Source organism: Glycine soja, chromosome 16 (genome assembly GCF_004193775.1).
Source record: "Glycine soja cultivar W05 chromosome 16, ASM419377v2, whole genome shotgun sequence".
NCBI lineage: Eukaryota > Viridiplantae > Streptophyta > Magnoliopsida > Fabales > Fabaceae > Glycine > Glycine soja.
In genome coordinates this window covers 4,618,561-4,689,559 of record NC_041017.1, presented here as the reverse complement: position 1 = coordinate 4,689,559, position 70,999 = coordinate 4,618,561, and the positions used below count along the sequence as shown (strand labels likewise).

The 70,999-nt window shown below is 31.7% G+C and overlaps 7 protein-coding genes and 2 pseudogenes across 10 annotated transcripts; 4 read left to right on the top strand and 5 right to left on the bottom strand.

Moving 5' to 3' along the window:
- Window positions 1–4,116: 4,116 nt before the first annotated feature.
- On the top strand, window positions 4,117–7,643 carry LOC114389539 (secoisolariciresinol dehydrogenase-like). Of its 2 annotated transcripts, none has more exons than XM_028350232.1 (3): window positions 4,117–4,264; window positions 4,460–4,540; window positions 6,634–7,643. In XM_028350232.1, the coding sequence occupies exons 1-3, from the start codon at window positions 4,245–4,247 to the stop codon at window positions 7,436–7,438; spliced, it is 906 nt and encodes a 301-aa protein (XP_028206033.1). In that variant the 5' UTR covers window positions 4,117–4,244; the 3' UTR covers window positions 7,439–7,643. The 2 variants fall into 2 exon arrangements, with proteins under 2 accessions (XP_028206033.1, XP_028206032.1); XM_028350231.1 differs by having other exon boundaries at window positions 6,628–7,643.
- Window positions 7,644–16,348: 8,705 nt separating this feature from the next.
- On the top strand, window positions 16,349–20,429 carry LOC114391196 (transcription factor ICE1-like). The gene is made up of 4 exons (XM_028352225.1): window positions 16,349–17,442; window positions 18,308–18,535; window positions 19,174–19,344; window positions 20,090–20,429. The coding sequence occupies exons 1-4, from the start codon at window positions 16,573–16,575 to the stop codon at window positions 20,171–20,173; spliced, it is 1,353 nt and encodes a 450-aa protein (XP_028208026.1). The 5' UTR covers window positions 16,349–16,572; the 3' UTR covers window positions 20,174–20,429.
- Window positions 20,430–25,751: 5,322 nt separating this feature from the next.
- Window positions 25,752–31,984, top strand: LOC114388937 (aspartokinase 1, chloroplastic-like). Of its 2 annotated transcripts, none has more exons than XM_028349482.1 (14): window positions 25,752–25,986; window positions 26,242–26,635; window positions 26,793–26,875; window positions 27,007–27,047; window positions 27,234–27,388; window positions 27,516–27,665; window positions 27,804–27,899; window positions 28,149–28,265; window positions 29,842–29,961; window positions 30,054–30,146; window positions 30,235–30,351; window positions 30,676–30,792; window positions 31,115–31,177; window positions 31,562–31,984. In XM_028349482.1, exons 2-14 carry the CDS (start codon window positions 26,243–26,245, stop codon window positions 31,700–31,702), a joined length of 1,686 nt encoding a protein of 561 aa, XP_028205283.1. In that variant the 5' UTR covers window positions 25,752–25,986; window position 26,242; the 3' UTR covers window positions 31,703–31,984. The 2 variants fall into 2 exon arrangements, with proteins under 2 accessions (XP_028205283.1, XP_028205282.1); XM_028349481.1 differs by having other exon boundaries at window positions 25,753–25,986; window positions 26,132–26,635.
- Window positions 31,985–34,417: 2,433 nt separating this feature from the next.
- On the top strand, window positions 34,418–35,266 carry LOC114391128 (MAP7 domain-containing protein 2-like). The gene has a single exon (XM_028352124.1). The coding sequence runs from the start codon at window positions 34,476–34,478 to the stop codon at window positions 35,055–35,057; it is 582 nt and encodes a 193-aa protein (XP_028207925.1). The 5' UTR covers window positions 34,418–34,475; the 3' UTR covers window positions 35,058–35,266.
- A 1,512-nt stretch (window positions 35,267–36,778) lies between these two features.
- Window positions 36,779–39,827, bottom strand: LOC114391127 (annotated as a pseudogene).
- A 2,444-nt stretch (window positions 39,828–42,271) lies between these two features.
- Window positions 42,272–44,376, bottom strand: LOC114390134 (light-regulated protein, chloroplastic-like). Its single transcript, XM_028350819.1, has 3 exons — window positions 44,127–44,376; window positions 43,243–43,395; window positions 42,272–42,526 (listed from the first exon to the last, which is right to left on the bottom strand). Exons 1-3 carry the CDS (start codon window positions 44,309–44,311, stop codon window positions 42,451–42,453), a joined length of 414 nt encoding a protein of 137 aa, XP_028206620.1. The 5' UTR covers window positions 44,312–44,376; the 3' UTR covers window positions 42,272–42,450.
- A 1,149-nt stretch (window positions 44,377–45,525) lies between these two features.
- LOC114390133 (sialyltransferase-like protein 1) lies at window positions 45,526–51,164 on the bottom strand. 2 transcript variants are annotated; one of them, XR_003661824.1, is made up of 12 exons: window positions 50,760–51,164; window positions 50,563–50,669; window positions 49,990–50,076; window positions 49,789–49,866; window positions 49,608–49,699; window positions 49,295–49,496; window positions 48,918–49,008; window positions 47,012–47,070; window positions 46,726–46,874; window positions 46,468–46,549; window positions 45,816–46,377; window positions 45,526–45,692 (listed from the first exon to the last, which is right to left on the bottom strand). XR_003661824.1 is itself a non-coding variant. In XM_028350818.1 (11 exons), exons 1-11 carry the CDS (start codon window positions 50,875–50,877, stop codon window positions 45,985–45,987), a joined length of 1,458 nt encoding a protein of 485 aa, XP_028206619.1. In that variant the 5' UTR covers window positions 50,878–51,164; the 3' UTR covers window positions 45,526–45,984. The 2 variants fall into 2 exon arrangements, 1 of the variants encoding a protein (XP_028206619.1); XM_028350818.1 differs by having other exon boundaries at window positions 45,526–46,377.
- A 1,682-nt stretch (window positions 51,165–52,846) lies between these two features.
- Window positions 52,847–58,122, bottom strand: LOC114389075 (annotated as a pseudogene).
- Window positions 58,123–60,356: 2,234 nt separating this feature from the next.
- LOC114389103 (RING finger protein 10-like) lies at window positions 60,357–68,386 on the bottom strand. Its single transcript, XM_028349701.1, has 9 exons — window positions 68,079–68,386; window positions 67,708–67,754; window positions 66,267–67,547; window positions 63,854–63,942; window positions 62,964–63,066; window positions 62,786–62,890; window positions 61,963–62,080; window positions 60,921–61,094; window positions 60,357–60,793 (listed from the first exon to the last, which is right to left on the bottom strand). Exons 1-9 carry the CDS (start codon window positions 68,251–68,253, stop codon window positions 60,639–60,641), a joined length of 2,247 nt encoding a protein of 748 aa, XP_028205502.1. The 5' UTR covers window positions 68,254–68,386; the 3' UTR covers window positions 60,357–60,638.
- Between the last annotated feature and the right edge of the window lie 2,613 nt (window positions 68,387–70,999).

Sequence of the window (70,999 nt, the reverse complement as noted above, 5' to 3'; positions counted from 1 at the left end):
AACAAAATAAATATTTTATAAATTCATAGCTGCAAAACATATCATGATGACAACATTTGTATGAAAAATATACCTTTCTTCATAAGCTTAAATTATATTACTATTTATTTAATTTTAAAATTTATATTTTCCTTGTGTTAAAGATAAAAAAGTATTACATTTAATTTAAATAAATGTTTTACAGATGATTATTAATTAAGTATAAATAAGCTTTTAAGAAATATAAATGATTAAAATTAAACAGTAACAATATGCTAATCTTAATAACATATTATTACTGTTCAATTTTAATAATTTATTGTTAATTTCATTTTTCTAATTAATGTTCACCTTGGAATTTAATAGATAAAGGTCCAGAATTAATAATAAGATTAGTAAAAATTATCTTCCATCCGGTGCTATGGGAATTAAAAAAAAAAAAAAACTATGCTTAAACTGTTGTTTATCCCCTTCGAAAAAAAAACTGTTGTCTATCATTTAGAGGTTCACTTTTATTTATTTTTTATGGATGAAAATTCCTCATACTAAACTGAATTCTAGTAGAGTATGTCAGCATATTATTTATTTTGTTAATCTTCCAGCCCAGCTCTAATTATCTTCCACATATATATACCACACTTCTATAATTGCATATTAATTTATTTAATTTTGTTAAAGCTGGTAGTAATATATGGATTTTTTTTTATTGTCAATATGTACATATGAGAGACAGACCCGACCCGACCCTGTATTAAATATGAAGTTGTCAGGGGAGTCCTTTCCAGAATAAGTTCTTATAGGGAACAAAAACAAGTAAAGACTAAAAAAGTATAAGATAAAACAACCAACCAGCTAGTAAGTAAGGGATATAGGATAGTCTTTTAAAAAGGCTTCCCCTTTTTTTTCTTTTCCTTTTGTTATTAGGAAATAAATAATATAATATCAATTTATAAGCAATGGTCGGTCAGGCACAATAAACTTGCATGAGAATCCATATCCACTCTTTTGACTTGTAAGACTCAGTTGATTTCCAATGTGCCACAACTAGCTCAGGAACAAATTTTAAATGGCTAGGGTTTATCATGTACCTAATATCTAATTGGAGCCACTATGGTACTATATATACCATATTATATAAATACGTTTATGCATTCATTTCCTCAGAATTTCATAGTACTGGCCCCTTTGTTTGAGTCTTTTATATATGTGGCTTATGACACTACCCTTTTAATTTCGTTGTATATGCCTTCAAAGAATTGCACTTTAGACTTTTGTTTTCAATTCGATACACTCCATCCTCTAATTTAATAAGATGAATTGCAATCAACATGGTGTGAAAAGAAAACGAATTTGTGGTATGATTTCCATTGACTTGAAGATATAATTAAGTTTGTTTGAACAAACGTAAACATGATCAAAACAAATATGCAAATTCAACCAGGAAGAAAAAAGTTGCATACTTTTACCTTGGTAGGGCCGTGAGATTGTCTGATTTGGCAATCAAGCATATAAATTCTTATGTATGATGGAAATAAAGAATGGAAGATGCAACCATCTTGGTTCCTTTCATTAATCTACATTATCTTCCTTACGCATCATTAAATACAACAGGCCATGAAAATGTATCGAATTTGCATAAAATGTGTGCAAACATTATAATTTAATTTATAGGATAATTTTTACCGAACGTGTGGATTAATTTATGTGTAATTGTTTTAACTTAACTAATTGAGTATATTGGATTCAAATTTTGGACATGTAATTGGGTTAAATATCTACAAATAAAATTTTGTCATTCATAATAATTATATTCGACTTAAATATGATTTCTTCTAATAGATAATATTTGAGGATTAGACCAAAAAATTATTAGATGTTTAGGATTAAAAATGTATTTCCAGAAATATATACATGAAAATGCAATATTTTTATATTTGTTACAAATTTTTTAAAATATTATTGGATAGTATTGATTACTGAGAATGTAGAATTTTTTCTTTTCATTCACATGAGGAGGAATGAGTAAGTGATATGAGTAAGTGATATACTCATGAGAATATGAGAAAGTTATTCTCTAACATATATGTAACTTTTATTTTTATTTATTTATATTTAAATCATTTTAAATTTTGAAAAATTATTCATAGAAATATTAAAATGGAACCAAATGTATTTTTTAAATATCCACTCATGCTATTCTCATATTATATTCATAGGAATAACATCTCAAAAAATGAAAAAGATTATGTGAAATAAGCATTCCTAATTTATTTATGTTTGAAGGAATATTTAATTTCAATTATATTTTGAGTTATCTCGGTTTAGTTTAGTTTCATTTTTTTATTGGCAAATGTTAGTTATTAATTGTTAATTTATTAATTTCATATTTTTTTAAGAGTATAATTTCTTCAACAACTATGTATTCATGATATAATTTATTAATTTAATAGATAATATTTTACCTTTTTTTGTCCTAAAAATATCTCCCAATCAATAGTTGTAGACCAAATCATTTTTAAGGGGAAAGATAACTATTCTAGTGGTAACAAAATTTCACATGTTTAGGAGTAAGACCAATGATCATTTATAAATATTTTTTCCTCTCATCCCATTGAGATGTCTTTTATAAGGACAAAATTATTGTAATACTCTTACAAGAGTATATGATTTAAGATTGGATCAATTGATATATATTCTCCATAAATTTAGCTAATTAAATCTTTATTTATCTTTTTTTACTTTATTATATAGATTTATCTAATTATTAACATCATTTAATATTTTATTTTCTTTCAAAATATATTAAGATAAAACATGATAAGATTTAAATTATTCTCAATATTATATTATTATAATAAATCTTTTTAATTAGGATATGAAACGGTCACGCTTTTTTTATATAATTATAAAATAATTTCAAGAATCTTTTAATCTTTTTAATTTAGTTATATATTTTATTTAATAAATTAATTAAATTGTACTATTTAATACTGATATCAATGCATATATTATTTTAATATCAATTTTATTTACATTAAAATAAGTATTTATCTTTTGAATTAGATAAAACTAAAATACTAAAAATATATCATATTAACAAATAATTTGATTCGATTCCCTAAAAAAACAAATAATTTGATTAATTAGATAATTAATATGTAATAATATAAGTATAATACTACTACATAATACCGTTAGTAGAAATTCGTAGTAATGTTTTTACTATCAATTTATTTTCATTAGACCAAGACTGTATTGATAGAGGCTAATTCTAAATTTTGTATTTTTTATACTTTAATAAATTATTTTTTTTACCAATGAAATTTCTTTTGTAATATGTGACGGAAGCACTGATTGACTTTTTGGTTCAGACATTTAATGTCTAACATACCTTGAATATTATTTATTTTTTTGAAAAATACTTTTTTTCAAACCAATGAAAAATACTTCTAGAAATCCAAACGGATACATATAATTTTTTTCTATTTTTTACTATTAATTAATTTTATACAAAATAACTTTCTCATAATTTTAAATTGATTTTTCCAAATAGAAAACAAAACAGTTGCATATTTTGACCTTATATATTGGATCATGCCACATGAAGGACGATTTTTTCGATTGATGAAAAATTATTAAAAATTACAATATTCTGTATATTTCACTTTTTAATTAATGAATTTTACTTGTAATTTTATAAACTTTTTAAATAAATTTTAATTAATACTAATAATAAATAATGAATTAAAAAGAATATGTTAAAGAAAATATGATTATTTTTGAACCGTAAAATCAAAGAAAGGTATTAAAGTTGAGGAGTTTATAATAACGCACTTCAACTTGCTTAATCAATTAATTTTAGTAAAAAAATATATGATCAGTACACCTTTATTTCATAATACTTTTTTCTTTTGTTGAAGTGCAATTTTATTTAATAATAAGTGGTTAGTCGAGTATTCGATTTTCTTAAATAATATTTTGAATTTAAATTTTATGAATGAAAAAATCATGATTAAAAAAGAATAATTTAATAAGATTAATTATCAACCAATTCTATCGATCTCCGTCCTAATAACATGATTATCAGAATAAAGTATTATACATTAGAAAAAACAAAACGTTTTCTTTCTCCTTCCATAAATACACTCATCAACCTTCGTTTCTTTCTGTGCTTTCAATTCAACCTGTGAGATCCGCGAGCTAAAACTCCCACACTCCACAGCTTTTCTTGTTTTCCTTTCCTCAGATCAGATCTTCACGCCGTTATGCTTAGAACATTAGCTAGGTTCGTCATCTTCAACAACATTCCTTCCTTTCTAGTAGTATCAAACCTTAACCATTTAATTAATAATTGGTCAATGTCTTCTTAATTACTAGTACTATTTTCTTGTACAGCCTTTGCCAAGTTAAATTACTTGCAGCTATTGGGTTTTTGATTAAGTTTGTTTGTTTTGATTAAGATTCACATAATCTTTTGCAGGGTGTTCAAGCGAGCCACCCTTGCCAATGACTTGCTTCAAAAACGCAGCAGATTCTATGCAACCACGGTTGGTGGAAGAAGGTGAGTCTCATTAAAGCTCTTTATTATAATTGCTGGTGTTCAAGTCCTGCTCTTCATTTAATGAGTGCTATTATATATCTGAATTCTTTGCAAAGCGTTGAAACATGTAGTAATTTGATATTTGAGAGTAGCAACTTATATTTTTTATCGGAAAATATTAGTTGTTAGGTCATGAGAAAAAATTTGAATCTGTCATTTCTTTCCCATTTCCTTCTCAACTTATATTGTTTTAATCTTAAAAGTGTGTTTGAAAATATTGCTAACAAGTTCTCCCTACCAGGTTGTGAACTTATAAATAATTTCATTCTGCAGAAAGATTAAATTGTAATTTTGTCTTTGAAAGTTTAATCTGAATTATATACTAACTCCTTCCCATAAATGAATTATATATACTATTTTTGATTTTATTTTCTGGGCTCCGATTACTTTTCCAAATCTCCACGACGTTAGTGTGGACTGTGGAGCATGCTATTATATTTATATGAGGAAAAAAAATCATTCTCTTTAAGTTTTATATTTTCTTTCATATAACTTTCTGGGAATGGATAGCAGAGTGATGACGGTGGGGCTTGGAATTAACTTGTTTCTGATTTGATTTATATATATTTCACAAGTAATGCTATTTAGACATTTATAATTTTTTAAAACACCGACCAATACTTTTTTTTCTTTCTATTTTTTCTTCTTACTACATCATGACCATAATTATACTTTTCTCTTTCTCATCAAGTGTTGAATAATATTTGGGATGTCTAAAAATCATTTTTGATATTTCAGCATATAGGAAGTAAAAAAAAAATCACTACGTGTATTGTTCTACTTCAGTTCTTAACAGTTCATATGTATAAAGAAAAAGTAAACAGAAAAAGGTTACGGCAAATCTAAGACCACTACTTATCTCAATTTTAGCGTTGCGTTGACAAATAAAAAGCAACACACTGTAGAATATATGGTTAAGTACTTAAGTAGTTAAGTTCCTTGAAGTTAACAGAGACAGAGAAATAAATTTTAACTGTGACAACGGAATTCCGTGAAGCACATGGAACAAATTGTGCTAGCTGCCTCCAATTTGCATGTTCTCATGCTGTAGATCTACCAAACAAAAACAGCTAACTTGATTTAATTGACCAGTTTTATTTTAAACGTGTCAGCTGCTTAAGTGATTCTTGTAGATTTCCCAACTAATAATGGAACGAAACAGTACAAAATTTTGAAAACAATTTCAATCCCTTTTATACACACAAAGTCGTTTTCAGCCTGGTAATGACATTTATAACCAGAATTTGTAATTTAGTGCGAGTGAATTAGGGTCTTGTTTGGATAAATTTCACCATAATCACTTATAACAAAAATAAGAAAATAATTCATGCATAAGTTAATTTGTATTTTTTTTAGCAAATTACAACAATATCTTTTGAGGTTTCTATAATTACATATAATCTCATCCTATTTTATTTTCCTACACTAACCTCCTTTAAATTTGAAAACATTACAGTAACATATCCTTATATGTTTAAAAACATAACCTCGGGAGTGTTATTATAATTTATTCTTTTTTTTCATTTAACTTTTTTAAAAAACTTGTTTTTAATTTATGTATAAGTTAATTTTAATTATGAGATATTTTTTTATTATTTTTCTTATCTTGTAAGTATTTATAGATAAATTACAATAGATCATAGATTTAAATCTCCATACAATTTGGTATATAGAAAGACACGAAGAGAAGTACGTCAACTTTCTTATTCTTAACATTGGTACTTTATCTTATGTTGATCCTCTTGACTTTATCAAACCCCATTACCAAGGGTACTTTCTCTTTGCTATTACTTTTTTCAAGTCTTTTAAGGAATATGCAAAATCTTAATCAATCTTATAGGAAGAGAGAATTTGGTCCACGACATCATCCTCCAACTTTGCGAAAAAGAAATGATGCTTTTTGATTTAGACGTTGAGATAAAGCCCATAGCATTATTTTAGTTAGAGGCCATCATCATCATTTATGAGTATTCCATTATTCCCATGATCCCATTTTCTTTTTTCTTCCCCCATGATGATTGACATCCATTCATTTCGGTTCCAAAAAGTGACAGGTTAGAAGGAAAAGTGGCACTCATAACTGGATCAGCAAGTGGAATCGGCAAGGCCACGGCCCATGAGTTTGTCCAGCATGGAGCCCAAGTAATCATTGCTGACAATGACACCAAACTTGGCCCACAAGTTGCAAAAGAGTTGGGCCCATCAGCCCACTACACGGAGTGCGACGTCACTGTGGAGGCCCAAGTGGCGGAAGCCGTGAACGTTGCCGTGGCCCACTATGGCAAGCTGGACATCATGTACAACAATGCGGGCATCCCAGGCCCATCAATTCCACCAAGCATAGTAGACCTAGACCTTGATGAGTTTGATAGAGTCATGAGGATCAACATAAGGGGAATGATTGCTGGTATAAAGCATGCGGCCCGGGTCATGATTCCAGTGGGATCAGGGTCCATTCTATGCACATCTAGCATAAGTGGGGTTTTGGGTGGGCTTGGGCCTCATCCTTACACAATATCAAAGTTTACAATACCAGGGGTAGTGAAATCTTTGGCTAGTGAGCTATGCAAAGTTGGGATTAGGATCAATTGCATATCACCAGCTCCAATTCCTACACCTATGGTTTTGGCACAAATTGGGAAGTTTTATCCTGGTTTAACCCAAGAACAGATAGTGGGCATTGTGAATGGGTTTGGTGAGCTCAAAGGTGCTAAGTGTGAAGACATTGATGTGGCAAAGGCTGCATTGTACTTAGCATCAGATGAAGCAAAGTTTATTTCAGGTCAAAATCTCATTGTGGATGGAGGGTTCACCAGCTTTAAAAATCTTACATTCCCTTCTCCAGATCAAACTGCTTAACCTCAACTGTTTATTGAGTATAATTTCTATGCATTATTGTCGGTGTAAATCAACCAACGAGGAATCATGTTAGGTATATGACAATTATAATTGGATGAGTTTAAAATTTCTTTATATTGTCAGTATATAGACTATTTTCTCTTGTTGATTTATGTAATGTATTATGGTTGGTTTAAGAGTATGTTGAAGTATTTTTTTTCTTTTATGGTTGGTTTATGAGTATGTTGAAGTATTTTTTTTTCTTTTTTTCCAAATTTAAGAAGTCATCTATTTATGTTTTGATCCAATGAAAAGAATGCCGTACAAAAATTGAGATTCAGTGAAGTTCCGAAGGACTACATAAGGGTGATGAGATCAAACTCCTGTGGTATATGTTTAAGGCATAGATAGAGATAGGGATAAGAGTGAAGAGTCCTATATCTGGTCTGGCCCAAGGGATGGTAGACATGAGCAAGCTGCATGTGCCCTACATATTTGATACTTCGTTATGGTTACTTTTGTTCACACACATTTATTATGATGTACGTGGGACATAGGTGAAGGTACAAGTGATTCCATTCTGCATACATACAAGTTTAATTTCCAAATTTTATTCATATCATCACGAGGGTTACAACTCAAATATTAATAGACTTACCCAACTATAGCTAGCATGTATTGTAGCCAAGATGTCTTCTTATCTTGCTTGGAAACGTAACCTAATATCTCAAAATAGTATGTAATGAAATATAAATTAATAACTTTTTTTTTTAATCATAAGAGTCAAAGACATATTTTAGAAGGTTTAGAAAAATTTAATAAGATGTTTTCTTGATTAAAAAAGTCATACCATCTTCCAGTATAAAAAAGTCTATATTTACTTGATTATAATTGTCTTAAGGAAACAAAAGTATCCAATAAGATTTGTCTCACGTTTTTAGAAATCTATATTCCTATATATCTAAAGACAAAAAAAGATGTTTTCAAAAGACAAAACAGAAGGACAGTACACAATTTTCAAAAGGGTCGTTATTTCAAATGCAATTTATGGAGGTAAGGATAACTTTTAGCCTTTTATATTTAGACACGAAAATTCCTATAAATTTAATGTTTATTTAAAAGGGAAGCGAAAGGAATAATACTCATGTAAAACATGGTAAAGTTTACTTTTGTATAATATATAAATATATTTGAATGTATAATTTATATTTCAAATTTACAATAAATAATTTAAGTTATAATGTAGGTTTATTTTTAGTTATTGACTATCTCTTATGAAAATAATATAAAATGAATATTTATGATGTACATTACACATACTAAAATATTAGTTTAAAATATAAGAGTGGATGAAATAAAAAAGTTTTATGATCAACAATAAAACACGTTTAAAAAATATTTTTAAATATATAATTAGTTTACTTCACTTTTTTCTACTTGCCTTTTGTGTATGTATATTTTTTTTATATTAAAAATTATAGGAATTTTTCACTAAAAGGCAGAAAAACTTTCTCTTTAGATATTTATTAATAGATACATACCTAAAATTTAAACTCAAAACCATCAATTAAATTAGAACAACTTCGCGCTAGTTTATCTAATCATCTTACTTGTATATGTTTGAAAAGATTATTTTTCCCTCTTTATTTTTATTTTCAAATAATTTAATATTTTATAAAATATGTAATAGAATATAAACAGAAAAACGTGTACTTTACTCGGTTAGTAGAGAAAGATAAAATGAAAATATCAATTGAAATGAAAGGTGTAAAATAAATAAAAGGTAAAAACTAATGGCGGGAAAAAGTTCATTTATAAGGTCACATGTATCCAATTGAAGACAGATTTTATGTATTTATATAGATAATATATTTATCTTGAGTTGTAAGGTCAATCTTAAAATATGTGGACATACATAGACATGAAATCCTTACGTCAAATAATATTAACATTCATGTTTAAGGGTTGTAAATATTTTACAGGTATGCCTATATGAAAGTTTCCTTATATGTTTTACCTTGTATCACCATAGAGATTAGAGACTAGAGAGGCAGGGTTTGAGACTTGGCAAGTTGGCATCGAACTCAGAGTATGAAAATTTTCCTTATAAGTATTAATATTTTGTATCACTTGAATAAATATCTACATTGCACAATACTAAAAATGTTACTTGGAAACATATTAATCATTTTATTATATGGATGAATAAATATTAATAGAAAATGGTTTTTGTACTGCTCAATAAAAAAACTTTTTGTATGGATAGCTCGGTAAATTTCGAAATTCTCTATGGGTACGTATTCAATATGTGATTCTTGCAGCAATACAAATACAACTGTAAAAAGTAACAACTAAAAAGAAAGAAAATATAAATGGAGAGTGTGAGCTGTGAAGACAATGACTTTTATACATTCCTTTGCCATTCAATTACTATGGTCCCACATTTTTGTCTGGACTTGGCTTCAACCTTGCATGGGCTTGTGACTTCTGCCCCTTCTTTTGTGCTTCTAATCTCCAAAAGGATCCAAGAAGCTTTCTTCTTCTAAACATGGTGATGTGTAATGTCATTTTACTAAAATGCACATACGATAATCATTTTACAATTAAATACAAAAAATAAATTATTTTTTTGGATCCAAAGGAAGGAGTCAAACTATGAAGGAATTAATAATAACTCACGCAACATAGTTAAATTTTAAAAAAACTAAATTTAAAGTTCAATATTTTATATATTTATCTTATTATGCTTTTAATATCTAGTCTAGATATATAAATGGCACTCCTATTCAATAATAGATTCTAAAAAATATAAAAAAAGCTTTTAATTGGGTGCGAAAGGCCGAAAGCCCAAAACTAATCATGAAATAAGGGCAGGTCTAGCTAGACTTAGAAGTATGGCTTTAATGTACAATCAATTATATATCAACAGCTGGGGTTTGCTATAGTAGGAAAATTTATATCCTTGTTTTTTTTTTCGGTAATGAGTGGCTTCTACAAATAAAATTAAGTAAAATGCTAAAAATAGATTCTCATACATATTCTTTTGAATATACTAAATTTTTAATAAATATTTTTTTTTAATTTTATAAATTTTAACAAATTTAACCAATGAAAGACTGTATATTAGAAATTGTGTTCCCACCATTCCTCTAAATTTAAAGCTATTTATTCTATATTATAAAAGATTAATTTCATTAATTAATAATATAAATTAAATGACTTTTAAGATTTTAAGAGTTTATCCTCACGAAATACTTAAAAATGTTTCATAAGAATAATAATATAAATGAATTCTTTCGTATTCTCTTGATAAATGATAAACATATTTTTATAAATTGTTAGAGTTGAAGTCTAAATGTGATGTGGTACATGAAATATAAATGAAAAAGTTAATTATATATAAGTAAAAAAAAAACTTACTTTAATGTCGTGAAGTTTTTATATTAAGGATGATGTGAAATTCATTTAATATATTTATATGGTGAAATTCTCCTTGGACATGTCAATCTCCTCTGTTGGATAACATAAATATTTTTCAATTTTAAAAAAGTTTAATAGTGATATTAATGATTTCAGATGATGATACAGATTTATGCTTTGATGCAAGAGAGGACTTGCCCTTGTCTTGGCTCTCGCATGCTACTCTAATCACTCACTTTCTATCCCTTACCTTATTTGCATGTGAGCCACGTGTTGACGTCAAGATAGCGACGATAGTGTCACGTGACCAGTGATTATGTTTGAAACTGTTCTTAATAGCATGAATTATAGAAGATGGACCCTAAAATCTATGTTGGCTACGGAACCAAAGACGGTTTTGCTTTTCTCTGCCATCACGATAGAGTTTTCTGAAGCAACAACATTTCAACTAGGTCATTTGGAAGTCCGTTCAACTTTTCTTTCTAATCTATCTTATGTAAAATTATATCTTGTCGTTAAATAATCTCTATTCAAAATTTTATCAATTACTTTAGTGGTGGAATTTTCTTTCTTAATTTATTTTTTATTATTTACAAAACTCAGATATAAAAGCTTACATAAAATTAAAATGAGTTTTCGTTCTATTCTTTTCCTTGACGCCAGTGGGCCATTTTCATTTAAATCAATGGCATATTGATGTTTTATGTAATATGTATGATAGAACAATCATAATAATATTTTATCAAAAATCATAATAAAAACAAAGATTATAATTGTTTATCAAAATTACTTTTATCAGATATCCAAACATGCGATTAAAATGATCAAAGATAGAAAACCCTAACATAATAGAAGCTAATGAGAATTGAGTGGGGTCGTTTCAAACACGCTCTTCTTTTTTATCTATATATATATATATATATATATATATTATTGTTGTTGTTGTCCTTGAAGTTCGATGAAATCGCTTGGTTAGTTTGCAGATACAAGGAGGGAGGGACAAGTGGAAGGGAAATAGAGCAAGCGTTAAGAGGGAATTGAAAAGTTAGGACGAGAGTTTCGAGTTTGATTGGACATTGGAGAGAACGTAGGTGTGATAAAACCAGGGATAAAAAAGGATCACGAGATACTTGGGTTTGTTTTGAAATATTTATTCCAAAGATACTTGGCTTTGAATATTGCTTCATTCAAATGGCAACTTAGGGTTCAAGCCACCATAATTCTGTTAGAATAAACTCGATAAATGATTTTATAACGTATGCATGGCTCTATAAATAAATAAGTGAGTATTGATTCAAATTTTATAGCTGTGTCAATTACACAAGATTAAGTTCTAAAAAAATAATTTCTTGTGAAATTTTAATATTGACAGAAATAACTTTTCTTGGCCTGACCAGAGAACCACATTTTTTTTTAAGATAGAAACAGCAGGATAAAGCTAGACTTAATTTCCCTAATTAAGTTTTATTTTAATGAAAAAAAGATAAAGAATAGAGTTTAAGTATCTGGGAATTAATGATATATCACCACATGTAAGCAATTTATGGTTTTGGTGCCTCAATGATAGAAAGTTGATCAAATATTTTGAAAACAATAAAAATAATGGAGCGAGAGTGTGAGAAAGAGAAAATTTGCGTATCTAAAAACTTTCATGTGGTGAATACATTTCTACCTTTTCGCTTTCTGGTCCCCAAGGCCCAAGAGTGAATCTTACACTATCTTTTATCTTTCCGGATGAATTAATAATTAAATATATTTTTTTTTATAAGAGAGGATGAGTGTCTTCCCATCTATTAAATTTCGTTTGCATTACATATTTATCGTTGGACTAAAAAAATTTTACAAAAAAAAATTAAATTTATATAAATACAATAAAATCTTACACCATTAAATCAACTTTTTCAATTATTAATAATTGAATATATGCATGCATGTTGGAGATCATTCAAAATGTAAACTAATCAAAAGAAACTATAAGGACATGTAACAAGCCTGTGATTTCATTAAATTGTGGCTGCTGGGTCCTCCGCTTAATTTTGATCTTCAAGTTTCAAATATTTCTCGTCAACAACCACGTTGGCTCATGGAAAGTACACCACTTATTCAAAATCCGAACAATGTATAGTTGATGATCAATCAGTGTTGGTCAATTTGTTTCATGAACTATATTCCTACCTCACCAACAATTCTTTTTCTTTAAAAAAAAACAGAATAATCATTCATGACACTAAGACTAAAATATGCGAATTGATTTATTATTAAAAATAATATAAAAAAGCATGAAAAGTTTTACAGGTAATTTAATTAATCACTAATCATTTATATACAATTTTTTCTTGGGGAGTACTTTTTCTTTTATAGTAACATATTTTACTAAATATTGCATTTGCATGTGGAATGACAATATATATGTGTGTGTGTTATGTATATAATGGAGATCAAATACTCCTATCATTTATTATCCTTCAAAAAAGAAAACTCCTATCTTTTATTTCCTCAAAACTAAGCATGATAATGAAAAATGAAGAGAAAAAAAATATGGGCACTACATTGATGTGAGAAATTAGAAATGAAGGAGGCGGGTTCTTCATTTATGGTTATTGGGAGGTTCTAAAATTATTTTCATGCAGACAAGTATACTATATTCTACGTAAGCAAGCTCGTTGTTCTATTTGGTTTCTTGTCTCATATGGACATTGTGGACTATTTAGGAACAATATTTTTTGCAACGGCAAGTTGAATTTTTTATTCTGTTACGGAACTCGTTATTATTATTTTTTTTTTTTGAAAGGCATTACGGAACTCATTATACTTCGATCTTCCTTATATTTATATGGTTTTGTGCTAAAGTCCGGACATTTTTTTTCTCCTTTTCTGGGTTGGTTAATCTATAACTGTATGTTGTATGTTAAAAGCTTAAATAATCATTTATATATATTAAGAGATTTTAGACAATAAAAAGTCTAAAACAATTTTATACTCTCATTCATTTAACTTTATTAATAATTTCTTTAAAAATTATATTAATAATAATTTGTGATTAAATGATGATATAAAATGTGAATGTATTACCACTAAGGTTTATATTTAATTTGTGGGTGAACCTTTTGATAATATTGATAGGTTTGAGAACGCTTATACTTTTTCAAAACAGTAATTCTTATTTTACTTAGAAAAAGATTACTATATATTAGTTGAACTCTATGAAGTATGTACCATGTATCTTTCGTTTATATTGTCTCATATTTGCATGAAATGGAATAATATATTTACTCTTTTCACTTTATTTTTTAGCATAACAAGTTAACAACCTATCTAATATATGGAGGTGGTTTTTAATTTTTAATTTTCAAATTTTTACAAACTAAAACTAGTTTTTGTTTTTATTTTTTAGGTTAACTTTTATGTTTCCAAGCTGTTGTTAATTTTAGAACGATGGTCTTATTGGGAAAAAAAAATTAGAACAATGGTCACTCCTGAGCCTTGCACGAGATCACAATTGCCACCATTGGAGATTGTTGTCGATAATTGGTTCCACTCATGGTTTATGTTTTTTCCGTTTATGTTTAAGAAATATTCATGTTAGCATAGCAAATAAGGAAACTACTTTCACTAAATATTTGAGTGTTCAAATATCGATCACAGCTCATGCAAGATGTACTTTAATTAACATTTTTTTAAAATAAAAGAAAAATAACACATTAACAATTCTTTTTGAAAGGTATTAACAGAAAACTTAGTACTTAAATATTATTTGCTCTAACAACAAAGAGAAAAATGACACTGAAGTGAACCAGGCATATAATATCTAGCATAAGAAAGTTTCTCCCATTAATGGGCGTTTCAGAAAATTCTGATAAGTAGTACGGTCGTGGCACAATTGGGTGATTCATGAGTGTCCGATCGAACAAGTTACACTTACACATGTATTTTAAGATTTGGGTTCAAACTTGTGGGTTTGCCCAGGTAAACTGCAACCTTGTACCCCGTAATTAATTCAGCTATGAGTAAATTTTGAGCTTCAATGTTGCCCATTTTCACTTTTAGCATAAAGATGTTTGTCACATTTTTTTGTTGTTGTCAACATGTTCAATTTATTTTTTTAAAAATTAAACAAATACTTTTGTGATTAAAAGATGAACAGATTTCTCCAGTGATCATGTATTTTTTTTTTCTCTACATTAGAAAGATTTTTTTTTTTTTTATCATTCTCCATTTAATTGTAAGATTTGCCTCTTTTTTCGCAATAGCTATCACTTCAAAATCTTCTCTGTAGTTTCCTTAATGCGTGAAAATTCAAGTATAATTGATTAACATAATTACTTTAATATAATTATGTATTATAAATGTAAAATTTTTTACACGGTTAATTAATTAGAATTATTATTAACATGATTTTTAAGATTTATGATTAAATAACGATATAAGACAACTTTATACTGTATAACCTATTTTTTCTAAAATAATATTTGGTTTACATAAAAAAAATTGGTTGAATATTTAATTGATTGATTATATATTCATGAACACAATATATTAATTAATTACGAAATTATAAACAATTATTAATTGATTGAAATATTTATATTAGGATTAACAATTGTTAAGTATACCTCCATAAATCCTTAATCATATATACCTCCCTTTCATATCATCTAATTATTTATTAAAAAACTATAAACAATGAAAATACCTTTAGGAAAAAAGAATGTCTCAAAGGAGTGTCACCAGTTGATTTAGGAGTAGATGCGTGTGTTGTGGTGTACTCTTTGTTTTTTATTCTGACATGTATAATTTATTAGGAAAGATAAAACTTACTTTGATAATTTAGAGGTCTTAAAAGAAATTAGTCTTTAATTATCCATTGAAAAATATTCTTGATGTAAATAAAAAAGTGTTGTCATATAATTTCAAACAATAAAACTTTTTTTTATAAGAAAAAACCTTCTTTCTATATTAATATTATTGAACTTTTAATAATTCAGAACCCAATTAAAATATTTTTAAACAATTGAAACCTTATTGAACTTTTAATAATTCAGTGATTCAATTAAACTTTTAATTATAATAAAGAAACTAATAATATAATTAAACTTTTAATTTACAATACTTATATTTATTATTGAAAATTAAAGAAAATTAATAAACCAAAATAAAAGTTTTACCACAAAGTAAAAAATCATCTATCATTGTTTAACTAAAAGTGAACTTGGATATTACTTCACACCAATGGGATAGTAATAAAAAAAGAGTATAACATGATTCGGTAATGACAATGTTTGTTTGTCTTAGCCGCGATATCTCGACATCACAGTAAATACACAGTGGCTAATTCCATTGGAATCAGGTAAAATCGTCACAAACAAGTACCGTTCTTCTCTCTTGGCTGTAATATCAATTATCAAAAACTTTAACAGAACGCAGTTACTTCCTTCTTTTCCTTTCCTCTCTATCAGAACCTCATCATATCACACTCTGATGCGATAAGAGTTAAAGAAGAGAGTTTTGAGAGTTTCCTCCAAATAAAAAAATCAGTAACGGAGCAGAGAGAAACAGACACACACTCACACATGGATAAACCACACCCCACCAACCGTTTCCCTCTCCATTCATTTTCTCGCCACAACAAAAAAACAAACATAGCAATATAGCATTATTATTACATAACCGTTCTGTTTCTCACCTTCTTCTCCTCACTTTTTTTTCTTGTTCTTTTCCCTCTTCTCCGTTTTTTCATGAATATGGAGCGCTACACGCTACCCGCACCACCCATTAATATTATTCTCGAGGAAGAAGAAGAAGAAGAAAACATTGCCATTGCCATGGGTGCCCCTCTTATCCCTTCCTTTAAATCCATGCTTCAACACCAACAACAACAACCTGACTCTTACTTCAACTTCAACTTTAACTCTTCAATTAGTTCTGCTACCATACCCTTTGTTCCTAACATGGAATCTTTTCCTTCTCTTGACCCTTTCTCCCCTTCACTTTCATCACTTCCTTTCTTCAACAACAACAGCAGCAACAACATGGCATTTGACCCGGGTTTTGACTTGGGCCTGGACACTACTGGGCTTCACTCTTCTGTTCCTCCTGCTCCCCATCTTTTTTCCCAGGCCCAGATGGGCTTTGAGTTCTCGGAACTCGAGGCCCTCACTGGACCTGGGAATGGAAATAATGCCCCTTTTGCGGACGGGGCAAAGGTGGCTGCGGCCATGCTGCTGCGGCCACCTCCTCTCGATGGGGCGCAGCAGCAGCAGCAGCAGCCGACGCTGTACCGGAAGCGGAGGGGGACGGCGGCGGAAATTCCGGGGCTGGAGACGGTGAGGAGGAAGGGGAGGAAGTGGGAGGAAGGAGGAAGAGGAGGGGAGGGGGAGGAAGGGAGCAGTGCTGACGTGGATGGTTCCGGGTTGAACTATGAGTCTGATGAGCAGAATGAGAATAATGGGAACAATGGTTTGAAGCTGAGTGAGAATAATGGTGGAGATAACAAGGGGAAGAGGAAGGGGTTACCCGCCAAGAATCTCATGGCGGAGAGGCGCCGCCGGAAGAAACTCAATGATAGGTTGTACATGCTCAGGTCTGTTGTCCCCAAGATTAGCAAGGTATGAGAAAAAAAAAAAAACAAAAATCCACAATAATTTGGTTATGGAAATAATTATTTATTAATTGTTGTTCATCACTGATTTGTTTCAATGTTTGTTCTGTTGTTGTTCGTTACAGATAATTATTAGTTGTTGTTCATTGCTGATTTGTTTCAGTATAGAATTAGAAATAGGGCAAAAGGGTGCTGCTAAGTTTCAACTTTGATAATCTGCTTAATAAAAACTTTAATTCTTAATTGGAGAACACCTCCAAGTCTCTAAAGAAAGTTTTGTTTTTTGGAAGTATCATTAAATTGTGCCTTTTTTAGCGCCTTTCTAAGGCGTTGGAAGATAAGTTTATTATTTAAAATTAACTTCTAACTTCTAACTTCAACTTTTATTTATAAAAGTTTGTATCTAATTTTGTCCTTTGAAATATCATGGTATTGTGCCTTTTTAGGGCCCTTTTAAAGTACTGGAAAAGAAAGTATTTATTTAAAATTACTAACTTGTAACTTTAACTTTTATAGAAGTTTTCACTTATAATTTTTCCAAAATCTAATGTGTAAATTGATTTTAACTTAAGGAAGAAGTTTAACTCATTTTGTTCTCTATTTTCTTCTTTGTAAGTGCTTATGGAGAAAATTTTCTAACATTATTCTCTCACTCTCTTTCCTGTTGATATCTCCTAGAATGAGAAATGTCCTTTTGTGACTCATGTTTGGTTGTGTATTCGTGACAGTTTTAGTTAATGAATTTGTAGTTTAGAGTACTGTGTTGGTCTGATTGTTGTTGCCATTGACTGGTTTATTAAGGCTAAGACACTTCCTTTATGTGTTGGGAACTTAAGAATGGTGTATGGTAATGTCCTTTCATCTGTTTGTAGATGGATAGGGCTTCAATACTTGGGGATGCAATTGACTACTTGAAGGAGTTGCTGCAGCGGATTAATGATCTTCATAACGAGCTAGAGTCAACTCCACCTGGCTCGTTGCTGACACCTTCTTCTACAAGCTTTCAGCCACTAACACCCACCCTGCCAACCCTTCCCTGCCGGGTCAAGGAGGAACTGTATCCTGGCACCTTGCCAAGCCCTAAAAACCAAGCTGCAAAGGTGATTTTTGATCGACTTAATTGCAAAATTTGTTGTTGTGCAAGGTGAAACTTGTAGCCTGTTGTTTGCAGACCATGTGAATTATGTTGCAATTGAAACTACAATTAATGCATCTGATATTTACAAATCTTAGATTTGTATAACTATAATATAAAATGCACCTGTGAGTTATAACTAGTTAGTATGTCTTGATGGCATGTGGTGGAGTGGATCCACAAGGTGTATGATAGATCCTGGTATTGAAACTGATATACTAGGAAGTAGGAACTAGGAAAAAGTGTTGGACAATGCTCCAATTACAGTTATGAAAGCAGGGAAAAATTTACACCTCTCCTCATACCTCCACCACTCCCTTCTTTAATGTCCTGCTGCCACCTGTCATTTTGGCTAGACCCCTCCCTTTTTCATCTAACAGACTTCTCCAACTCATTTCCACTACTGCTCCTTCCTTACTTGCTTGTCTTCTTTCTCTGGTAAACATGAAGTGGAGGCCCAGCAGTTGTATTCCTATCAAAGTCTAAGAAGAAACTAATGATTGCCAACTAGATTGATTTATATTTTTATGTTGACAGAATTTAATTGCATTGGTGATTTGCTAAATTGTTTTAAATTGACTTTAGTGTTTCTGATATTTATAGGTTGAGGTTAGAGTAAGGGAAGGGAGAGCTGTCAACATTCATATGTTCTGCACCCGCCGACCAGGTCTTTTGCTTTCTACCATGAGGGCTTTGGATAACCTCGGATTGGATGTACAGCAGGCTGTTATTAGCTGTTTTAATGGCTTTGCTTTAGATGTGTTCAAAGCCGAGGTATAATTCTCTCTCGTTTGCCAAGCTTCACTTGAACATATCTATTATTAACTTGCTTTACCATTATGATGCTTGTCATTGAACTTTATTTGGTCATTAGCACATTATGCCAAATGGCATTGCTTGTCCCTTGTAGCCAAGTAGTCAACCAAGACTAGTGGGAGATTCAGAGAAGGCTTGGTGGTGGTGTACTGATTGTTGATGCAACAAATTGTACATATTCAATATTGATTTCTGGTGCCTACATCTGTTTGTGAGAAATGTAATAATAATTTGTTGTCCAAAATTATGCTGACAATCTTGCACCAAAGAATTATAGCAATTGCAAAATCATTAACAATTTAGGTTTGACTTTCTGAGTTACATTTGATGTTGGGGCTGAATCTTTGTAAAAAGATTATATGAAGAGATTTAAGAGAAGTTTTGGATGAGCTAGGATGAAATGAAAGAAACTTGACTTGGTAGCAGCAGAATGATTAGTTAAGAGTTAATACATTGGCATGATACATGAGTTTGAGAGCTCCATCCCACTGGTCAGGGTGTGTTAGATGATTGGGACCCCAGTTTTAGCTCGAACCTTAGTTAGAAGTGTAAAGATTAAATTCAAAACTTGAAGAAAAGTCTTCTGAAGCTTTCTTTGTTTATTCTAAAGTTTTTGGTGTTTAAATTTTGAGCTCACCAATCATTAACTGTAGACCATCTCGAGTTTTGGCTTTGATGTATAGTCTTTCTTGTTTCATACCAGCAATGCAGAGAAGGCCAGGATGTCCTCCCTGAGCAGATTAAAGCGGTGCTCTTGGATTCCGTGGGCTTCCATGGTATGATGTGATTGGAATGCTTGATAAACGCGTTGTCGTTATTGAGGAGCCAACCGTAGTTTCTGTAGCTTGCAGTTTGTAAATGCATTGCTTCTTCTTCTTCTCCTTTGAACTGTTTAGACCCAGATCAAATAGGTTAGCTAAATCGGTAGGTTGAGGAGTTAGCTTTGATCTTTTGTTCAATTCTGCTTTTGACAAAAGCGAACTTATGTTGTTAACTTGATTATTAAGCGATGTAATAAATCGTTTTATTTCTTTTCGTTTCTATTCTATTCTTTCCAAATCTAGTTTTTGTATTAAGTTTGTTGCCTATTTATCTTGAATATGATGCAACTTAGTAGTTGGTATGATCATCAGGATTTGATATTTCTTAGGAGAATAGCCTCTTGGCCTCCAATGCATGGAGTAAAAATCATTTCACTGTCCTCAAAAATTGAAGTCGTCCTCATAATCTAGGCCTTTCAAAACAAAAAAGTCTTGTATTGTAACTCACAGACCGTGTTCAAAATTTAGTAAGTGAATTAAGATTTGAAAGAAAACCATCAGCAAAACGGGGAAAAATCAGAAAAAAGGGGTAGAATACTACAAATACATCATTACGAGGACAACATCAACAAAACTAAATACACTATTAACGTGAGTTAACAACATTATATATGAAGACACCTATTGTTCTTGCCAGGTAATATTTTTCACCTTTATCACTTGATAGTTGATAGTTGATACTACACACGTCACTAGCTTGCATTTTCTCCAACTCCAACATTCATGTCGCCAACAAGTCACTTCAGTCCTTCATCAAAGTCTTTGAAAATCTCTCTGTTTTGTGCTAAAACAAGAATTGAAAAACAGGATGCAGATTGAGGATATATGAATTTATTTTTCTTTATGTAGAACAAAAAATGATTATACCTGTAGTCATATCTTATATCGAAGGAGGGTGTTTGCATTGATATAAGTACAGCTGGACAAACGGGTTTGGGCCCATGGGCCACCCATGAAACCCACAATCCACATGATTTACTGTCTTAACTTTTTGAGCTTGCTTAGATTGCATTTAATCCGTCCCACCGAATCCGCGGGTTAAATGAGTTTTACCCATAGGCTTTGTCCCACTTAATCCGCGGGTTAAATGAGTTTTACCCATAGGCTTTGTGGCCTTTCACGGGTTTTTTATATTCTAATATAAAAATATATAGTATACTAATAAATAAGGGGTGTAAGTAAAGTAAAATAAATAAATAAATAAATTAAGTATTTTTATATGGTTCAATAGTTATAGTTGGTGAATGGTGATATAATATTTTAATTTAGTATAAAATTATATATATTAAGTAAACATAATGTTAAAAAATATTTTTTTGGTAGCTTAAGATGCAAATTATGTTATCATTTTGGACAAATAATTTTTTTATTAGATAATTCATAGTTAGTTTTTAAAATGATTTAAAATTGGTCAAATTTTATATTTTAAAATTTAATTTAATTTTTTTAAAAAAACTTTTTGTCAAAATGTGCATGGGCCCGCTAAGCCTGCAGACTATGTGGGACGGGTGCGGGCTTAAAAAATGAGTCCATTAAGAATGCGGACTTTATAGGGCGAACTTTGCGATTGTGGGTTTCGCGGGACAGGCTTACCCGCATGCGCACCTCTAAATACAAGGCTCTTGCAATCTTGTGTATCTATCCATTTTCATCACGTCCATGTTAATTCCCAAAAATATTAATCCATGTTTCACTTTCATTGATCATTTTTTGGGGTCACATAACATTAGTGCAGGGTATCACCAACTTTGCCGAATCGGAGAACTGGACACCTCTAATGAAATTTATTTTTTCAATAATTTTTCATTCACGAGGTTTGAACTAAGACTTTGCTCAAGGGACTCATCCAATATCATTTTAAGAATATATAAATATGCGATAATTCAAAATAAAATTTAATTAGCATACACTACCAACAAGTTGTTAGAATGTACTAGATTTGGTACCTTAAGCAAGGTCTCAAATTCTAGTTTTGTAGATAAAAAAATGTGATAGGGAGGGGAGAACTCCACTAAAGGTGGCTAACCAGATCCCTCGACAAAGATTAGTAATCAGCAAAATTGGTGGATATTTCATACTAATAACATGGTTACAAAAAAAAATTAACATAGACTTAAATTTCACATTAATTATTATGTATGTTATAAATAATTATATATTTCCATATAAATATACCATTTTAATATGAAAAAATTGTTATATACTAAAAATATAATTTTTTTTACACAGTTATCTGATCACAACTCATCATTTATAGTAAATTTGTTGACTCTTAAAATAATTATCTTAAAATAATTTAAATCATGATTGATGATTGAATGATATTATAAAATTATTTTATACTGTTAGTAGATAGACATTAAACTCTTTGAATATTATGTAAGTATTAAAACATCATAGTATGAATAGTATAATTTGTATTGTGCATTGTATGGACTTAATAATTTTTTTTTTAAATTATTTAAAAGTTTATATGAAATATATATTTTACATTGATCTAATAAAAAATATTTTACATTGATTTCAATTATTAAAAAAATTATATATATATATATATATATATATTGTATTATATAGTTGAAATTATTGTATACTTCAAATTTATATTAATTATATATATGATTTAAATGTTTATAAAGTATTTAATGACTTCACCATTTCCATTTTATATAGATATTAAACCATTTTCTCAAAAAAAAAATATTAAACCATATAGTATATAACATAAACAATATTTTTAATTATAAAAAAATAGATTTTTATTCAGTAAAAAAATAGATTTTTATTTAATGATAAAATAAATTATGCCATATTTTCCTTAACATGTTTACAATATAAAGATGAATATAAAACCTTTATCTTATATCATATTTTTGTACCGTATAATTCAAATATTGAGTATAATAAAATTAAAATTTAAATATTGTAAGTCCATTCTGTATTCAATTTTTAAATAAACACTTCAGGATATTTTAAAGGTTTTTTTTTAATTATTCATAGGATATTTTTAAGGTGAAATATATATAACCTAGTTAACCTAATAATTCTGAGAGGGATTGTATAACTTTGTGGAGGGGAAGTTAACCAGCCGTTCTCTAAATTTGAACCGTTTGGAATTAAGGACATTGCAGAATGATGGATTCAATTAAGAAAAACCAGTAATAATGTAATATGCACCAAGTAATACATTGAAAGTTTGGAACTGCTACAAGAAAAAGTTCAAGTTATAGTAGCTAGACTGGGATTTAAGAATCCATCAGTTAAACATATTAAAGTTTCCATGTTGGAATCAGCCCTTGCTCAAGGGAGACATTGCATATCATGGGGATTATTGTAACAGTAAAAAAAGGTAAACCGTAGTTTTTGTGCTTGTTATGTCATGCAAGTTTTATTTTATTTTATCGACTCTTGGATTTGAACTATTTATACCATAACTCCTTTCTCACTTCTTAATTTGCATGCTCCAGTAAGTTCCATATGTTTGTACACTCTTATTTGTGCTGGTTTGGTTGTGTGTGTGAAAACTTCCAGAGCATCTAGCAATTCTTCTAAAGGGGATAGCTATGATGAAAGAATTAACTCTTATTTAATTTGGAGAGTGCATGTCCACCAGGATCTTTGCTGCATATCCTAATACAATGGGTGTTAATAATGCCCGCTAAAAGTATGGTTTTATTACCTATGACCTTATCTAAGACATTTCTTTTTCTTTTGGGTTTCAGTAATGCAGGTTGTTGTTCTTCAGCACTTAATGTGTTTTTATGTATGTCCTTGATGATTATGCTGTTAGAATTTTCTTTAGGTTACAATCAATTATGACTTTTTGTCTTTTAAAAAATGGCTAATACAATGATTTCATTAAATGATATTTAAGCCTATTAATAATTAATATGGTTAATTGGTAATGGATTTTTAACCCCTAATCCTGACATAAGTGAAAGATAATATATGGGTAATTACTAGACTCATAATGAGACGTAACTAGAGTCAATAAATAACATATCAAGGATTTCTTTTGCTGTCACTCTATATATAATTGTTCTTTGTTGCTTGCTTTATTTTTTTTACATACTAGTCGTTGCTTCATTGAAAACTTTAATTATTTAAAGCATGTGATTAGGTGGTGCCAAGGAAGTCATTCTTGGCCTATCAGATCATGTCTTAACATGTAAGTGTTTAAATGAGCATTTTAAATTCATATAAAATGCCTAACTTTTTGTGTTATTTTTGCTGCATATGTTACTCCACTATATTTTGCTTATGGATGTTTGCTTGATGTAGACTAATACATGATATCTTTTTTATCCTCTTCTTTTTTTGTTTTCCTTTTCCTTGCAAAGAAATTTTGCTTTGAGTAAGAAACAATTCATTTTAGAGCCTCATAGTCACTGGTAACTGTTCAAAATATTTGTTCAAAATATTTATTTATGTTATGTAATTTTAATTTTGATAATTCATATTTCATTTACAGTTAAACCATGATGATGATCAACTTATAGTTTCAACAATGTGACAAATTATATATATGGCTAGGTCCTCAACGAAGGAGACGTGTAAAAAAAATTAAGATAGATTGGGTAAAGACACCATCTTGAATCATCATCAATTTTATTTGGTGTAATTTTTTTTAGGAATTTGAATAACATTCTAATTTTTTTAAAACAAAAACATTTCATCATAAACCTTTACATTATATGAATTTATTCAAAAATCAATTAAATTAGGAAGACTTACATAATATCAACAAAGGTTGGTCAATTGATAAAAGGTTGGTCAATTGATAAAGAATAAATTCATATCTATAAAAGGATGTGAGTTTGATTTTGACTATCAATATAAAATTTTTATTAGTGTATAATATGTAAACATCTCTATACACATTCTTTGGACCCTGCAAGTCCGCTCTTGACATTTTATGAGTCCTAGGAAAAATGAAAATAAGAAACCCTTATATGCAAGCATTTAAAATTACAAATATATTTGGCATAAAAAATACCCATGTATTTTCATTAAAATTGACACAATTTAATATACTAAATTTTAATTTAAACTTCTTTAGATTTTAAGTTGTTGTTTGTGTTTCTTATTTTGTTAAAAAAAATAAACACTTTAGATTATTAAAATAGGTTCATTACATAATGTTATAATTACTTGAAAAGATGTGTTTAAAAAAAACGTGTTCCTATTATTTTTTTACTTGAAAATTCATTTAACATGAATTCATGATCGAATACAACATGTTTGGAAAAAAAAATCTCTTATACTTTTTAATCACATATCATATTTAATTTGATTAAGAAGACATAAAACAAGATAACAATTTCAATCTATTTATAAAAATAACATTAAATAATATATACAAATTTACTACATAATTATAAATATATGATGAGTCTCCGAACCCAACACATGTAAAACTGACTCGAATAAAAAAAAAAAGACTTACAGAAGTATATTAAAAGAAGAAATAAAAAAGAAGTTTAGTCGTTAAGAAAGTAGTTAAGGAAATAACACGTTTTTGTCTTTTTCAGAGAATAGCCGCCACAAGAAGCGTAGCACTCGCTTTCCCCTGCCATCAAAGATAGTAACAATAGTTACTCACTCACTACACACCAGAGGCAGAGAGACCTCTCGCTCACTCTCAAAATCACTTCCACCACTCCGAACAAAACCACTGTTCCTAAAATTAAAAACCCTAACCTCTTTCAAAATTTTCCATTTTCGGAGTTTCTTCTTCAGAACCGTTTTCATGCATTTTCGCCAAACTCCTTCTCACAAGGTATTTATTTATTACTTTAAATAAACTCCATAAATTGCCCCCGGTTTCTGAAGAAATAGAATTATTTACTGCTTTTTATTATTTCCTTTAGTTTTTGATAATTTCATTGTAGCTGAATGGATAGAATTTGATAATTTTTTCGCAGATCGAGCTTTGGACACTTGAAGAATTTCACTAATATCTGTTACAGATTACTGAGATTGTTTTGTTTTTCATTTTTGGTTGTTTTTTTTGGCGGAAATAACTCGTAATAAGCATGACAAGCACCATGCAACTAACTATGGTCAAGGGCACGATCCCTGTGGCTTTGAGTAGAAGAGTGTGTTGTCAGTGTCAAGCATCCCTGTGGCCGCCATGGCGAATTGGGTTTTTTGCTCCCGTTCCCCTTGTGAGGAGAGTTTCGAGTGAGAGGGTGGCGACACTCAGGGTTAGTTGCATCAAGGCAACAGAAAGTGATGTGGTTGAGGGTGAAAGTGGTGGCTTTGCGGATATTGAAACGAGTTACACGTGTGTCATGAAGTTTGGCGGCTCCTCTGTTGCCAATGCAGAAAGGATGAGAGAGGTTGCCAACCTTATTCTGAGCTTCCCGGAAGAGAGGCCTATAATTGTTCTCTCTGCCATGGGAAAGACAACTAACATGCTGTTGCTGGTATTGTTTTCCTCACTTTTTTAACGTTTTTGTTGCATTCTTTTGGGGTTGTGTTGTGGTTGCGGTTGCATTGCAGGCTAATGAGTCTGCAACAGAGTGCAACTGAGATGATCTGGTCTGCAATTTATAAGAAATGGGATACCTTTTGTCTTGTTAGGCTGGAGAAAAAGCTGTAAGCTGTGGAGTAACTATGGCTGATAGTATTGACGAGCTCAGCATTATAAAAGATCTGCATCTCAGGTAAGGATAATCAATTTTCCGTTTTACTTTTCTATGTTTAGTGAAGATGTTTTCGAAGAATAATGGGAAATCACATTTTTTTTCGGACGTAAAGTTCTCTTTTTTTCACTGCATGTTGTTGTCTTATTTAGGACTGTGGAAGAGCTTGGAGTGGACAGAAATGCTATTGAGAGTGAGCTACCTTCTTCCATATTAGATCTTATTTTGGTCACATTAGTTTTTGCTTGTTATGTCATGCAAGTTTCTATTTTATTCTACCATAACCTTTCTTTCTTGTCAATATGCATGTTCAAGTAATTTAATATGTTTCTACTCATATTAGTGGCAACATCATATTTGTTTGTGTAAATATTTCCAGAGCATCTAGAAGAATTGGAGCAACTTTTAAAGGGGATAGCTATGATGAAAGAGTTGACTCCACGGACTCAAGATTATTTAGTTTCATTTGGAGAGTGCATGTCCACTAGGATCTTTGCTGCATATCTTAATACATTAGGAATTAGGGCCCGCCAAGTATGTTTTTATTTCCTATCTAAAACTTATTACAAATAAAAAAGTTTTGTATGATTGGGATTGTCCAACTCTGAATCTTGATTAATATAGTTTGTTTCTAAATTTTATTTATTTGTTTGTTTGGTAGTATGATGCATTTGAGATGGGTATTATAACATCTGATGACTTCACAAATGCTGACATTTTGGAAGCAACATATCCTGCTGTTGCAAAGAGGTTACATAGTGATTGGGTTTGTGATCCTGCTATTCCAATTGTTACAGGCTTCCTTGGAAAGGTCTTTTCGATGCCTTAAATTTTTAGCAGTTCTTCCTTCCCCTGCCTCAACACCTATCTCTCTAGTTTTCCAGTCATTTACATTGCAAAAATGAGAATTTCTCTAGTTACAAATATAATAATTTTTTCCTTCTTGCAGGCACGAAAATCATGTGCAGTGACAACATTGGGTAGAGGAGGAAGTGATTTAACTGCTACAACTATTGGAAAAGCACTAGGGTTGCCAGAAATCCAGGTTCATACATAAACACTTAGTTATGAATGTTAAAATATTGTCAGAATGTCAGTGCACTTGCTTTGCATATTAATGAGTTGTTAGATTTACATGTTTGCATTAATTCCAAATTCTTGATGTAGGAAATGCAAGTGTCTTTTTGACTTCATAATATAAAACCCAAGCATGATATACTGCATATTTTGATGCGTAATTTCCTTAGTTTAAATGAAGATAAAAGGAAACCATTAATTTGAGTCCCTTAAACAGGTATGGAAAGATGTTGATGGTGTTCTAACCTGTGATCCAAATATATGCCCACAAGCAAAACCTGTTCCATATTTGACATTTGATGAGGCTGCTGAACTTGCATACTTTGGTGCTCAGGTATCATCATAATTTTGTTGGCAATATGCCATGTACCATTTCTCTCGTGTATAAAATGACAGGATTCTAGTAAGCTTTCTTGGTTCTGATTTAGTGTTGAATCACATGTCTTATTGGTATGATGCAAATTAAAAGCAATACCATTTTTAACTCTATATTTGCTTTACAAATCCAACATAATGGGATAAGTCTTGATTATTGTCATTGTTGTTGTAGTGTTAAAACAATTATTTGATAGGAGAAACTGAAAAATGGAGCCTACAGGCTAATTGCAACAAGGCTATTCTCTTGACCATGGAGAGAACACCAGATAGAAGTCATCAACAAAATTCTATGCCATAAGCCCATAACATATATATATATATATATATATATATATATATATATATATATATATATATATATATATATATTTTTTTTTTTTTTTTTTTTTTTTGGGGGGGGGGGGGAGATAAAGAAAAAACTCTTGGAAGATATAGCCATTCTGCTCCATCCCAATACACTTGAGAAACACAAACAACGTCAAGTATTTCAAACTCCAATTCCCTCTTGGAGTGGTTGTCTTTATAGATCAAAGTCAAACAAAACCATTATGTTCAAAGAACCACATAACACTTGGCAACAAATTCTATTAGAAGAAACCTTTGAAATGTATTAAAAGAAATTGGCCAAAAGTGAAAGTTCTCCATGATCTTGGAACAATTTATTCCATAATTATAGTAGCTGCTGACAATGCAAAAATAAGTGGGCCACTGTTTGGATAGCGATAAGACTTGCATAGCACGCATATTAATGGCCATCGAAAGCTGCAACTTGTCTTTCCAAATTAATATGATAGGGTGACATAAAATCTAACGTCCATTCCGGGGTTATATTTTTGTTAGTATATCAAAATTTATTCTGAAATTAGTATAAATTAGTATAAAATCTAACGTCCATCCTTTGTATAATTTATTCTGAAATTAATATGATTTAGCATTTTAACCTTAATTTCTACCTAAAAATAGTTTTTCAGCCAAAAACTCTCCTGATTACATTTTGATTGCAAGATTATTTTAACTCAACATAAGTTAGTTCAAACATGCATAATTATTTATGTATCTTCTTTAATACTGATAACTTTTTTTAGCTTTGAGAGTGTTCATGAGATTTGGCATGACTTTGCGGCTTTGAGTATGGTTGCAGTAAAACTGGTTGACTGTAAGGTCTCATTTTTTGTATTTTTGTTCCATTTTTTTTGGATTTTATTTAAAATTTATTGATAAAAAAGAGAATAAAGGAACAATAACATGAATAGATTAATACAAACACAGCCCTTAAACCTATGCTTGATAGCCATAACAAAAATATACCCCTAAAAGTGAATACTTTAGTAACAATGAGCATTAACTGATAAAAATACACTCACCAAATTATATTAGATCTGTACTATTAAAAAAATTTGTTGCTCCCAATATTTCTGTTTTATTTACCTAGCAACACCGACATGAGCAGCATGATTATTGGGTGCCCAGTTGACATGACGTGCTGGATATCAGATTAAATCTTGTGTATGAATTATTTCTCTGATTTGCAGGTCCTGCATCCACAGTCTATGAGACCTGCTAGAGAAAGTGATATTCCTGTTAGGGTTAAAAATTCCTACAACCCTAAAGCTCCAGGTACTCTCATTGCTAAGACAAGGGATATGAGCAAGGTTTGTATCGTTGAGCCTTGGCATAAATGAAAAATACGATTATCTGAAGGATGATTTTAGACACTGTTATGTTTTCCTATTTGTGCTTGCAGGCATTATTAACTAGCATTGTTTTGAAACGTAATGTGACCATGTTAGATATTGTAAGCACTCGCATGCTTGGTCAGTTTGGGTTCCTTGCTAAGGTTAGAAAGCTAAAACCTGCCAGACCTGTGCTCTCAGTGGCTGAGTCTCTTCCTATCTTCGAAGACTTAAGCATATCAGTTGATGCAGGTATTTTCAATATTCGAAGAGTTAGGTATATCAGTTGATGTTGTAGCTACAAGTGAAGTTAGTATTTCCTTGACATTGGATCCATCAAAGCTATGGAGCAGAGAACTAATTCAACAGGTAAGCCTTTCTGTTCCTTACTTCCATTAACTTTTTTGTTATTGATCTACTTCCATTTTTTTGTTGATGAGTTATGATATTAAGAAATGGTGACATTTGATCGATGGAGTATTTCCTGCCTACTGGGATAGGGTGTGGACGTGGTTATTGTTATTACTTAATAGTATAGTTGATGGCCATCTTAGATAATATCTATCTGCTTGAGGTCACCCAGTCTTATACTTACATAAAGTAAACAAATGCATGCTCCATCCTTGCCCTGTCTCCAGTTTTGTTCCAGCCATTGGTAAGTCTAATTGGCTATCATTCTTTATCTTTAAACAGGAACTTGACTATGTTGTCGAAGAACTGGAAAAAATTGCAGTAGTAAATCTCTTAAAGACCAGATCCATAATCTCTCTCATTGGAAATGTTCAGAGATCATCACTAATATTGGAGAAGGTTTGTGTTATATTATCTCCCTTTGAATAGTATTCTGAGATTTATTATTAAAAAGGTCTATTTTGATGCTTTGATGTTCTTCGTGAATTGTTTTTTACAATTCCATTATCTGGGTGTTCTGTCCCTATCTTGGGGATGTGTTTTTTTTGAGTGCCTCATCTCTTTGGGAGCCTTGAAGCATGGTCAAAATTAGCATATTGGAATAGGTTCCTTGGCTTGTTTGATGCACTTTTTAGGACTAAGTTGATTCGTTCTTCTGTAATAAGCTAATGTTTTGCTCTTTTATTGAGTTTAAAATTTACTGATTAGCCTTTTATTGCAGGCCTTTCATGTTCTTCGAACTCTTGGGGTCACTGTTCAAATGATCTCTCAGGGTGCATCTAAGGTATGCACTTTATAAACTTTCGATGTTTCTACGTTATAGTTGGCTAGTCGCTGTTTAGAAATTATTAGCTTGTTTATCCTCAGTCACTTAGCATGTGTTAAGTTATCTGAAATACTTTTGCCACGTTGTAGACTTTGCATGCATATTACATCATATTTGTTGAAGTGAGGTAATAAACAACGAGTTTCGAATCTAAGATCTCATGCTAACTATAGACTAACCCCTGTGGGTTCCTCATTCACTATCACATTAGTTTTTCCTTGGCTTTAGGGGTCAATTGTCAATGGCATATTCAGGCTGAGTATAAATAAATTACATTTATCTACAAATTATTACTCTAGGTTTTCATTTCATTATCTTTTATTTGTGTTTGTTTCCCGCCAGGTGAATATCTCGTTAGTTGTAAATGACAGTGAAGCAGAGCAGTGTGTCAGGGCTCTCCACAAAGCCTTTTTTGAAAGCGAACTCTTTGAATTAGAGAATGAATGCATACCTGGAAATGGTTCTGTTCCTGCATTATCTTAGGGGGATACTTTGGTTTTGCCAATATAGCAGATTAATACCTTATCTTATGCGTTAAGAAATGTTTTGGCTAGCACTAGTACAGTATTTATTAGTCCTGTTACTACTAGAGTATACCTTTGTATATTCTGGTCGCCTCCTCCATAAGGGGGGATGACCAGCTGCAAGAAGTTATTTGTAATTTATTGTGAGTGAGTTTGAATAAACTTCTTAATACTGAGAATTATGTAATTGATATCACTATCTATCATTATATTATTGGGTTAGAATTGTCATATCAATAAAGTTAATCTTTTGTTTTAAAATTTAAAAAATAGTTTTTTCTCTCTCTCCTAGCAATGATTCGAACTGCTCATAGTAGTTTCATAAGACTTGAGCAGGATTGCCTATGGTGAAGGATTGCCTATCGTGAAGGATACATGTGACTAAAAAAAAAATAATGTTTGTCTAGATTTAAACTAGTTGAACCAATTTTATATGGATTTTTTTTTTTTGTAAGATTGGTTTTTAGAGTTAAATTGATTAGTTTCTCGTTAGATTGACTAATTGGCTAATTCAGTTATCACAACTGAATTATTTTATTACTAGTACCAGAAAACCTTTTCTTATATACAAAGGAAGTATAATAATAGTAGAATAGAATGACTTTACTTTATGGATTATTTGGTTCAAAGGAAGGGAAGGAAAGAGACATATTTTGTTTAGATATCTTATTAAGTTGAGAGGAGGGATTTTAATGGAGGAGAGGGTAAATAACTCTTTTCTTGTTTGGTTCAAAATAGAAAGGAAGAGATTTTAAAAATTAATTTACTTTTACATCTTTATAATTTTGGATTTCAGAAGATAAATAGGATTATCTTAGTTAATACACTTAGAAATGTTTCAAATTCCATTCCTTCCCCCACCCATATCACCAAATATTTGGGAGGGAGGGAGAAAAGGGAGAGCAAACATTGAATGAAAATTAAACCAAATCTAAAAAGTTAAAAAAAAAAAAATCCATCCTTTCCCTTCTCATTGTCTCCAATTTTCTCACACCAAACATTATCTTAGATATTTTTTTCTTCTTCTTTATAAGTATTTAAGTATGATATGGAATTGAGTTTTGAAAGATAAAATTTACATTTCAAATAAATATTATTTAATTTGATACTTTTTTAAATAAAAATATAACGATAGACTAGCATAAATTTAATGTCTTAATCTTTATATTTTACAAACATTATAAATCTCTTTTTTTTTTTTAAAAATTATCCTTTAACTTTTTCCCTCCAAAACTCTACTCTTGAACATGCACTAAATACATGTTTGGAAATAATTAAATGTTCAAAAATAATACTTTCAAAAAAAAATTACAAGTGCTTTTATTAAAATTGTGATATAATCATTTTTAATTATTCAGTTTTTTTTTTAAAAAAAATGATTAAAATTTAATTTAGAGATAGAAATAAAATTTAAAAGATTCAAATGAATGAATGACTAAGAAGATTAGATGTAAAAAAAGATAAAATAATAGTTTAAAATGGTTAAACATAACTTTTTTTACTAGAAAATAAAATGTGAAATGCATCTAAAAGATGAAAGATATAAATATAGAAAATTTTGAAAGCAATTTTTGTCTCTTAGTTATGTATTACTATGATTTATTTATTTTTTATAAGGTTTAAATTATAAGTGTAGTTTGACCCTTTTTATAAGGTTCAATTTAAAATGTTTGGTGTATTAATTATTTCTCATAAAAATACATTTCAAATTTGGTTTTTTTTTAATTTAATTTATTTATTGTTTTAATTTTTTTAATGGCCAATGAACATATTTGTAAACATATGCATACTCATATGCGCACATGCTAGACACATGTATAAATATATTTAAAATAAAAAACATTACAAATAATTTAAAAATTATAATAATATATGAATTTGTAAATTGTAAACATAAGATCCATGCCAAACCCGAGATATTACACTAGTAACTCTGAATTTATGTATATATTATATATAATTCTTCTCATAAGTTTTATTCTTCTTCTATTATTATTATTGTTATTATTATTATAAAAAATAAAGTTATGTTCTTCTAAGGGTGAAAATAGGTCAAATAACCTGCAGAGGATCTATGACTCAATTTAAGACCTCATTTAATAAAAATGTCAAACTCAAATTTTTCAATAAATATATTTAATTAAATAAATCAGAACACATAACTTAAGAAAATACTATTAAGTCAGATGGACAATCCTATTTAGTAATAATATTTTATAATAAAAATATTATTATTAATATGAGATATAATATTATAATTATTTTATTTAAATTAAAATTTATTTTAATAGTTTGACAATTTAAATCATTTTAATTAATGTTTAAAATAAATTAATTAGTATAATTTATAGATGATTTAAAATTATCTTATTATTTTTAATAAAAATCTTTAATTTGTTTAAAAAATAATATTTTTTTTATACTTTTTGACATGAAACATATATTTAAATGAGTTAAGTTAACAAATAAGTTGGTGACAAATAATAAATTCAAACTTAAACTATAAAAATATAAAACAAATCTTATTAGACGTAGGTGATGCGTGGCCTACCCGATTCCATTTCCATCCCTACTTCTATTCTAAAGACAGACAAAACAAAACAGTGATAAAATTGTGAGGAAAAGGTCATATTTGTAAAAAAAGACCAGCGAGTGAGAATCAAATACAAGTACCCTATAAAACCCTAAAAATCCATTAGGGTTTTCTCGTTCGCTCTTCGCACACCACACTGATGGCGTGCACAATCGACTTCCGCTGTCTCGACGAGGGTTTTGGCGGCAAAACCTACAAGCGCAAGAGAGAGCAGCAGTCGCAGCCTCAGCACGACGCCGCCGCCGATGACGTCATCGACGGCGCCTCTCTGATGGACACCGACGACGCACTCCCGCCGCCGGCGAAGCGATCGGCGCTGCCATCGTCGGAGAACCCGGACAAGCCGGCGTTCGGTCATCCGAGCTACGACGGCGTGATCGCCGGGAGGGTGTCGGGGCGGAAGTGGAAGCAAGTGCGGCAGCGGAGGGCGTCGGCGGCGCAGGTTAGCCGGAAGGGGACGACGTTCGAGCAGAGGGAGAGGGAGAAGGTGATAAAGAAGGCGTACAAGGAGAGGATGATGGAGCTGAAGGAGGAGATTCGGTTGAACAAGGTCGAGAAGAGGAAGAAGAAAGAGGAGAGGGAGAAGAAAAAGCAGGAGAATATCATCAGATCTGGAACCAAGTTCCAAAAGATTACAAACCCTAATACTTTGAAGAAGATCGCCAAATCCAAGCAGAGGAAGCAGCTTAGGGTTGTTCCTGATGAATTGGTTAGGAAATAGTATGTTTTGTTTTGTTTTTTTATCTTTTTCAATTCGGTTTTTATATATTGCTTTTTGGTGGAAAATTTTGTAGTATTGAGATTTCAATTGATGATTAGTATACAAGTTTCTGTGGTAACTGATAGTTGTTTGCTTTTGAGCTCCCTCAGGTTTCAATTAAGGATGTAAAATTTTCACATTTAATCTATAGAAATCGCAAAATTCCGTCATGGTTGTTCCTTTCAGTGATCGAATGTAATTGGTGACACTCAGTTAGCGACATATAACAGATGATCATGAACCAGCATGACCTAAAACAAAAGTGTAAATAATTATACGGCTCCTTTGGCAGTTCCTTTGTGATTATATGTTTCGTGTTGTGTTGTTTTAACCGCCTAGAGCATGTTTGGAAATTAGGTGAAAAATTACTTGAGGCAAAAGTTCTTTTGCAAAAGAATTATGGTTCTTGCTTTTGCTTTTATTTTGTTTTTATTCGTTAGATATGCATTAGAAATTTAGAATGCATCACAATAATTTCAACTGCAAAACAAACATATATTTGGTCTGCTTGATGAATCTTGTTTTTTCTATTTTTTATACATGGAGGGCCCTAAGGCCAATTGGATGAATCTTGTTAGGTACACATTCTAACCAAATGTTTCTGAATGGTTGTTTATTTGGCTTTTCAGTTTTCCCCCTATCACTGGAACAGGAATACACACAATTTCTTTGTTTTTAGTTCTGGTTGACTTTCTCCCTGGTATTCTTTGTATGATTCTCCTGTGCTTGATGGAATGAGTCACAAAATAGTAAATAGCATTGTTTAGGTAATTTGCCAAGCAATCTTTAGAAAGCAAAACTATATCTTAGTTTCTATTTCTAATTAAAATTTCCCATATTGCCTATTCTTCAGTTCAAATTTTCGTCCTAAAAGTTACATTTCATTGTGCACAACAAACAGCCGTTCACCTCATGCATAATTTGAGTTTTCTAATTGAAAATCCGAGCACTTGAGATCAGTTCATCTTATATTGTTTTATATATCAGTAGCAGAACCATAACTATTTACACTTCTGTTTTAGGTCATGCTGGTTCATTATCATGTGTTATATCACAGTCTAAAACTTAATATTGTAAGAGAGAACTTAGGTTAGAAATCTTTGGAGGGGATTGAGAAGCAAAAAAGTGTGATTAAGTTTTAATTTATGAATTAGTCCTGTAGTTGGCTCTAAAGATTGAGGCTCGTGTGATAAAGTGGGATTGCTTTGTGGTGGAAAAATTTGTAGTCTTGAGATTCCAATTGATGCTTAATATACAAGTTCTTGATAACTGTTAATCGTTTGCTTTTGAGCTCCGCAGGTTTCATTAGAAATATTAAAGGTGTTGGGATTAGTTAATATTGTAAAAATTCAACAATGGCCCGGAAAGATTTAACAATGGTGTGCCAAAGATAAGAGTTTTAGATGAAGGAAGGAGATGATGATAATTTCAAGATTAAAATTTTAATAAAATTCATGTGTGATCTAAAAAATAAACGGAGTTAACAAGGATAACGAAGATTTTGTGTAACGTCAGAAAAAGAAGGGGAGACGGGTAAATCTTGCATACCTCAGGGGAGGTTGCTGTAATTTGCTCTTTATTTTACAAACTTAAACAAACATTAAATTTTTTTAACAGTATCTGTTTAAAAAAAGATTGAAACAAGCAAGCTCATAATAACAATAACAACTTAATCAATCTAAAATTATCTTGGATCACTTATATCGACAAGTAATAAAATCTGAGTGTCAATTTCCTGGTCAAGGTAAAAGCCACCAATATAACAAAAATGTCTACACACAAGAATAATAAATGTTTTTTCTTGGCCTGTAGAAGATTGATATAAATAATGGTACATAAGAAAAGTGTGTGATCTGACAATGGAAACGAACTCTTTGTAAGTTTTTTCTGCTTTTTTTTTTAAAAAAAAATGATGATTTTGTTGATGGAAACAGAAGGCAACCTACCAGTATTCCTTACAGGAGCAAGATCCATCTCTAAAATGATGGAATCTACTTGAATCCCTGACTGTGATTTCCCTATTTACAATCTTGGAGATTACTTTGATAGCAGCATGACAATCATCACAAGCTCGTAGGTTCTTCATCACCAATATGGGTGACCCTTAGTGCGAACGCAATGGCAATGCGTTCACTATGATATTTTAGTGACTCTACCTTGACTTCCTCGTCCACATTGTAAAGGGCACAGCCTGAGTCAGGTTTATACGCTTGTTCCTCCATTTGCTTTTCCAGTTCGTCAAGCTTCCTCGTTATCTCTTTCATCTGTGGGTGAGACGTGTCATTGGCTGAGAAAACATGGGTCTTCTGTTTGATTTCAACCCAACTGTATGCCGGGACCTTTCTAACCCCTCGCTCTCTCATGGCCTTCTTCACCTTTCCCACATTGTTCCATTCACCAGCTGCTGCATAGATATTGGACATGCTAACATATGGTGCAGCATCTCTAAGGACCTTCATATTGAATAGTTGGTCTGCTGCTTTCTTTGCCAACTCTTGATTCTTATGGATACTGCATGAGTTGAGAATTGATGACCACATTATCTCATCCGGTTCAAATGGCATCTGAGCCATCAATTTCTCAGCCTCATCAAATCTTCCACTGCGACATAACATATCAACAATTGATGCATAATGCTCTTTTCTGGGTACAAGTTTGTAATCTTGAGCCATAGAGTTAAAGTACTGTTGTCCTTCTTCAACTAGACCACAATGGCTGCAGGCACATAGAATGCTAAGGAAGCTAACGGAAGTTGGTTGCAGACCTGAATGAACCATCTGTTCAAATGATCTAAGAGCATGGCCACCGTCTCCGTTTTGTGCATAAGCTGAAATCAGTGCATTCCAGGAGACTGAGTTCTTCACAGGCATCTCTTGAAACATTTGAAGTGCATCTTTTATGGATCCACATTTTGCATACATGTCAACCAGTGCACTCCCAGAAAATACATTTGAAATGCATCCTGATCTGATTATATGTGAGTGTAACTGTTTTCCTAGTGTCAGTGAAGCTAGATTTGCACAGGCTCTTAAAATGCTGGCATAAGTGGCCGAGTCAGCACCTATTTTGGCTCTTTGCATCTCAACGAATAGCTTTAGGCCATCTTCATGGAGTCCCTTCTGAACATAACCCGAGATCAAGGCTGTCCATGGAACTGAACTTTGATGTGCCAGATCTGCAAAAATCCTATTTGCTTCCCCAAATTTGTCACATTTAGCGTACATGTCAACTAACGAATTCCTAACCAGAATTTCTGAAATGGCTTCTGTTACAATAGCCTGGGAATGGATTTGCCTACCCATTTCCAGATTCAAAGCATTTGCAGCAATGCTCAACAAGGTAGCAAAAGGGAACTGCCTCCGGTCAAATCTAGTAAACTGTAACTCCCTGAAAAGTTCAAGAGATTCTTCAACTCTGCCATTCCATGCACAACACGTGATGAGCACATTGTAAGAGATACCATCCACCTCTGGCATCTCATCAAAAAGCTTCCTTGCCTCAACAATCCGATCATGCTTCGAGTAGAAATCAAGCAAAGAATTAGCCACAAACACATTCCACACAAAATTACACTTCACCACAAAACTGTGAACTTGTTGCCCAAACTCTATATCATCCAACTGTATCCCTGCAGTTAAAACTGCAGCAAAAGTAAATTCCGAGGGCCTAAATCCCAAATCCTGCATCTTGAAAAACAGGTTTATGGCATCATGATTGAATCCCTCTTTGGAGTATCCCATCAACAATGCATTGAAAGTAACATTATCTTTCTCTGGCATATGCTCGAAGAGTTGACAGGCCAATCCAAGGCTACGCGTCTTACAGTAAGAATCAAGCAACGAGTTGCAAACCATGAGGGTGGAAATATACCCCAATTTGACAACATGGGCATGCACTTGTGCCACTTCGTTGACAGATTCAAACTCAGTGAACCCAGATAAGAGAGTGGCCAAGATGATATGATCCGGAACCGTTCCGTGTCTACACATATCGGCAAAGAGACCGAAAGCTTCGGGGAACCGGTTGTTCTGAGCATAGCCACCGATCAGCATTGTCCACGTAACAACCGAGCGTTGAACCATGCTGTCAAACAAGCTCCTGGCAGTGGAAAGGTTGCCAGATTTTATGTAACCCATTATCATTGTGTTGGTGGAGATGACGTTCTTGTGAGGCATTTCGTCGAACAGTTTGCGTGCAGCGCCCAAATCCCCACGTTGGAGGTGGATCTGAACTTGGAAATTGTAACGGTACGTGTTGGGATCGAAGCCTGTCTTGATCATGGAAGCGTCGACATAAAGGTGTCGCTTTGGAGAAGATGTCAAGGTGCCGAGGTTCCTCGTACATGATTTTATGTGATTCATGGAAGGGAAAGGGAAAATGGGAAGGTCGTTTTTGGCGCCAAATTTATGTAAAAAATCTATATTTATAGTGTAAAAGTTAAATTTCTCTCAAGACTATGACGAAGGTACACTTGTAAATTGTAATTGCAAAGGGAAAAAAATTGAATCCATAGATTGATGACTTGATCCATCTCTTGCTAAGTCTAAAAAATGTTAGTTCGATTTCTTATGAATTGATTCATCAATTTATTTTTTAAAAATAAATACTAGCAAATTTGGTTAGTCATCTTTGTTAGTCTAAATCATTTGTGCTTGGAAAAAGAAAAAAAAATCGCCTCTATTAGTCGGATTCTCCATTAATCTCATGACAAACCACCAAATTTATTTGTAGATTATCTATCTATCAACACCAAACCAACATTATTGATTAAATTTTGGATATAGATAATTAACTCATGAGGAGCAACAAAGTGAACCTATAAGTCTATAAGTTAGTGAGGCTTATGAGAGAGGACTTATTTTTTTTAGTAAGTATCAAGTGAAAAATTCATGGACCAATTTGACCCACCATGAGTTCAATCCTATTCTCTTTATTATTCTCCCTATATCTTTAGGGTTGGAGAGGCTGGAGGAGAGCACGAGAGACCAAAGATGTATATGGTCATGTTATTAATCTTTTTAGTGACCCTCACATTATTTCTCTTCTTTGCTTAATTAAATTTAAAATTGTTTTAGGGCTTTCTTCCATTGGGCCCCTCATTGATGGGTTTCATAAGTTCTTCAACCATGTGTTTTTAAGCTAGTTGGCGTCATAATTCCTAAAGTTGTCAATATTGTTGAACTTAAAGGACCTCGATCCAATTAAACTTGTAATTATAAGGAAAAATCAAATTTTCATCTCAATTTTAACGTCTGTTCATTTGTAATGAAAGAGAGTGAAAAAAAAATACGAGAAAATTCACACTTTTACACTTTATTTTAATTCAACATTTTGATCTCAATTTACTCTCATTTCATTCCACTCTATCTAACAGGCTCTCCTTGTTTGTAAGCTGATAAGATTGTTCAATTCATGCATTTACGAATATTATATAATTTGGATTTTTTACATGATAAGATATAAATAAGGCTTCAATTTATAGAGAGACTTGACCTTCTCAGTCGTGGAAATGAAAACTTGGAATGCTGATACGTGAGGCTAATCTGGCAAATTATTATGACCGATTCACAGCTCATTTGCTACTTGTTTGGTTTGGAAAAGCTTTTTTATAAGCAGTTAATTATATGCTTATTTGTTTAAACTTTAAAAAGTAATTTTAAGAAAAATAATTTTTAAATTTTTTTTTTAAGAAGTAGAAATGATTTTCTTCTTAAAAGAAGAAAAAAAATTTAAAGAAAAGATTTAGATAAACATATTAAAAAACAAAAAATTACTTATTTTTATTAAAAAAATGATTTTAAAAAAATAATTTTAAACAAACAGGTTCTACGTAAAAAATGAAAATAAGAAAATAAAAAAAATTATCTTATATATTGAAATTAATTTATGTATAAGTTAATTTATAAAAACTTAATCATTTAGCTTCTCTAAAATATAATTTTAATTTACATTTTTTTTCTCTTTTAAGTGTTTATGAAGAAATTTTTCAAATAGGGCTTATGTCTACTTCAATTAGTTTTTACTTGTTTATGTGTGTCTTGTAGATGTTTGTCAAGAAGTTAGATTGCAAAATTTCTTAAAATGTTGAGGTATATAAGTGATTTTAACTTGTGTAGAAAAATTGATTTATTTTAACTGATTAAAAAAGTTTGATTTTATTTTACTAGATTAACTCGGATTAATATAAGAATATGGCTTACAACTACATGTGCATCAGTTTGAAATTTATGCTTGACGTTGAAAGATTACTATTTGAGCTTGTGAATGGATAAGGCTTAGATTTCCTTAGACCCTCAGTGGAGGAATGGCTGTTATGTAGTGCTAAGCCTATCCACTTGATGCCAAATATATTTGAACATGGACAGTAACAAATTAATTTTTTTTATCTGACAAGTTATTAATTTGTTAATTTTATTAACACAAGTCAGGAGAAATCGAATATGTGATTTTTTTTTCTTTCATTCATTCCTAATAATCCCATCAATTTTATATCTCCTGTCAAATTAGACTTGCTTTTATTATTGCTGCAATAATTTATTTTGTTTGGCACCATCTTAATTTAATTCGGCAGATGATATTCAATTATTCATAAAAATGAAATTAATTGTCCCAAAAGCTCTTAGGACCGACATAGCCCATATTGCTTTCCTAAGAGGTTTTTAGTCCTCTCTTTCTCTTTCTGTAACTAAAAAAAAAACCTGTTTTTCTCAATCTCTTTCTACTTCTACATATTTGATCATATTATAGTTCATTCTAACTGGTGTGGCACGTGTCCATCCATTCCGGTTTAGCTTTATGATAAATGATTATGATTTTCATTCAGACTTTCTGGTTCATTGCAGTTTATTAAAATGAAATTACAGAAAAAAAAATCTTTTACTTCTCTTGATGGACAGATTTTTATTTTTGGCCAGCCTCGATGGACAGAATGATTCATTATTTCTGTTATAGTAAATTATATTCCTTTCTCATTATTTTTAGAGACTTTTTTTTTTCTTAAGAATAAAATATATTGTATTTGCATCTTAATCACACTGATATTAGAAAAAAATGTTAATAAATTACTTAGAGAACCAAAATGATGCCCCCAAATACATTACAAGTGGAGTACTCCTTTTATTGTATCTTGATGAAGTACTCCTATTGTATTTTATTTTAAAATTAGTCAAAGAGAAGAGAGGGCCGAAGCTATGAAATTTAGTGTATAATTATTGTAAAGTTTTATAGCGATACTGAAACTCAATATAAACTGAGATCCATAGCCTTATACCTATGTACATTCAACACTACAATTACTACTGGTTGACATTGAAAACGCAGTAGTCATGGCAATAAAAAGGGTTTTCACATTTCTCTAGTAGACACCCTTCTGATACTCGGTCTCACAGAAAGTTCCTCCAAGATCATCACAAGCCTCTCCTCGAAATACCCTGAACAACACACACCACAACCACAATATAATAATGCTTATCCACAATTCTGAATTCATATCCAGCAGTGAAGTCAATAAATTGAGTAAATAGTGAAATCAATCTTAGAAGGTTTTATAGCTAAATGATAACAAAATTATTTACTTTTAAGATGTCTAAATATTCATTTTACTAGTCCTCACCCTTAATTCTGATTAATTTGACTAGTGGAATACATATTTTAATTAATTAATTACAAAGTATGTTTATCTAATTCTAAAGTGCCATATAATTAAAGAATTTTTATTAAAATACATTGACAGTAGATATTGATATTTATAATAAGTTTATTAATTTTTATAGCCTTGGCCCCTCATTTTTTTTAAAAATTACTTATACCCTAATAAATATTAATATAAGATTGGCCCCCAACTATTTTAATATAAGAATATACATGTTAGGACTCTGTATCTCTTGCCCAAGTGATTTTAATAGAGAGAAACATGCACAGAGAATCAAATTAAGGCTCAAGTAAAAAGTCCATTCTGTCACCACAATTTTACTAAGTTGAATTTTAAATATTTGAATATCATGTTTATTGTGAGATCAGCCACATAAATTTGTAGTATTTTATAATAATTGTTATAAAAATAATGTCCATGATGATTTCTATTTAGTTGTCACTTTAAAAACCTCTATAATAAAAGTGTATCTGAATTGATTCCTATATATCTTACGTTTTAGGATCATCGTATTCAAGATACTCTCTCTCAACGTTCTCTGTAACGACTCGTGGAGTCTTAGCCTCTGGCTGTAGCTTCGTTTCAGGGTACATCTCCGCCATGCAGGCTTCCCCTCCTACAGTTTCGCATGCTTCTGCAGGAAACACTCTGAAAACAAAACAAATAATTTGGTTGGATCTGGGTACCAATTTCTGATGATTTTAAACCCCCAAAAAAATGAACAGCCGCAATAAAACGTAATAAAATAAGGGTAAAATATATTTTCAGTTTTTTAATTAAACTTTATTTTCCACTTTAATTAATGACTTAAATATGTTTTCACGCTTAAAATATATCTCTTTCTTAATTTATTACCTAAAAAATAATTCTTTTTATTTTTTTATCTGATATTTCTAAACTTATTTTTTTATTTGTCTTTAGTTCTCATCTACTAATTGATAATTGAATGTCACATCATTTAATTAAATGATGATCATGTCATCATTTAATAAATTTATATTAACAATAAATATTAAAAATAAAAATGAAAAACACCATGTACTAAAATAAAAAAGAATATTTTTTAAATAATAAATTAAAAAATGAGTATATTATAAATATAAAAAAATATATTTAACCCATAATGAATGTAGTTCCTAATATTTTTTTTAGAAAGAAAAACAGTAGTTTCATCTCTACTCACGATGAAAACCGTTGGTTAGCACGGACGAAAACCACTGTTTTTCTAAAGTTGAATCAATAATCAAATTAAATAATGAAATTAACATTTTAGTCCATTGGCCAACATAAAGATCAAAACAGGAAAAAAAAAATGAGAACCTAAATGGTCTAAAACTGAAACAATAAGTGAAGTGAAAGTCGTAATAAGGAAGGCTTACGAGAACGCAGAGTTGTAGTCGACAGTTGAAGTGTCGGGCTCCACGGTTGCAACCCTAATCGGAGAGTAACGAGGTGAGGAGCGCGGGGCTTTCAATTTGGTGGGAAAGATGGTAATATGGGAGACACTCTTTGTGGGTGCCAATGGCACAACGTTGGGGGCAGCGAAGGTTAAGGCTGTTTGCATTTTGAAAGAACTCTTTTTGAGGTTGTATTAATCTTATGAGGAGCAGTGATTCCAATTTATAGAATAGAGTGGAGTGTGATAAGGTTTAAGGTATAATAGAGTGTGATTAAGTGAGATATTTGAGGTTTTGGATAAGGTTGTCTTTTTGTGTTGGGGAATCGTCCTGCTATCGAGGGTTCCATCAACTAGAGATATTTGTGTAGCTCTTGGACTTTTTTGATCATTGTAATAATATCCACTTTGATTTTTCTTATACACACATATAGGTTTTACTTTGACTAGAGAGATAAGGAAAGTAATTTTATTTAAGATTGTAATTTTAAGACTTGTGAATGAACAAAATAACTGTTAGAAGAGTTTTATCCTTCAGTGGAGATAGTTTTTACGTTGTCCTTTGGTTATCTTATATTGTTTAGTATGTGTTTGATCCAACTAAAGTTAATTAAAATTCAATAGGATAGATATGTCTTAGTACAATTTTGTTTCCTTTCTTCTAGTTAGGCTTTCCATCTCGATTGCAACTTTGCAAGCTGTAAAACTGATAAGCTAATGTGTAGGATCATTTTTCCAAGGGTGGAGAACACGAAATAGAATGTCATAAATGAGTTTGTAGATGGATAACTTAAAGTATTTATTTACATACGAAATTGTTTTTTTTTTTTTTTACAAAAAAATGGAAACAGACTATGCCAGCCACACTGTTCATATGGTTGCAAAACAATTCATTGGTGTAGGTTGACAGTTGAGGAACGCAATATGGTTGTACTATTTATCTTGAAAACTTACATTTGATAATTGACAATTGACATTTGACAGTGTGTAATAAGAATCTTTTAACAGGATTTTTAATAGAACTTAAACTCAGACAATTGTGTATAAATAAATACGGCTACATAGGGACATTATTCTTCCCCAAAACCAAGTCCATCCAAATTACTTTGATTCAAGTTATCTGCAAAAATACACTAAAAAGATCTTTAAAAAATGACACAAGTTCCACGCTTTTAAATGTTTAGAACGAGATCAACTTTAGAGTATATCCATCCAATCAAACAATAGGTAACATGCTGCACGAGACCAATATTTGATCTTTGAGGTTGCCCAATGAGCATTAGAGTAAACAAAGTGAAAAAAGGTTAATTCGGCAAAATAAGTCGAGCAGCAAGTTTGTGGGAGGCAATAGCAACTAGAGGAACAAAATAGAAAAACATGAATAAAGGAGAAAAAGATTAGCGACTAAAAATACCATTGAAATTCATGTGAAAAATCACTTCACAAAACAGCTACGACTTTCTGCAGATACTCCTTCGGCTAATTAGTACAATATAAATAAAAGACAGATATCTATTATACTATGGACTAAGCACTATCCATTGTAAACCTGAAAAAAATGGTACAACAAATCTCTGGTCAGAATTCCTGTATTAAGATTTCTAGACCCCTTACCATGAATCACTTTAAAATATGAATCATATGGATCGATGAAATTACGCATATTGACTACCTCATTTTCCTTGGAGTTGAGATTCGTGTTGTGCTCTGCAATAAGTGATGAGACAGAACGATGGATGAGGAGCCATGAAGCCCTCGGAAAGTATCTTCATCCCAGATTCCATTTAGAATACAGTAGGGTGTGATCAGAGAAAAACAATATAGACAGCAAAGGCACCCATTTACACCTCGGATTTTAAGGAATGTCTCACACAGACTAGATCATCCAACTTATTGCCATCCATTTTATATACAGAGACCCCTTGCATCTGGTTATAATGATCCCGTGCTTCTTTCCTCAAACTCTCAAAAGGCATGACTTCCCATTTACTATAATTTGAATATCTCCTGACATCACTCATGTCTGGTGATCCCGAGACAGGTCCACTTTTGTCTGGATTGACATTGCCCCACACCTTACAATTGCCAAACTGCCCTAAGTCACCACCCTGACCAGCTTGACTCCTTTTTAAGCGCAAAGCTGCTGCATGTGCTTGGCTTATCATTTGTCTACTAGGTATATCTGACCAGTCTTCCATCCTCTTAGACCTCATGGGAGAGTGAATTCTAATTACCTGACAATAAAACCCAAAGCCAAAAACATTATAAAATACACACCACTAAATACATTTTATGTGGAAATTTATAATAATTAATATAAATACCCCAAGACATTCTAGGAGTTGGTAGTATGCTCTTCCTTGAAGTGGGTTGTGTCCCTTCCTAGGCTGAGAGAAGTATCTTGTCCTATAAGAAAAAAACGATAAAAAGGAAGATCAAAAGTTTGAAGGCATTAGTATCACAACCTCATATACAAAATAAATAAATAAATAAACAAATAATTTAAAAATGAAGATTGGAGTATCAATGAAGGAAACACCAAGAATATAATAAATAATCAATATTAAAATAGAGAAACCCACCATTCAGTGTATCCTGGATCAACAGTGAAGCCATATATATCAATAATATCACACATGGAGAGTGCTAACTCAATAGATTTCATTCCAGTTCCTTTGGCACCTCGACGTAGTACAATTCCTTGGAAGAGATAGACTGGATTGGGTATAGTCTGTCATAAAAGGTAGTTCAAAAGAATGCGGATAAATCTATTCTAGAAAGTAACTAAGTATCCAGTTGCTCCCATCGTATTGAGCTCATATACCAAAAAGCATTCAATAAAATAGTTATCAAAGAACAGATTTTCACCTTTATAACTGCATTGATTTCTCTATGTGTCAGACTTTTGATTATGAGTACCTCATTGTCTGCAAAAGAACAAAATTTTTATCCTCTCATCATATTCATATCACGAACTTAGATACAATGTAAAAAATATGATTAAAATCTCGTAATATCTAGTGAACTCGTGGTTTTCTATTTCCCAGGTTTTGAGCAAATACCAACTAGTTGATCCCCACAAATCTGCGCTTAGATGCCAAATGCCCAGAAAATATACTAATATATTTGCCAACACAGATCATTTGTAATGGTTAAAATTAAATAGCATCAACACCATTCAATTTTTATTTTCTTTTGCAAATGAGAGCGAATTTTGGCACTGCACTAAGGTTGTTGCCTTGTGAGTTGTGACTTGAAGGTCACAGGTTCAAATCTAGGAAGAAGCCTCTCTGTTTGCAGGGATAAGGCTGTGTCCATCTAACTTCTCTAGATCCCATTAGGTGGGAGCACCTTGCACTGGGCCACTTTTTTGTTATTTTTTGCTATTGATATAACAAGATCATTTATATCGTGCCACCTGCCATCCTAATCAAGGGTTAGCATCAACTTCTTTGACTTCAATAACTATGTCTAGAATGATCACATTTTTTTTTGGTAGGGAAATACTCAAGAGAGACAAAAATACTGTGCCAGTTGAAGTCCTGAGACACTATTTTTTATCTCTAGTGTTTTGCAAATAACGAGAGCTAAATGGACTAAGACCTGAATCACATGGGCTGTTCAAAATTAGGCAAGACAAGCAGCTGATTAGTTTGGATCTGAATTTGAATTCCACTGACCTGAACAATGTTCAATGAAATCATCTTTATGAAGTTGTTATGGAATTTTTTTTTATCTCTCTCTTTTTCTAAACGTTTATGAATTTTAATAAGGTCTCAACTATTTAAAATTTATGAGGAGAGAAATAAACACAATTCTTGCATGATAAGGTTATTTGAAAACTCAGCATGAGAGGATCCATTCCTAAGTCATGAAACAGAACAAAAATGCAGTCTTGAGACAACACAAATTCCCATCATGAACCCCATTACAACCCAAGATCCAGCTGTCAAGAATCCAACTTCAATCCAGTGTGAACTCAGGTCCAGATTTCAAACTAGATTACTGTTCTGTTTAAAATTTTAAATTTCAAGTCCAGCATCTTAGAACTAGCAACCTATTGTGCTCTGTTTTCACAATTTTGAAGTTTGTCCTGTTTGTAATTTGTAATTTGACTTGTTAATTGTTTCCTAGTTATTACAGACGTGATATTAAATCATGTTAGGATACATCTATGATAGGATTTTTAAATAAACATGTTGGGAAAGTGCAATGAGGCCTACTACCTGACATTCAACCATTCAATCCTAGATGGATACTGTTAAACTTGTATAATGTGATGAAAGCAACCCTTGTGCTACCTTTGATCTAAAAACTAAATACTAGAATTAATCACTTAATAATAGTGAATTTACAACAGACAATAATAAGAAAGCATTCACAAAAACAACATCAAGGTTGCACACACACACACAAACATATGTATGTAGATTGTATGATGATGCATAATTTAAACAAAAGAACAATATTTTACAACACTTCTGTAGGACATGAAAACCAGGAAATTCAAAAGTACAATTCACATACAATAAGAACTAGAAAGGTTAACAAGAACAAAAAAAAATCAAGGATACTGCAAGAAAATTACAGAAAATAGAGTTATCAATAAATCACAGGTAACAAAAGATGGGTATAAATTAAAGCTATATTTCATAGTGTATCCACTTGTGAATGACAGAGATTGCAAATAGATTCTCAATACAACTAGTATGACAAAAAATTTCAATAAAAGTTTGATATTCTTGTTTAAATATTTTCATATATAATAACTTACCAGACCCGTTTAGAATGGGGACCATGTTACGAGCAGCACCTCTTACAACTAGACGGAAATCCCTCTTAAGACCAACATATTTGGCATATTTCTACACAATCCATAAAGAAGCAAAATAAGTATATGCAAATTTTCTTTTAATATCACATCAGATAAATGCACTATATGCTCTAACATCCTATATCACTTTACAGCATCTTGTTCAGAAATCAGAAGTAAAAAAATAATGGTTGGATCTTGCAGTAGCAGGTGGCCAGTTTCGTCTATGCATGCACAAACTAACAGGATATCAAGACAACAGAAATGGGAAGAAGAAATTATTAAAAAGTTGATGACTGAGAAAATTTGCCCCATTATGTATGAGTTAACAGGCTTACCTCATTAACAGGGGCCTCATTGTCTCGAAAAACAGCATCATGACTATCAATTTCTTTCCCAAATCTAGTCTTCAGAAGGTCCCCAGAATTCCCAACAACAGCACAAGTTCGAAACTGCCGTGGATGAAATGGGGGCTTTGCAGGTAATAACACATCGAGGTTCTCTTCACAAAGTGTCTTGTTAGTGCACTTCTTTGCCCCCCTACAAGAAGAAAAGGTGTCACCACACTCGCTAACCAATAACACATGCAATGCAACTGCATCAGCATTGACACAAACAAACATGAAATAAGTAAGGTTTCAAGATCCATACAACTGCGCTATCCTTTGTGGAGCATAATCCACCCAACCACCAGGGCGAGCATCAAGATACTCTCTGGTCAACACCGTAGTCATGTTGCGATACTGCAACATCTCAACACATCAACACTTGTAAATACTCAGCCTGAAATTACAACTTAGGCAGGGGCAAAAGGGATGACAAGACAATGCACCTGTTCCCACAATAGGATTGTCTCACACAAATCATAATTGTACTCCAAAGGCTCAAATTTCTTAAACTGTGCATTGTACTGCAATCATTGACACATTGAAAAATAAACCAAAAAAAAAAAATCAGCAATTTGCAATTAATGGAAATTGAATCAAATAAGAGTGCTCAGAACTCAGGATTCACAAGGCAGAAAGAGACATACCCAAGTGCTGTTGGTACCTTCAGGGTATTTAAGGATTAATTTGCAATGGTCAATAACATGTGCAGTGAGTCCAAGCCCCCTGTTATCCTGTTTTCAATCCCAACCTCAGCACAGATCTTCAGATAACTAAATAATTATATTTTAAAAAACAAAATTAAAAAGACAAAACTTAGATACAGTTCTTTAGGTATTTTGGGTGTTTTTCTCCAATAAGAATTGGACTTACACCTTAATAATCTACTTTGACATTTAATGCATACCTTTGTAACACTAATTACTAAGCTGAAAATCTAATATTGATTGCAAAACAGCATCAAAATCACCTAAGAAACTTTATCTAATCTAAGTTTTGTACAAAATAGAGCCAGTTCATTTAGAAATGATAAGATAAATCTCACAATTTGGGTTTTACGTCTAACTCAAAACCCTTGCAAAACCAGTTTATAACACGAGCTTTGTCCCACCTTATATACTTTAATTTGGTCACATCACTGGTGGGATATCCAACAGTAAATAACCACATTACTATTATTCAGAAGGAAGGAAAAAAAAAGTTCCAGATCGAACAGTTACCACACATTGCTTCACACTGGACTGAAAGTTAGACAAAACGTGGATTGTTTCGGAATCGCGATCTGAAGAGACGGCATCTATCCTTGAAGAATCTGAAGACACGGCGCCTGTAAATGCAAATTAATATGGAAATTAAGGTAACACGGAACGGAATTTGAATGATTATTATTATTATTGAGAATAACAATAAGAAATACCTGAGAAGAAAGAGGATTGGGTGTAGAAGAGGAGGAGGGAAAACAATGCTGCGACGCACACCAGATAAAGAACGGTGGGTCGCCGGTTAATGGAGGACACTTGCTTGTGCTGCCTCATTGCTGTTTCCGTCACAGACAGAAAGAGAGAAAAAAAAAAAAAAGAGAGAGAGACAATTTTTAATCTAGGATTGGTCGAAAATGTGGCAGGGTGTCACCTTCGAAGTTCAGTTTCTCTCAAACGACGACGTTTTCCGCTCTGATCAACATCACCGACTTTGTTTGCTTGAGAATTGAGATATGGAAATGCGCGTTCTGAACCAGGAGAATCGCGTTTTCACCTACTGCCAAATATTGTAGAAAAAACCGACCAGGAACTGCTGATTTTTTTAAAAATTAAATATAAGTTGTTTTTGGCTTAATGATTGTTTTAATCCCTCAATTTTGGATCTTTTTTAGTCTCTCAGATCTAAATTTGATTTTTTTAGTTCTTAAATTTTGAAAATTACTCTTTTTACTCCCTCCATAAGTGTGCATCAAAATAGTTTATCAATTTGTGTGATGATTTTAAATAGTAAATTAGGACGAATGAAAATTTAAAACTAAATTTTAACAGCTAAAAATTATCATTATAAATTGTCAATCTATTATTCTTGGTTTGAGGCAAACTCATGAAAGAGACTAAAAGTATCAATTTAAAAATTTCAGAAAAACTGAAAAAAAAGACTAAAATTTGAGGAACTAAAACAATAATAGTTAAGTCCTTTTTTCCCACTGATTTTATTTTTTCTTGCAGTGAATGTTCCTGTTTACCTTGTTGGGCTAGTCATTCAAACGGGACCAAGTAGTGAGTCAAAAGGAAACTCACAATATTTGTGCTGGTTATATAACCAGATGCCTAACTCAGTCTTGTATGTCTCCTTTGGAAGTGTATGTGCTCTCAATCAACAACAGATTAATGAGCTAGCTTTGGGGTTAGAGCTGAGTGATCAAAAATTCTTTTGGGTTTTTAGAGCACCTAGTGATCTTGATGTTAAAAATGATGACCCTTTAGAGTTTTTGCCACACGGGTTCTAGGAGAGGACCAAAGAAGAAGGTTTGGTTATTACTTCTAGGCCACCTCAAACCCAAATCCTTAGTCACACTTCAACTGGTGGATTTGTGACCCATTGTGGTTGGAAGTCACTAATTGAGAGCATTGTTGCGGGTGTGCCAATGATAACCTGGCCATTGTGTGTTGAGGGACTCAAAGTGGGGTTAAGTCCCAAATTTAGAGAGGATGATGGCATAGTGGAAAAAGAAGAAATTGCTATATAAGGTGGTTAAAGATCTAATGTTGGGTGATGAAGGGAAAGGGATTCACCAAAGAATTGGAAAGCTTAAGGATGCTGCTGCTGATGCTTTGAAAGAACATGGGTCCTCTACAAGAGCACTTTCCCAATTTGGCACTGAATTGGAGAACTGAATTTCAAGATGGCCATTCAAGTAAATTGATTGGTTTTCTTAAATATAAGTAGAATAAAAAGCTAGGAAGCATCATCAAAAGAAAAATATTGGTTGAACTTGCTAAGGGTAATATTTTAGTTATGCACGAATAAGTTGGATGAATAAAAATACAGTATGATGGTAGAAAGAATTTTAAAAGTTAACTATCAATACACCTATTGATATTCTTGCTAAAAGCAAAGCTATGAATTAATGATGATCTTAGGCTCCATGAGGTCCCTCCTGCATTTGTTATCTGATATTGCAGGAATTGCCTTCCCGAGGATGTAATTTCTTTTTTTCCTTGTTCTTTTTTTATCTCACATTTAACTGATTATTTACTACTATTTTGTTTTGTCTCTTTAGTTGACCATGCTTGTAAAACAAGTTAACTGATGACTCAATAGTATGACTTAGATGATTTAGTCTGTGAAAAGCTTGGAGTCACAATGATGCATTGGATATTTTCATCTGGCTCCTTTAAGGCAAAAAAGTAGTTTTCTCAATCGCAAGCTAGTATAAAAAGTAATAACTAATATTATACCAAAAGTAAAACTATATATCATTCAATGTAAAGGAGAAAGTTTTATCTATCTACATCCTAGTCTACTTGTGAACCGAAAACAAACATCTGAAGAGGTTTTTCTATGTCAAAACCATTACAACTCAAAAGAAAAATGAAAACTATAGAATAAAAGAAACTAAAGTCCTAAATGATTTCCCAAAGCACATTAAAATCTAGTGTTTCCTCCCTTCGCCGCTTACGTTTATATCACAAACCGCTTCAACTGCTAATCTTCTATTTTCAGCAACTCTACACCTCGTAGGTCCAAGTGTTTTCTCAGAAACTTGAATAGAACATTTATCCTTGCCAATGCATTGCTGCAAAGAAAAGAAAAAAAATGTCAACAAAAAAACTAGTAGTATTAGGCATTTCTTTATCATTCTTTTAGGTACCATTTTACCTAAAGGAACCGAGAAGAAATTTAAAGGCATGGCATGACACATTACCGCTTTGATGACCGATAAAGCCTCCGAAGATTCACAATTTCCCTTCTGAAAAGATTCACATTCACCCTTTGGTAAGCCAAAGTTAGCAAATTTAATTTCAGAGATGACTTGATTTTTGTTGCATGCTAATTCCAACGTATTCCCTTCATAAGCATTTGCACAAACTTTTCCAACAGTTACCGTGAGAAAGTTGACATCATAGGGGTGACCTCCCAATTCCTCAAACAAGACCAATGCGTTTTGATCATCGTCACGAAGAAATGAGCATGGAACATGGTACCTAATTATTGCAATACAACAAAATATAAAATGCTAATGAGTTTTTATACCAAAATAACACAATTCTAAAATTAATTTGGTGAAGAAATTGATTTGATTACCATCTTTGAGAAGGTTGTGCACACATTGACAAGCACTTGTTAGAAGTGTATGCACCACGATAATCACATTTTGGAGAGCAAACATTCTCATCTGCAAGGTAGCTTGACCAATACCTACCAATGCTGTTACCGTTTACCCAAGCATGACCCTTTCCTAATCCACTCAAATCAACCACAACAGGATCATCTCCAATGGGACTTTTGAATGTGGTCTAAAAAGAAACACTAATCAATTGCTAGCTAATTAATTTGATCTTAGAAATTGTTGATGCAAAGTAATTTGAATAAGTTAAAGCAACAATTAGTAATTTTACCTTATACCAAACAAAAATTCTTTCGGTCGGAATAGCATCTGTATACCATATTTTGAGGCTATTCTCGTAGCTGTAATGCATCTCATGCTCCCCATGCAGTCCAACTTTATAACTCCATTTATTTTTGCTGAGATCTTTGACTATCTCGTCATCATCATAATCATAATCACCAACTGCTGCCACCAACTGAACCGGACCAAGAACACCGACCTCGATGTTGTCAAAGAAAGGACCATAGTTCTGAGTAAATATATAGAAGCAAAATTAGCTTACAGAATCAAATATCAAGACCAACAATGTAAATATAATCTAAGCTTTTAAATTGCAATTGCAATCACGGTTATGAAGATTTCTGAAACTTTAGTATAGAAAATTATTGATAAATGTGATTTGTTTTGTCACAATTAATATCAACTTATCAAGGCTGTCATATGGCTACAAAGGTCTTCAGAATTTCAAACAGCATAATTTACAGAATGCAATTTTACAACGTTTAATAATGTCTTGAATTATCAAAATGTGCAGAACATACAATATGTTACACTTACGGGTAATCCAACAGTGGTACTAAGTAGAGATATCTCATTCTTCCCAGTAGTCAATTTGATCTTGGACTCGGAAACAAACTTGAATTGTCCATTTTTAGCATGTTGGGTACCTGTGAGGAAAAAGAATGGGTGCGTGAAATATAAAATCATTGTCACCTATAATAAAGGGATAAGTGGTTAAGATATTTTGCTGTCAAAACTTACCAACATGTTTTCCATTGACAAATACATGGAGTACATGCCCACTGGTGTGCACTCTTAGCCTATATTCTTTGGTCCAACTAGGGTCATCATCTCCTTTGATGTCAATGCTGGGGAAATTATTAATTTTCTCATGAAAGTTAGTAGGTATGTGTGCAAATTGATGCACCACAATAAATAACAAAATTTTGAAGAAAAATTCTTAATCCTTCTACCATATCCTCCTACTTTTTATTGTAAGTTTTAATACTTATCATAAAATGTAATAGGAGGATTTGTAGGAAGATATAATTAATAGGAGAACTTAACATTACTCAACTTTGAATTAATTAAAAAGGACATGCATAGAATATTATTACTTGGTGATGTACCATAAGTAATCACTAGAATCATTTGTGACAACCTTTTGATCCAAGAGTTTTCGAGCAGTCAGGTCAATGATGCCGGTAATTAGTCCATCTTTCATTTGGACAAACGGCTCTTCCCTCCATTGCCATTTCAACGCATATTCTAAGCTTTCATTGTCCTTCTTGACCATTATAGTTGTCTGAGTATTAACCTGATTTGAAATTATGTAAATAGTATTAATTAACTAGTAGTGCTAGTAACATTTTCTGTCTAAAGTTTGATTGGTCATGTAATAAAAGAAAAGGAAAATTTGTTATTATAATAACAATTTTGAGGACTATTCTCATCACCTTTGCAGTGTTATAAGCTTCTGAAGAATTGGAAGGATAGAAACAGACCAGGCAGGAATGGTGTATTCATTGTTTCGGAAATTAATTGTAGCATCCTTTGATTGATGTGCATTTCCAATGAAGCAAACTGATTTTCCATCATAAGTGTACACTGTGGCCTATCAAAATATAGTTTGCATTACTAACAAATTCAAATTAATATATATGGAAACTGAGACAGAGAAACAGTTGAAAGACATAAACTTATTGTAACCATGTTGCCATAATCTATATTTTGCGAGGAACCTTGAGTTAAGATATTCTTTTTTGACTTTAGAAGGTTATGAAGTTGTCTAAGATGTCCCCACTTTGGTTGATTTAAATTACCTTATAAAAAAAAACATGCACTAAAAGTAAATAGGCTAATCTTGAAAATAAGAAAAAAAAATTTAAACAAGGTGGTTACTATAGCATAATATCGTTTTATGGAAGTCACAGAACAAGTTAGGAGTATGTTAAAGTATATGCTAATTCCTCAAAAAAAAAAAATGTTAATCAACTAACTATATGCTTTACCATATTTATCCAAAGGAGCGTCATAGTCATACGAAGTAGTGACATATGGGCCTCCGACAATTCGTTTAAAGTTGGTACCACCATGGTACTGAAATGAACAAATAAAGTGTCAACATTAATAACAGTGTAATATTTTTAAATTCAAATTACATACATATATATATATATATAGTGAAGCAAAATAATTACCATATAATAATTTTGAAATGTGCCACCAAATTGGAAAAACTTTGCAACTGCATAAGCTACATCTTCAGCGGGTCTATGAGGATTTTGCATACCCCAATTCTTATACCTAAATGGTAAAACAAAAGTTAAATTTAGATTGAAATTTGAGAATTTTATTTATATATTTGATAAGCTGATAGCAAACAAATTGTCAAACTTAACGTGGCATGGCATCATCAATAACAATATAGAACTTTGTTACGTTCACTAATACAATAATATGACAACATTAAATTTAAAAATTAATATAAAAAATAAAAATATTGGAAATGAAGAACTAACCCGCCAGTCCAATTCTCAGTCCATATCTTGGGTTTGTGGTTGTCGTTAGGTTGAAATTGATCACAATAATAACCGTTAGACGAGTCAATCTAATTTTGAGAAGAAAACACAATTAATTAGGTAGTTACCAAAACCCAAAGTAAGAAATTATAAAAAATAAAAATAAAAACGATATGTAACTTTTTTTTACTACTGATCGTGTAGATTAATATTAAATTATAATATTTATATACAAATAATACTATTTCAAAATAAATTTTTACAACAGCTTCTAAAAATATATAAGAAAGCATAAAATAAGATATGTAATATGAATATATGATCAATAGAGAAAAATATAAAAACAAATTGCAAAAAATATTTACTTAAATAATAATAATTCTTATATGTTATTTGTATCTATTTGTTTATTACCATGAGTTGAGGAGCATCACTTTGTTGAGACATAACCCAAGAGGCCAAGACACACCATTTGAGATATTGTGTTCCATTGTTACCGTATGCATGCATAACATTTCCATACTCATTTTCGATCTTTTTTTGTGTATGCAAAAAATATAAAATAGAAGAATTAGAACATGTGAGTTATACTAAATTAAATATATACAATTAATTAGGAAACGTTTGGAAAAATTAAAACCTGAGCAATAATAATGGGTCCTCCTTGTATGGCAAATAGTGTCTCATCCTGCATCATGTCCACTATCTTAGAGGTGAAGGTTTTCATCTCCTCCTATAATCAAGTAGGATTAATTTAGGAAAACAGGAGGAAAAGAACTTTAAACATGTCAAAAAAATTATTCTCATAAAATAAATAAATGAAAGACTTACCATAAATGCACGATTATGTGTCCTAAATTCCATGTTGGGAATATAGTGCAACCAAACTGGGAGACCTATGATGATATATAGGAAATAAAAGCAATTATTTATTTGAATTTAATAAATATATAATTTGTATGTAATTAATAATGTTGTTAGAGATATATTATATTTACCCATAGTTCCATTCGCTGCTTATATATGGACCAATTCGAATCATCGCATAAATCCCTTCATTTTGAATGGTTCGAATGAATCTAACAAGATCTAGATTTCCGGAAAAATCATACTGCAAAATTTAAGGGTAAAATAAAGTGAAATAAATTTTCAGTCAGAAAACCAAGACATATATATTTAACCGAAAATTTTTGTCCCAAGGAAAAACCTAACAACGCTGAGGCTCGTGGGCATTCCAAAAAACATATATTTCAATTACATTAAGTCCTCCTTCTTTTGCTTTACGAATCAAATATGGCCACATCTGTCAAATATATATTAGAGAAATTAAATAAAAAATTAAATACATTTAATTTAATAAAAAAAAAAACAATGATAACAGTAATACAAACTCAAATGCGGAATACTAATAATTGGGTTTTAGGATAAAAAAAAAAAAACTAGCAAAAATAATATTAAAAAATTAAGTAGCTTACTTCAGGAGTCCTGCGAGGATAATGAATGGAACCAGAGAATAAGATTCTTCTTTTGCCATCAATTGTAAGTGCCCTTTCATCCTATGAAACCTCAAGTGCATTGATTGCTATGCTAATCAAAGACAAACATAGCAGAAAAATTGCACTCAAAGAACACTTTCGCCCCGTCATTGCAACACAGAGTCACAAAGAAATTACCTACTATGAAGAAGAGTCGATGTGAGTATAATCTATGTTTCATGTTCTATTTATAATAAAATTAAACGGTTAAAGTTAGGTGGGCCAATACATCAGTGGTCCAATCAGTAATTAGTCTAATTTGACTCGATATATATTAAAAATTTAAAATTATATGTGTTTGTTATATATAAATATACAACTAACATTATTTGAGTAAGAAAAATTTATTCATACTTTAAAATCCAAAATAACAATCGATAATAATGAGACATCAAAATGACGTCGTAGAGGTAGTCTATTTTTTTTTTGTAAAATCGACCGGATTGGACTAGTCCAAATGAGATCCGGTACCTAGCCAGATGAGTTTGTCCAGGTCATCCCAGGTCAATTGCGTGATCGATCCAATAGTGAAACTAGTTTGGTTAGGTTATCGGATCTCGGTTGGATCGGTCTAGCCGAATAGGATTTCACAACTATGTTAAAAAATATATAAATTTTGATAAATTCTTTCTTATAATGAATTTCATGAGATCTTTTATGAGAAAATACTCATTAAACAATCTCATCTAAACCCTTGAGATGTCATGAATTTTTTTTCTTTCTTTATTTTCTTGTAAATTGACATATTTATTTTTCCATCACACATAAACCCTTGTCTCTTTGTTGAAAACGATAGATATTCATAATAATTTTTACTCTTCCAACTAATGGTCAGCATGCCCTAAAACATGTGATATGAGAGATTTTTTCAATTCTTTTAATGTGGGGAGCATTTTGACTACATGTTTATACATATAAACGAATATGAATAGACATGAACATGAAAAATATATAATTTTAATCAACGTGAAAATTGAACCATGTATAAGTGAATAAATATATAAACGAAGTTTGAAACAATTATTTGACATATTTTTGTTTGGTGAAATTGTTATTATGTGAATGACTACAAGTATCCATACTATTGACATATATTGTGGTATATAATTTTTGTACAATTAACATAATTGATGATTAAAGGAGAATGAATCTATTGTGCTTGTAAATATGTTAGGGGAAATTGATTTATTATGTAACAAGTTTAAGATTCTTTGTATAAAATAGATTTTATTTTAAGTGTTAGGTTAACAAAATTCATAGATCTTTATCAATAACTTTGAATATTTTTTAAAAATTCACATAATCCTTAAAAATCTTAAAATTTCATAATGTCATTTCAAATCTTATGACTTTATATTCTGTAAATTTATTAAAATCTGAACTACAAAATTCTAATTATAAAAGTCATTTAATAAAATCTTAAAAATCATTACATTCTTACAAAGTCTTTTAAAATTTACATAATTTTTATGCCAAAATAGTCTTTTAAATTCTAATCCAATACACTCCTAAAATCAAGTAGTAATTAAATGGAAACATTTATCAATAAAAACTGACTAAATTGTAATTTTAATACTCTTATAATTCTTAATATGTGATTTTATTCTTCTTTTTTTTTCTTTCTTGGTGATTTTGATTTTCCTATTTTAAAGAAATTGTTATCTTGGTCTAATATTTGATTTTCCATATATTTATTTATTAATTATAATTTTTCATATATTTTTTTCCTATTGAATCAGTCACGCAATTAACACGCAATTAACCTGAGATGAACGATCAAATCCGACTGGTTAAGCATCGGACGTCATTTTAATGTAACATTATTTAATGTAACATTATTATCAATTGTTATTTTGAATATGCTTTTGAATACCATTTTTTTAAATGATTAAAACTCTTAATTAAATAACAACAAACTTTATTAAATTTTTTAAAAAATTCTTAATAATCTTAAATGAATATCACAAAATTTATTTTTATTATTTAAAAATTTTGATTGAATATCTCAAAACTTTTTTTTAATCTTTGAATCCTTTGAAATCCTAATTAAATACACTCTGATCCCTTAATTTTAATTTGAGTGGTATTTGAAATTTAAAAATTATAGAAATTGAAAAATAGATTTAGTGTGTTAGTTCAATGTTTTCCGAAAATGATTTAACTGTTTCCCACAAAATTCTTTTTACGATGAAGGTTAAATTTTTTTTTATCACAAGTATTCTTTTATTAGATCATTTAACGTAGTAAATAATTAAAGTTTTTGGTAAAAATACCCCTTACTCTTTTATTAGAACACTTTCTTTAAAAATTATATATTCATCCAATTTTAATGCCTATCCTAGTGTGCAACAATGCTCATAGTCTGGATTAAATTAGCACAGTTCTACAGATCCACAGAAAGAATAAACTAAACTTCCAACTGTTTTGGCTTGTTTATTGCTAAAAACATTTATTCACTCCACACATATCTACTTATCTATAAGTACTTAAGAGCGCATAAAGTACATATAATCCATAGAACGTTAATAACTCTACACTGAAATAATCTGCCAAAAGAGTTTGGCTTGGGACTAGCCGGGAGAAGGTTGGGTATCATTTGACACCCACATAATCTAGGGTAAGGGTAAGGGTCGGCAACCAAGTAATCAATAACGCCTACCACCGGCTGTCGACAGAAGAACTCGATTTGGTTTCTTTCCCTTCTTCCCCAACTCATTTGTCTTTGGTGCATTCGAGCTTATATTAGATTCTGCTCTTGATATAACATTGGAGTATGATTGTGTCTCCCCATTTCTCAAGCCTACAGAATCACAGTAGTTGAGAACATGAAACATTTTTGGGCACTTGAAGCACCTTGATTCTTCGGTTATACAGAACAACAAATTTTGGCATGTAGAATTATATCAAATTGCATAAACATTTAATACCTGTTGAGACAGAAGAATCAGAGGTCCTGTTGTTATTATGTAGACCACTAGTTTCTTGAATTTGTAAGGATGGAGAATCATGAGCAGCAGCAAACCCAAGCCTAGTAACATTTGAGAATGATTTTCTCTCCCCAGCTAGGGGAGGACTTGATGATATAGTTGAATTTCCTAGAGCTAAACAAAACACATGCAAGAATTATATACACCATAGCACATCATTAGCTGCAATAAATGAAAAGTAAAACGGAAGAGGCAGCCTGAATAGCCAAAAGGCCCAAGTACAATAATGGAAATTAATACAGCACACAAATAATTACAGCATACATAAATCATTCATTTTCTCACTCTAAAACATTTCTACAATAGCAAGATTTCTAGTCATATGACAACAAATTCTGATAGAGGTTCGACATTAGGCCCAAAGCAAGCCCATGACAATGGTTGATATAATATGCTAATGAGAAGAGAGGGTAAATTGGGCAAAGTCAAGGAGAAATCATTATGGAGAGTGGAAAATTTCAAGGAATCTATTGAGACTGTTGGGAAGAGTCAGGAGGAGGTCCCCTCAGTAGAGGTGGTTTTTTGGTGTGATCATCAGCAGTAAGAGGAAGAGGGAGAGAAGGGTATCCAGAAGAGACAAAACTTAGATGAAGTTTTAGGTACTTTTGGTGTTATTCTCCAATCAAAATTGGAGTTTCACCTCAATATTCCACATAATAATTAAAGGTTAGCATCAATAATCAAGGTGAAACTCTAATTCTGATAGGAAAGCAGTACCAAAAGTACCTAAGGACCTACATCTAAGTTTATCTATCCAAAATTGAGTATCCCTTTGGTACTATGCCTGCAACTGGTCTGTCTCTCAGGAGTCAATCCTGGTGGTTCCGTTCCTTGTTCTTTATTTGTGTTCAAGTTCTGTACTATTTCCATTGTGGAACTACCTCTAACAATTACCCTGTCTTGAGGGATTGCAGATAAATTACAGCAGAACCCTTATCCTAACAACCAAGTACCATCTTCCAACATCCAAAAAGCAGATTACCTTCAAAGTCATCCATGGAGAATGTTGGAGGATCATCGCGAGAAGTAAACTGATGACTTAATGATATGGGAAGAGAATAAGCAGCAGTAGCTTCAGCCTTTATTTTTTCCTTCTTTTCCTAAAAACAAGAATACAACATAATTCCAGCAACATGAGAAAGCACATTCCAAAATATTTGGATAGCAAAACAAAAATATATTAATTTTTAATCAAGGCATTTGATAACATAAAAGAATCAAAATACCAAACATGCAATTAGAAGCAGTGGTGGACCTACATGTGAGTGAGGGTGTGCACTTGCACTCCCTCATTTTTTAAAATTCATCAAATTTGTAAATAAAATCTTATATTTTTATATTTTATTTTATCTATATTTTTATAAGTGAACCCATTGATTTTATTTTTTATAATTTGCACCTACTGACTTAGGGTTTTGGATCTGCCATAGATTAGAAGGCTATGAGCCCCATTTCAGTGCCATAAAAGAAGTTACCAAACCCGGGTTCAACTGTAATCTAACAAGAAATGGGCTCCAGATTCAGAAACCTAAAAGATAAGCTTGCAAAACCCTAAAGTTTTGTCTGGTCCAACCCTAGAAGATTTCCTTAACACACAATCTCCCCTACTTGCACACCAAACAAAATGACTTACAAAGGAGGCATATAATGAAGGGAAAAAGTAGATAAAATCAGCTTTCCAAGAAAAATTTCATTATCATATCCTTTTATACACATGTTAAGGGTGAAATATGTGAGTCAACGCCAAAATCGTACAAGACTCCATGAAATCTACAAAAATAAAATATTATGGGCTACATGGATACCTTTTTTGCAAGTTGCTTCCTCTGATTTGCACGCTTCTTGATTTCATCTATAAATGGGGCCAATGCTTCAGGAGGCAACATCTCACTCAAATCAACTTCACAAAGCTGAAAAATTAGCAAACATCTATTATGAACCATAAAAAATATCTTGGAAGTATAAAACTCTTTTAACAGGCACCTGAAAGGTTGTGGTTAATGGAAAATGACTAAGAAATCGATACCGCCTCCTGATGGCTTCAGTCTGAGTAACTGTTTCCAACTGTAGAATCCTTCCACTTATTCTGCAATCAGTATACATTGGTAAAAAATCATTTAATGATAAGTAATGCTCCTCTAAATAGAAAGATGTCCATTCAAGATGAAGACATCAACCATAAATACAGATATTCTAATCATCATCAACTAATATCCTCATTCCTCAGACAGCCAGACCTACATTTGAATGAACAAATGCTACCACTACTACTAGTACTATTGTAGACATAGACATATAGATGAAATGGATAAAAATTGAAGCAACATATATTGAATATTTGGTCTTTGATAGAGCCCAAAGTTGATTAGTCCATGAAGGCAATGGCCCTAGTGGATTAAGGCTTCATGGTTAATTGGTTATTGTTGTTATAACTTCTCACAGGTGTTTCTCACTGATTTTTATCATTGAATGTGTTTCTGTTACACAGGAATTACAAACCAAACTTCATTTGAATTGAATGCCATCTTTTTAGTCTGTAGCTGAGGTTCAATTCTATTTTGAAATCAATTGTACATGTCATAAGGATTGGTATTAATAGCATACTAGTGAAATCTTACTAGTTTGTGTTGCATTCATCTTCTTTTGCAACAGGGACTTGTATATAAATAATATTAATGAGATTAGAGGTCCTTGTTGTATGGTGCATATAAGTTCATTAACCAATATAGAGACTTGACAATTCATTTTATAGCTTAAAATGATAAAATAGTTCCACATTATGACAACATTATTTGACCTTAAGCCTACAAACCAACACACATTTTTCCACTTTCTAAGCATATAGGGGAAATAAATTTTGACTCTGTCCAAACCTGTGAGGAAGCATATCATAGCTCCCATAATGGTGAAGCAAACACTTCATGTTCAGAGGATGAAGAATTAGATGCTGACCATCAGCAGCCTGAAATAGACAAGTATTGTAACAACCAGATGTCACCATTAAAGCTGATTTAAGCACAAAACATTCAGGGATTCCTCAATGAAACTAAAAGCAGCAATTCCACATAAGAGAGGGTCCTTATAAAGCTGGTTTAAGCATAAAAAATTCAGGGAGGGTCTAAGAGATAAAAGGGCTTAGGATAGCTAGGTAGACATAATCTGACATCAATGGATAATTAAAGTTCAAAGTTAACATTTCGCCAGTATGGGCAACCAAGTCAGGCTTATATCAGCATCCACTCACACAACCAGCTCAACATCTAAACATTGGAATAACAATTCATCTTTAGATTACATCAAAATGAAAAATATCATAATCAATGATGTAATTATAGAATGAAAAGCAGCTCAAATTTTCCACTTCTGATTAAAAATTTTATGAATAACTATGCTCTCAAGTAGGAAGCAGTGGTTGAAGTCTAGAGATCCTATTTGGACATAGCCTCAATGTTATGCTGACAACTAGAAAATTCTCTCTCCCCATTAATGATATTGTTACAAAATCATAAGGTACAAGAAAAATCAGTCAATAGAAAAGGGAGCAGTTGTGAGACCAACAATGAATGCTGAAAGAGTAACATAGGTTAGCAAGCCTTAATGATTTTTTTTTATCAGCAAAAATAATATATATTATAATAACATGGTTAGTACAAGTCATACTGATATATATACATTGTTTTGAAACTATGTAAAGACCAATGGAGTCCTAATACAGGCTGTATTGCAAGAATTAAGCAAGCCTTAATGATCTTCATATCAGAGCCTTTATTTTCATTTAACTTTCTTTTTCAAGAAAGCTGGTATGCAATTCTTTATTTGTCTTGAAGTACAATTTAAGAGCAGCACACTAAGAGAGTTCATGATGACCAATTGTTTGCAGGGCAATGCAATTATTGTATGCCAATAATACTACTGAGAGAGACAAACCAATTAAGTTACTAGTGCTGCTGTTATATTCCATTCCTCAGTTTAATCTTGAAAATTTCCCATACACTTTAGTTTTCTTATTTTATACTCCAGCTCTAAAGAGAAATAGTTTAAGAGTGAATGGATCCTCTCATTTGAAATTTGTTAATATCTATGAAGAGAGAGATACACACAAAATCTCCAAAATGACCTAACCATGTCAAAATCTAACAAAACATTCCCAGTGTAATACTATAAACATCTACATACAAAACTCATTTAAATAAATAGATAAAATTAATTAGAGACTGATTCTAGGATCTCATACTTCTTGTTCCTTATCAAATTAACCTATAACTCAGCTTTTACTCCTTTCAATAGCATGGTACAACCTGTTGTCTTTAACAGACACTCATTTTGATTTTTCTTAAGATTTTATAGGAGGAAGAATACTAGGTTCCCTTCTCTACCAATTTGGTGGATAACAAGGGGTTCATTTTAATTTCACCCATAAATTGAACTAATTGAAAAGCATTCATATGGGCATATTGATATCTCATGCATAACCTCTACTGCACAACTTGTCTCCATTCCATCCTTCCCCTTTCCATTTTACTTCGTGCCTTTCTATTTCCTCCCATCCTCTCTAAGTACCTATTTGTTTTAAAGTTGGGTATAATTGATTATAATAGAAATGATTCTGAACTGTTTAACATAAGTCATAATTGTGATGTGTGCCCAAATAAGGGTGCATTTAGAATAACTTATTTACATCTTATTTAGGCTTATGATATAACTTATAAGGAATTGTGTAAATATTTGGCAAAGCTTATGATATGTTCATAAATTGTTTTCAGCTTATTTCAATAAGATCTCTTGGATAACTAACTTATAAAAGCAACTTAGAACTTATTATATGAAAACAATTTAACCTTATTTCCTCTTTAATTATTAAAAGTTGAAACAAATTATACAAAAATGCTTGCACGATTAACATTTGTTCAATAAGCACTTAATTAAGTTGTTTACTCAAAAGTACCCTAAATCTCAACAATATATTATTGAAACATATGCCAAAGTGGGAGGAATTGATTTTGGCATCTAACCAAAGAGGCACTAAAACTTCCAAATATATCCTGAGTGTAAAACAGTAATATAGCTAATGTCTCCATCCATCTTTACAAACCCTTATAATCCTACTCTATCCTCAGTCAAGCCCACCACTTTCAAAGAACAAAGTTGTCTGAAAAAGTCTTACTACATGATGTTAAATTGCTCCATATAATTTCTAACATTGACACGTTCATTTCAAACAGAAAATTATGAAGCAAGAAACATGGGACACAGAACACAAATTTAAAACCAACTGTCATACATTACCTGGTAGAAACTGTATGAACTATTTTCCTTCACATCTCCAATAACACCTTCTGAATGCCTTTGATTATCATTTTTCTCCTCATATGAAGAAGATAAATTCATTTCCTGCTCTATTAATTCTTTCTCCACATCCAAGTTTTGATCCGAACAGGCTCCAGCAGTTGACTTATCCAACATCATAACCTTATTTTGATCAAGGAAATCAGAAGAAGAAGTTATTGATCCATTAGAACAGTTTTCATCATCAGTATCCATAGAATTTGCAACTGTTGATGGTATCTGGTGTCCACAATCAATAATCATAGAAGATTTTTCACTGTCATGAGACCTGTGCTCACTCCAATACCTCTTCCTCTGTTCTAATTGTTGCATTGCAGCACAAACATAAGGAAGCTTCTCCAGGTCATCAACAAGACCTGAATCAGCTCTGGCTAGCCAACCATCTAGATCGGATATTGCATGCTTCACTGAGAGATCTACATCTGATATAAGAGTGAACTTAGAAAAGGGATCACAGATATCTCCATCGACACCTGATGTGGTATTTGTCTCTCGTTTATTTTTAAGTGACAGAGTAAAGGAATCCTTTTTCCGTGTTAAAAAGGTGAACTCAACATTATCTCCTACTTGATACTGTTTTACATTTGTGATGTGCAAGGTATATAAATCCTTGGCAGATATCATCACAAAGCACAAAGGACACCTTTTCCAGCTATCACCTTTGTGATCCTCTTCACCCATCAATAAGTACTGTAGAATACATGGGAAACAGAAAATATGTCCACATGTGGTTATCTGCGGACACATGGGATACTCCAAACAAATTGGACACTGAACTGAAAAGGGGGTCAAATATGTCACACATATAATATCTTCCCACTGCAACATTTTATCTGGATCCATCGACTCAGGTGAATAATTTCCCAAACCTAGCACCATGAACTTGTAATTTGCCTGCAGAAACAAATCTTTGTTGTACGGCTTCCTCTTCCGATGCCTTCTTGTAGTGGTAGGGGGAGGAGGAGGACCCCGTGGTTGAGAACGGGATATCGGGTCATATTGAAAATTCAGCAAGTAATTCCCGTTCACCGTCTGAGCTTTTCTCCCCGCCGAAGGGGCACTTCCGTGAGAATGGACGGACCCAGGAGTTTGTTGATTTCTATGATAAGAAGCTGTTCCTGTTCCCATTCCAGTCCGTCTTCCCCCATGACTCCTAGAACCTGTTCTAGAGTTTTGCTGAGGTGAAACCATTACTCCACTTGGAGACCCTACTTCTGTCACCTAAAATTTGGACAAGAGAACAAAATTTAACCAACAGATACCCACACACAAAGATAAAACACGTAATTCTACACTTCTATAACGCCATAAGCTTCCAGAAACTAAGAAACACAATCAAACAAATAATCCATCCCTAGACAAGGAAAACCAAAAACACTACCTTTTCGGAAGATCCACAAGAATCTTGAGCAGCTGAAGCCGATGAACCTAACGACAAAATCGAATCACTGAATCAATTAATCAACATTTAAACACCCAAAATCACACTCTCCAAAATTCAATATCCAAAAAAAAACCCGCCTTTACCCTCAAGTCCTCTTTTTAAAAACATTTGAATAAGACAACGAACGACCATTTAAACACCCAAAACCACACTCCAATTTAGATTATTAAATTCCCAATAAGAAAAAAAAACTTGAACACCACGATTCCCCCCCCCCCCCCCAAGTTCTCTTTCGATTAAACAGTAAAAAAAAGCCAAATTACATAAGGAATTGAAAGGGAAGCGAAGAGATCGAGGAGCTAGCGAACCTGGGGTATCGGAGATCTGGAGAGATCCGAAAGTGAGGTTGATTGGTGAGGGGGAAAGAGAAGGGAAGGGTTGAGGAATAGGGATTCCGATTCCATGTTGGGAATTAGGGTTAGGAGATGGCGCAGAGGAAGAAGACGAAGATGCGGCTTGGGTTTGTGAGGGCAAGATGGACATGAAAGTTCTGGAAAAAGAGGGGTTTGGGGTTGGTTCGTTGGTTCGGCTTCCTCTATTCTACTTTACCAAACTGTGTTGAATGAAATACACCTTTTATTGTCTTGTGTTGGGTTGTGTCTTTCGCGGCTTCGCGTGGGTATCTCTGCCGCATCTTTACCGAATATCGGTTTAGTTTTATTCAAGTTGACCAAAGCGGATTTTTTTAAAAAATTTATTTTAAAAAAGAAAACTTTATCTGAAGGGGTAAGTTTTTGGAGGGAGTTTGCTGGTAGAATTGGCGAGTTGGACACGTGGCCGCAACAGCAGTTGGGGGGTGGAGATGGTGAGACACGGTCCGCCATTCGTAATGGCGAAATATTTTTTTTACGGAAATTTTTTTTAACTTAAAACTGGTATAATTTTTTATAAGAATGTTCGTTTGAGACCCATAATATGTCAAAATGTTCGAAATTGAATGAGGAATTTGCCAGAAGGGGATTTGGTCAACTCATTTTTCCAAAAAATGGATTTAAGATTCAACCACCCATTTTTTTAATCTTAAATCCTACTTTTGAATTACTTAGAGGCGTTTTTTTTGGAAAAATGAGTTGACCAAATCCCCTTCTGGCAAATTCCTTATTCGATTTCGAGTATTTCGACATATTATGCCTCAAATGGACATTCTTATCAAAAGTTATACCCGTTTCAAGTTTAAAAAAATTCCGTAAAAAAAGCATTTCGCCATTATGAATGGCGGAACCCGCCACGTGGACCCTATCTCGCCATCTCCACTGGCGAGTTCCCCTAGCTGCTGCCACGTGTCCAACTCGCCGGACACTCGCTAACTCCACTAGCGAAATCCCTCCAAAAACTGACCCCCTCTAGAAAAAGTTTTGAAACAGACCTCTTTTGAGAATAAGTTTCTAAAAGGAACATGTTTTGGTCAATTTGCCTTAGTTTTACCGCCACCACCACAAGCCACAAGGTCCACAACACAATCAATTCTTGTTTTTATTTTTTTATTTAGTAGTATTTAATTTATTTGGCATGCTTTCTTATCAAATGGTATTCTTTTTTCATTTTTTATTTTGTCTAGAAGACAAGTTTTTTTTTTACTAGAGACAATTGTGTTTAAGTCTGGAATGACAACTATGAGCGGTTAAACTCGTCCAAATATTTTTTTAACATAATTTTAGAGTTGGGACTCAAATTCAATATCTCCAGTTATTTTTTTTATTTATTTGCTACTTGACATATAGTATTATTATCAAATGATATTCCTATGGTGTTAATTAGTTAAAGAATAAAAGCAAGAAAAAATTATTTAGGAACATTTGTTTCACGGACTTTTTGTGAGATTCTCCAAAATGTGGAGATGAGAATATATATTTACATGTTTGCTTGAAGATAATTTAAAAATATTCTTGGGGTATCTTTTATTCACGGGAAAATGAGAAGTTCATGTTTAACTTGATTTTATATTGAAATGATTCTCATGAATGAAAATATGGATTTTTATGTGGTGAGAATCATATTAATCATGTAAAATTTCTATTACACCCTCAATACCAATACTTATTATTTCATTATCTAGAACTCTTATTTTAGATTGTTTTTAATTAATACAAATTTCATCTTGCATCTTTTCCTATAAGTCTTCTCGGTATGTTTCCTATCCTATTAAAATTTTGTTGTACAAGTCTTTTGTGTTGCTAGTTCTTTACAAGAGTGAAGAAAATATTTTGGTGTTACGTTTTTTTAATAGTAAGATGTAGTTAAGGAATTTATTAGAAAAAATTGTAAGATTCTTTATTGTTATTTGCAAACTACAAGTGTCTAGTCTCATCATATCTTTTCGTGTAAGTGTTGGGTTACATGTGTGAGGTGAAGTCCCACATCGAGTAGAAGTGAAGAGGTTGAGCACCATACCATATAAGTGAGGAGAAGACCCATAAACCTGAGCCTTAAGGTTTTGGGTTAAAGTGTGGTGTCAGGTCTCCTTATGTGGTGACTCATGGTCCACAGATGTACCCCTCGAATCTGACCAACAATTGGTATCAGAGCCGATAGTTCAAGTTGTATATAATAAGTTCTTTAATATATAAAATGACATTTTAGATTTTAGTAATATAACATATTTTTATGAAAACATATCGTGAACCAAACATATTCTTTAAATATTCCTGGAAATATAAAAAGATTCTCAACCAATTTTAATAGTTAAATAAAATTATTTTTCTTGAAATACCCATGAATGTCATTTTCATATAATATTTTTGGAAATAACATTCCTAGAAATACTACAAGATTTCGTGAAACAAACACTCCTTAAAAATGAAAATTTATTAATTGATTTTTAAAATAAAAAATAAAAATGATAAATAGAATATATTTCATTTTCCTTAATTAGTTTTCTTTTTTATAGTAATTATCTTTAATTAGTATTCTTAAAATTTTGTTAATATGATATTTTTTTATTTTTCTTTAAATAACATAGGGAAAAAATCATTGAAAAAGTTGTACTGAATAAAAATATGGACATTTTTAATTCAACATTTTTATAATTTTTTTATTAAATGAATTAATATATTTTTATCAAATAAAATATATATACTTAATGTTTTTTTATGCTTATATACTTAAGAATTTATTAAAACTGATATATAGTTTTGTTTATAGTGATTTTTTTGCATTATCGTTGTGATTCCATAGGCAATCTAGGGCTCAAACTCAATCTACAAGTGGGTACTTCTAAAAATTGAATTTT

What these genes read in the sequence shown, in the direction of transcription:
- LOC114389103 (XM_028349701.1), bottom strand. Translation starts at nt 68,253, where the DNA reads ATGTCCATCTTGCCCTCACAAACCCAAGCCGCATCTTCGTCTTCTTCC. An exon ending in CCAGATCTCCGATACCCCAG is followed by an intron (nt 67,755 to 68,078) that starts GTTCGCTAGCTC and finishes TTTTGTCGTTAG; the next exon opens with GTTCATCGGCTTCAGCTGCT. An exon ending in TGATTCTTCTGTCTCAACAG is followed by an intron (nt 60,794 to 60,920) that starts GTATTAAATGTT and finishes GTGATTCTGTAG; the next exon opens with GCTTGAGAAATGGGGAGACA.
- LOC114390134 (XM_028350819.1), bottom strand. Translation starts at nt 44,311, where the DNA reads ATGCAAACAGCCTTAACCTTCGCTGCCCCCAACGTTGTGCCATTGGCA. An exon ending in GACTACAACTCTGCGTTCTC is followed by an intron (nt 43,396 to 44,126) that starts GTAAGCCTTCCT and finishes TTTTGTTTTCAG; the next exon opens with AGTGTTTCCTGCAGAAGCAT. An exon ending in GAATACGATGATCCTAAAAC is followed by an intron (nt 42,527 to 43,242) that starts GTAAGATATATA and finishes TGTGTTGTTCAG; the next exon opens with GGTATTTCGAGGAGAGGCTT.
- LOC114389539 (XM_028350231.1), top strand. Translation starts at nt 4,245, where the DNA reads ATGCTTAGAACATTAGCTAG. An exon ending in ATGCTTAGAACATTAGCTAG is followed by an intron (nt 4,265 to 4,459) that starts GTTCGTCATCTT and finishes AATCTTTTGCAG; the next exon opens with GGTGTTCAAGCGAGCCACCC. An exon ending in ACCACGGTTGGTGGAAGAAG is followed by an intron (nt 4,541 to 6,627) that starts GTGAGTCTCATT and finishes GGTTCCAAAAAG; the next exon opens with TGACAGGTTAGAAGGAAAAG.
- LOC114391196 (XM_028352225.1), top strand. Translation starts at nt 16,573, where the DNA reads ATGAATATGGAGCGCTACACGCTACCCGCACCACCCATTAATATTATT. An exon ending in TTGTCCCCAAGATTAGCAAG is followed by an intron (nt 17,443 to 18,307) that starts GTATGAGAAAAA and finishes ATCTGTTTGTAG; the next exon opens with ATGGATAGGGCTTCAATACT. An exon ending in TAGATGTGTTCAAAGCCGAG is followed by an intron (nt 19,345 to 20,089) that starts GTATAATTCTCT and finishes GTTTCATACCAG; the next exon opens with CAATGCAGAGAAGGCCAGGA.
- LOC114390133 (XM_028350818.1), bottom strand. Translation starts at nt 50,877, where the DNA reads ATGAGGCAGCACAAGCAAGTGTCCTCCATTAACCGGCGACCCACCGTT. An exon ending in CCAATCCTCTTTCTTCTCAG is followed by an intron (nt 50,670 to 50,759) that starts GTATTTCTTATT and finishes TTGCATTTACAG; the next exon opens with GCGCCGTGTCTTCAGATTCT. An exon ending in CCCCATTCTAAACGGGTCTG is followed by an intron (nt 47,071 to 48,917) that starts GTAAGTTATTAT and finishes GTTCTTTTGCAG; the next exon opens with ACAATGAGGTACTCATAATC.
- LOC114388937 (XM_028349482.1), top strand. Translation starts at nt 26,243, where the DNA reads ATGACAAGCACCATGCAACTAACTATGGTCAAGGGCACGATCCCTGTG. An exon ending in ATAAAAGATCTGCATCTCAG is followed by an intron (nt 26,876 to 27,006) that starts GTAAGGATAATC and finishes TGTCTTATTTAG; the next exon opens with GACTGTGGAAGAGCTTGGAG. An exon ending in CATCACTAATATTGGAGAAG is followed by an intron (nt 30,793 to 31,114) that starts GTTTGTGTTATA and finishes CTTTTATTGCAG; the next exon opens with GCCTTTCATGTTCTTCGAAC.
- LOC114391128 (XM_028352124.1), top strand. Translation starts at nt 34,476, where the DNA reads ATGGCGTGCACAATCGACTTCCGCTGTCTCGACGAGGGTTTTGGCGGC.